At 44.0% G+C, this 72,089-nt stretch overlaps 1 long non-coding RNA gene across 1 annotated transcript; it reads left to right on the top strand.

Annotated features, from left to right (window-relative positions):
- Positions 1 to 21,260: 21,260 nt before the first annotated feature.
- Positions 21,261 to 39,812, top strand: LOC129393428 (uncharacterized). Its single transcript, XR_008620308.2, has 3 exons — positions 21,261 to 22,187; positions 25,847 to 25,988; positions 32,556 to 39,812. It is a non-coding gene; the product is annotated as an uncharacterized LOC129393428 (long non-coding RNA).
- The last annotated feature ends 32,277 nt before the right edge of the window (positions 39,813 to 72,089 follow it).

The raw sequence follows: 72,089 nt of genomic DNA, 5'->3' as shown, positions 1-72,089 counted from the left end.
GGTCCCTAGGTAGGGCTGTTTGGAACTAACTTTCAGTTCACCTGCAGATTTTATTTTCTGTCCAAGGCATACATCCAGTAGGTGGGCACTGGGTTCAGGGAAAGATAAGTAGCAGCTCTCACTTGGGCTTGAAGGTCAACACTTCTGTCCTGCCCATTCCTGCTTAGAGAATTTCCTGGCAAATCACAAGGGCCCTGTGAGTGTGAACCATTAATCTTTCTGTGTGTATGATTATACGAGCTTGTGCAGTCATCTCGGAGGTTATCACCTGCATCGTCTCTCAGGGTTGTTGCCAGATGCAGGAAAGTGACCACACATAAATCACCTTGCATGGATCCAGGATGTGCCTGCCATGCGCTGCATGGGAGCTTCATTCCTGGTCCTTTCCGACAAGACCTTTTATAATATCAGGTGTGACAAACTCCGGAGGCACCAAGCAGGAGGTGCTCCCTCTTCCTGAAAAAGGCTTTCCCGGTCTACCTACATCAGAAAAGACCTCAATTGGCTAATCCAAACCCTCCATGCTGATTTTTAGGTCTATTTTCTCTGGCTTCTTTTCTAGCAAATGGAACACAGCCAGTCTCCTGCACAGACAGTTGCTGATTTTGTGTAGTGTAAGAGACAGTTATTATAAGCATCTGTCAAACTCCACTCCAAACAGAATTCAGGCTGAGTCCATCCATCCAAATGCAGGAAATGAGGCCTCTTCCCATTTCCTGAGCCACTGCACAGGCTGCCCTTGTCACCTTCTGAGACAATTACTGGCCAATGTTCTGAATTGAGTCAATTCCCCATGATGAGCAGAGAAGCAGGAAGGACTGTGGATGCCAGCCCACACGCTGGAGAGATGAGGAAGTGAGATGCCATTTGAACCCCTGCCTGGGGGCCAACACAACACAAGCCCCGCCCAGAAAGGAAGTACTCTTGGCCTCCTGAGAGACTCAGCTTAACCCCAGTTGTTTCTCCTTTTCAACATAAACCTGCTCCGGGAGGCACAGCCACTTCTCAGTTTAGAGCAAATTCAAACCTTGCAGAGAGTGCAGCCATGTGGCCTTTTTATTTAAATCCAGATTCTAAGCTAGTTTAATCCCAGCAATCCCAAGAAAAGGCATCTCCCTTTTCCTTTCGCAGCCTTCCTGGTTTGGAGGCCCTTTCTGATGCAAAGCCTCAGGCCTTGTTGTGGTAGTGCAGGCCGGAGGTAGAGACAATGCCTCCTTGGGAGCCGTTGAACACAGTGCCTTGGGGAGGTTTGAAACACTGGCTCACTTAGAGCTCCGTGGGGCTCCACACTCCACTTGGGAAATAAGATGCTCCTCTGCCCTCACAAATATGCGTCCTGTCCCTCATCGTATTTGGTAACTTCCCTTAGTAGTCAGGGCTCTGCAGAGAACCTGGAGAGTAAGTGTCTCTATCTCTCAACATATTTAAGATAGATCGATGATAGATAGATGACTGACAGATAGATAGATAAGAGATAGATAGGTAATAGATAGATGATAGGTAGATATGTAGATAGATCACAGATATATGGATAGATTTAAATGTAGATATAGATATATAGACATATAAATATAAATATTGATAAAGATGTGGGTGCTGGAAAGTGTGAAATCTCTTGACTCTTGCATGATTCTGAAATTATGGGAAAGAGTAAGGAGAAGAATGATCTGAGGAACTCAGTACTATTCCCCAGCTTCGTCGAAAATGGAACAGCCAGGCTGTCCTTGTATGGGTTTAAAATTCCCTGGACACAATAGATTCCCTGGGCCTGCAGCACTTCTCTTACAAGACCTCTGTTTGAACGGGCTCTGCCTCACATAGTCCTCTCTTTTGACTATGAGGCCTTGATGTTACAGGTGTTGGATCTCTATGTAATACCCCAGATGCCTGTGCCATCATCAGCAGTGAGACTATGCCCCATTGTTATGGCACACGGGTTGGATCTCTACATAATATCCCAGATGCCTGTGCCACCATCAGCAGTGAGACTAAGCCCCATCGTTGCGGCACACACAATGCTCTGCACTTCAATAAATGAAACTGTAGGACTTTGATTGGATCTGAGTTTAAATCCCAGCTCTGGTTCTTACTACTTGGGTGACCTTCAGCAAATTCTTCAGCCTTTCTAGAGCCTCAGTTTTCTTTGCTCTGTGATGATAGTGGAATTTCTTTAGGCTTGTTGGGAAGAGTTGATATCATATATCATATAAATAATGCCTGATGAGAGATAACAGATAAGGAGTATTCAGTAAAGCACTATTCTCCCTATGTCACCACTCATAACAAAGTATTTTTAATCTAAAAATACTCAAATCTAAAACTGTTCATTCCGGCTTTTATTCTCTAGAAAACAGTTAAACTTCAGGAAAATGTATTGGGCTCTTTGTCCTTGCGATTCAGTTTTGCTCACTACAGTCTGCCGTAAGCAAGTTCTTGTCACTGCTGGGCAGGGCAGTGGAGGAAGGAGCGGCTCTCCATGTTGAAGTGCCCAAATCCTCCACACAGACAGCGACTGCAAGCCCCTCAGAGGGGCACTGCGAGCAGAGCCTCTGGCACTTGCTTCTATTGAGGAAGTTCAGAGACAAGTTTGATGTTTAATTACAGCAAGGATATATTTCTCAGCTAAGCTGATGTGCGACACTGCCTGCTCGTTTCTTTAGTTCTGATACTCATTATATTCATTTCCTTTTTCAGTATCAACCTTCATGTAAATGATTTTATTGTAAAAATGGAAAAAGTTAAGATATAAATAAACTTAACAAGTCAAAATATTCCTAATTATATGTATATCAATAGCCAGCCAATCCCTGGGTTACATCCCCTCTAGATGTCATGGCATCTAATATATAAATATACGTATACTATGTTTGTATATATACACACAAGCATGTGCCAGCATGCATAAGCATGCCTGAGCTTCCTGTTTTGTTTTTCCTAGGCCACTGCTTAATGGAATCAGGCAAAATGCTGATTTGGATAGAGACTGTCATAATGCTTTGCAAAAAAAAGATAATGCACTCAGCAAACAGTTTCAACGATATCAGCTATGCTCATAGAAATGACTTCACATCAGAATAAATATACTTACAGAAAGGCACACACACGGTATGAACAATAATTAGGGTTTGATCAGCAGTGGGAGGAAACACTTAAGAAAATGGTGAGAAACAGCACACACCACCCCTTTCTGGGGCTCCACTTTTCTCCACTTGGGTGAGATTTCCTACCTGAGACTAGTGCTTCCATTGCACTGGGGGAGGAGAAGAGACAAAAGGGGTTAGCTTCAATTCCATAAAAAACCATGGAAAGAATCAAGAAAAAAGCTGAGGGCATGAAATCTGTGCACTCTAGCTTTGATTTTATGGTGATGACATAGCTGAAAATAATTGATTTACATTAAAACAAGAAAAATCCTACTCAATTGCTAAAGAAAAAAAGTTAATAGGCCGGGCGCGGTGGCTCATGCCTGTAATCCCAGCACTTTGGGAGGCCGAGACGGGCAGATCACGAGGTCAGGAGATCGAGACCATCCTGGCTAACACGGTGAAACCCAGTCTCTACTAAAAATACAAAAAAAAAAAAAAAAAAAAAATTAGCCAGGCATGGTGGCGGGCGCCTGTAGTCCCAGCTACTCGGGAGGCTGAGGCAGGAGAATGGCATGAACCCAGGAGGCGGAGCTTGAAGTGAGCCCAGATTGCACCACTGCACTCCAGCCTGGGCGACAGAGCGAGACTCCATCTCAAAAAAAAAAAGTTAATAATATTTATTTTTAAAGATCCACTCTTGTTTTAATCTTGTTTTCTCTTTTCTCCAACCTGAGTAAACTCAGTTTTTCTCTCTAGACTTAGATCTTTCTTCACTAAGGTGCTACGTAGCTAGCCCTGCTTGTCGCTGTCCAGTGCTGAAAACGGCTCTCTTCCTGACCCTGGTATGTAATTAAGCAAGAGTTAAATGATTAGCCTTGAAAAATCAGCCAAGGAGTCTTGGCTCTTGGAAGCAGTGTTTTTTTTTTCTGCTTCAAAGAGCCTGTTCTCTTTATAACCTATAAATAATCAAGGCAAAAATCATAAAAGTTTAGGCCATCAGCATCACTTAAAATCTTCATAATAAAGGCTGTTAATGAATCACTACACCTGCATTAAAGACAAGAGTACACAAGCTGGTTTTGTACTTAAATACTGCTTCTTATTAGCTCAAGCACATTGAAAATGCATGCAGAGTATCTGTCTTTCTTTTACTTCCTGTAAAGTAAGACATATAAATGGAGTCATTTACCATCCGTCAGAGTACTGGAAACCATATCTACAAAATATCTGCTCTGTCACACTTTAAAGGCCTTATAGCTTCAGGAATCTCCTATTCAAATATAAATACTTCTAGAAAAAGAAAAAATTAAGCTTTAGCAGGCATATACATATTTTCACATGCACACACAACCTGAGGAGGGTTGGTGGCACCCAGCTGAGCTTTAAAGTATTCTTCAGTTAAGTGCTCAGGTGAAAGACCTAAGCAGGGTGCCAGAATAATTAAGGTGAAGGAAGAGTCTAGGAAAATATGATTGATGAGTTCTATAGACAAATATCCAATTCATTTTTCTTATTTGGAACCTGAAAGTCTATTTGTCTTTCACTCATTCATCCAGCCCAAGTGCAAATCTATGCCTAACCTTGAGATCTGCCCAGGAAAGAATTTTTTGCTATATTTAGCAATGTTATGGGTATGACAGTATCCCAGGAAGGAGGAGGAGGTATTGGTGATGGAGAAGAAGGTAGAGAAAGGTCTCCTCTATATCAGCCTCAGCCACGACCTTGTGCACGTTTCTTAGCTAATTGTCCTGTCAACTCTATTGGGCTCTCTGAAATGGACTCTTTCCCATTTTAACACCATATCTGAGAAATTTAGTTGCAAGTCCAATTTGCAAATTACTTAATTGGCTCTAGAATTTCAACATACATACAGCTGTAAATTAGGAGGTATTATTTTCTCAAAATGCATAACCTAGGGATAGGCAGCTGATGGTGTTATTTTAAAGCTAGCTGGTGTGAGTGATGGAGTGATGGTCTTTCTTTGTTCTGTTGGCCTTTATTTTATGCTTATGACTTTGCCATGAACAACATGGCACGTCCAACTCAAAATTATATCTGTAATCGAAGCAGAAAAATAAAAAAAAATTCATTAGTTTCAACTGTTTCTTCTATTTGGAAAGAAAATAAATGTTCTAGACTTCCCCCCCCCCCCAGTAATCACATATAATTAATTAGTCTGAAAAATGACATATCACTACCCCTACTGTCAAAAAGGCTTAGGAAAATAGTATTGAGTTTTCCAGGCCCTATAGTAAAGTAAATTTAAAAAGTGTTTGCGATCGCCTACTTAGTGAGCTAAGTACATTGACTGCCATGGTGATAAAATAGGAATAAAACCTGGGTCATTAAATACAAATTTTATTCTCCCCTACCTCCTTCTCGACCACACACACATACATACTTTCCACTGTAAGATTTCTGGCTTGTTTTCTGAATCCATATCTGCTTTTCTATAAAATATGTATGTTTTCACAGAAAGGCCATTTTCCATTCCAAGTTGCTTCTATTTTAAAAACAAGCTAAGTCACCTATTCAGGCAGAGCAATGCAAAATAGAAACTCACCATGTCAGTATTTAGGATCTCTTGTTTTTTATCCTGACTTGGTAAGAAATGGAAGATTTTTGCGTTCTCTATACTTCAGATTTAACTGTAAATATAAAGAAGCATTACCTTCTACCTCCTCACACAAGATGCATTTTGTTTGATATATTTATAAATGGATTTAAAACACTGTGTATAAGCTCTATAGACTGGAGTGATACCAATAATACCACTGTCCACTCCTACATACAACATCTGCACATAGCTCCATGACTTAAAATCACTTTAACGTGCATAACCTTATTAGAGCCTTTCTTCATCCATTTATATGTTTAGTCTGAGTAGGAAAACATCTTACATTTTCACATCAGGCAACAACACCTCTCACAAAACACGTATTTTCACACTTTCAATTGAAATCCAAATAGCTTTAAACATCTTGCTTTGTACAGCCCATCACTCATGCAACAGTCTCATTAAGAGTCTCTTAAAGTAATAACTGGCATGATGCTCCCTTCTCTCTTCCATCATCTGCCTCCCTCCAATGGACCCAAAGAGTGGAACAGGTCTGTCACCTGAGTGGAAAAGCTCCAGTGCCTTGAAGATATTGAGGTGCATTTCTGGGAGAAGTGGGCCTGGCTGAGGGATGTTTTCATGAGAATGTCAATGAACAGTTCAAAATAACTGATTCTGGGCAAGACTCATTGTTTGACTCATTGTTTTCTCTGGCTGTGGATGAAGAGAATTTCAATATAGCAATCAGGGCCTCCAGAAAATATCTGCTGGTTAAAAAGCCCAGCTGGACCTCAGCCCTCAGACCAAGGCCTAGAAAACTTTCTGCGGTGAGGAGATCCACAATAAAGGTTAGAGAATAGGTTTTGAACATCTCCGAAAAACTGAGTTTCTTCAGGTTTAGGGATGGGTCAGAAAGGATGATGGTGCCGAGGACAGAGAAGAGAAGCAAAGTATTCATTTGCCCACATAACCATGCCCAGGCTGCTACCTTCTTTGGTTAGAGTGCAGTGTTGGTAAAAATTGGAGACTCTGCATGCTCTGACCTCCCCCTCCTGCTGAAGTGAGGGGCCTTCTGTGTATTCTGCCATTTAGAAATGCTGCTTACAAACTTTGATTAAAATGCATGGATGGGGCTTGGCACAGTAGCTCATACTTGTAATTCCAGAACTCTGAGAAGCCAAGGCAGGAGGGTTGCTTGAGGCCAGGTGTTTGACACTAGTGTGGAAAACATAGCAAAATCTCATCTCTACAAAAATGTTTTAAAATTATCTGGGCATGGTGGCACACACCTATAGCCCCAGCTACTCAGGAGCCTGAGAGGGGAGGATTGCTAGAGCCCAGGAGTTCAAGGCTGCAGAGAGCTATGATTGTGCCAGGGCATTCCAGCCCAGACAACAGAGAGAGAGATTTCAATAAAATAACATAAAATAAAATGCATGAATGTATAAACAAATCTGGTTTATTCATATAATGAAATATTATTCAGCCACAAAAAGTAATGAAGTATTTGATACATGCTACAACTTTTCACTTAGTGTAATTTTCATCATGTGTTCACTATTCGAGCCTAATGTGCAGAAAATTAGACCAAAAAAATCAAGTACTGTATTATTTCATTTATCTAAAATATCTAGAATAGTTAAATCTGTACAGAGAACTAATTAGTGGTTGCTGATGTCTGGGAAGGAAGAAAAAATGGAAAGTGACTATTTAAGGGTAAAGCACTTCTCTTTTAAAAAGACCATAAAAATATTTTGGAACTAGACAAAGGTATGATGGCACAACCTTGCAAATGTGCTAAACATCATTGAATTGAACACTTTAAAATTGTTCTTTATGTTGTATGAATTTTACCTCAGTAAACAAACAACCAATAAAAGCATTAGTGTAATTTACCTCAACGAGGAAACATTGCAGGGTTCTAATCGAATATAGAGTTAACCTGACATACTGGGCAACTTCTACTATGAATTCACTGTGTTTTCCACTGTCTTCTCTGGATCTGGCCTGACGATATGTTCTAGGAGACTTTCTACTTCAAGGCTATGAGACAGGCAGTGGGAGAATAGCATAATGTATTAGGCTGGAGCAAAAGTAATTGTAGCTTTGCCACTACTTTCAATGGCAAAAACCACACTTATTTTGCACCAACCCAATACCATTTTCCCTCCAGCTCCCTCTGTCAATCTGTTTGATCTTGGTGTGGCATAAGGCCTAAAACTAAAGCCCTACATGATGTGCTGCCTTGACATTTGGTGAAACCATGGCAGCTTTGAAGATTCTAATGCAGTTCCCGCCCCACTCTGACTCTGTCAATAGGGCCTCCTAGTCAAACAGGCCTCCTTATACAGGGACTAGGCACAGTTTTTGTTTATACCTGAGAGGAGGCATTAGGCCCCCTGCCAGCCTGCACAGTTACTCAGACAAGCCAAATAGTCCTTCCCTGGAAACCAGGGGCTCTCCACCCTCTTGAGACTGAGAAGCCCATCTGCCAGTCTTTGGCTGTTCCGTTTCTGAGTTATAAACTTTTGGCCCGTTGCTTAAGAGTTGTTTCCTTTGGGGTAAAGAACACTGTGATCTCTTGTATCACAGATACCGCAGTATAAATGAAGATAATGGGTGCCTCTACAGATGCTAAGGGTGGCAGAACAAGGCCTCACCAGGACACTTCTCATCCCCATGGAATTCTACACTTTACTGGCAGTGACCAAGGCTCTCATTTCACTCCTCAGAGTGCCTAACGCCAAACTCTTGAAAAAGCCATTTGTTGGAATTTTCACCTCCCCTGCAGGCCCTGAACAGTTGGCTTAACTGAGACATAATGGACTCTCCAAAGAACTCCTATTAAGGTAAAAAGTAGCAAATGGGTCTATTGCTGGGTGTCACTATTGTCAAGGGCATTGACTAGTCTCGAATCACATTCCTGCTTCCTGGAGACAAGCATTCACTGCACCAATGCCTCACAGTTCTCTCAATTTCCCTTACTGGCCGTAATGGGAGACACCTCAAAGGTTCATGTTTTTGACAACTGTCCCAACATGTGGCCCTCACCCTCCTGGCCTAGTACCCATTTCACTCCCTAGGGAGATACTTCTACTTTCCAGGAGGCTGAATGAGGTAGGAGCTCAGCAGGACTGGTTTTGCAGGTTCACCAAGAGCCTGCTGGTAAAATGAGACATGGTAAAGAAGTGGGTCCAAACCTGCCAAAACCAAGATGTCAAGGAAAGCGACCTCTGGTTATGCTTATCATACACTAATTATAATACATTAGCATGCTACGGGAAACTCCCAACAGTGCATGACAATTTACAAATGCTGTGGCTGCATGGCAACATTACCTTATATGGTTGAAAAGGGGAAAGAACCTTCAGTCCCAGAAATTGCCCACCCTTTTCCCAGAAAATTCATGAATAATTCACCCCTTGTTTAGCATATGATCAAGAAATAACCATAAAAATAGCCAACTAGCTGCCCTCAGGGCTGCTCTGCCTATGGAGTAGCCATCCTTTTATTTTTTAATTTCTTAATAAACCTGCTTTCACTTTACGGTTGGCTCACTCTTTAATTCCTTCCTGTGTGAAGCCAAGAACCCACGTGGCCTCCCAGGCTGAACCCCAACTTTGGGGTTTGCCCTGTGATATCTATAAACACCAGAGTTTAAATTGATGTCAGGGCATCAAGGGGCCAATGGTAGTGTAAGGCCTGATATTAAGTTTCAATAAAGAGTATGTCCTGCCTTGACATCTGGAACTGGGAGGGCCTTGCATAGCATGAGCCCATGTCACCTGCCACCACCACCCTGCTCTGCTCATGCAGGTAAGGTCTCCTAGTTAAACAACCCACCTTATCAGGAAGACCAATTAGCAGACCTTGCATACTCCTGAGTAGCAGTATTTAATTCCCTGCCAGCCCACAGCATTATTTGAACAAGCCAGTCACACTTTCCTACAGGAATCAAGGGCACCCCACCCTCTTGCTACTACAAAGCCTGCCTCCCTCCTTGTTCACTATGTACAACCCCCATGTGGCCCTGCATGGGTCGTGTGTCCTCCTGCCTGGCTGTGAGTATGTGTTACTAGTCAATGGCTGTCAGTCTCATCTGTCCACTGCTAGGCCACATATGTTTGGCCACACCTGTAACCACAGCCATAATTCCTCCCTCAACAATCGGGAGAATAGGAGGTGGCTAAAACTCCTGGATAAGTCATTTTACTTCTCTTCTGATTACTATTGTGTTTTTGGATCCAGTCCTTAGATTTTATCCAGGACTCTGCATCAGAATCATGTATGGAAATGTGTAGAAGCAGCGGAGCCATCACCCCCAAGACCAACGATTCTGGTGTGAGGGCTCTGGAGTGTGCTATGGCTGCTGTATAGTTAGGTTATTGGTGATTTTGGTGGTCAAACAGGTTCATAACCATGGTCCACTTCAATGCTCTCAACATATCCCGTACATATGAATCACCTGACAATCTTCTTTAAATGCATATTCTGATTCAGCAGGCACAGAGTGGGGTTTACATCTAAAACTTACGACAAACTCCCAGTGGCTGTTGCTGCTGCTGGTCCAGTTACCACATTGTCCACAGCAAAAATCTAGACCAATGGTTCTCAGCCTTGGATGGGTTTCAGAATCACTGGCAATGTTTAAAAATAATTGATACCCAGGCCATACTTTAGATTAATTCATTAGAATCTGTAGGCATAAACTCATATATCTGCATTTTATCAATGTCTCCAGGAAATTCTGATTGCATATAACATTTAGAGCTAGTGGTCTGGAAGGGTGTTTCTTAACCTTTTTATTTTTCTTTTATAATCACTGCCCTAAAGAGCCTTTTTAGGCATATATTTTCCTAATTACTTCTACTGCTCTCCTCATACAATTTTAAACCACTGATATATATTATGTATCTGTCTATGTACTGTGGTCCTTTAGAGAGACCCAATCCGTTGTAATATCTAAAATTTTTCGTCTCCTCCAACAACCAATTTCTCTCATTGAAAATGCATGGCCTAAAATGACAATCTTTGAGCACCATTTCAACTCTCTGATCCTTTGACTATGATCATAACTAGCGAAATCCCCAGGAAATAAGCAAAACAATCTTGAGAGACAGGAAGCAGAAACTCTGTTTTCAGTGTTGCAGCATCTAATGAGGAGGGCTCTGGGACACCCTTATAATGTGTTATCAACATATCTTCTTTGTACCTACCTGGAATGGAAAGCCCTGTCTTCTGTTAATGCCTCTCTTGTGTGTGTGTGTATGTGTGCGTGTGTGTGTGTATGTCTGTGTTCGTGTGTGTGTTTCAGGGGGCAGGGGTGTCTTCCCTCATCGGGTAAGGTTTTCTTGGTGCCATCACACAAAGACCCTCTGCTCTGACCAGTTAATGAGCCTGTGACGGAGCATTATCTAGTTGGTTAAAATATGGTATATATGTATATATGTGTGTGTTTATTTATACATACGTGTGTTTTATTAAAATGAATTATAAGTGAGGTTCTGTGAGAGTGTAGACCAGTGGGTCCCTACCCAGGGCCTCCCCAAGACCCTAGCATGCACCATGTCTCTCCATCATATTTGAATGTGGGAATTTTATTCTTAGGGCATCTTCTGGAAAAGTTGATAAGCTAGGAGTGCCAAAATGATGGTTTCTTGGTTACGGTATTATGTATGATTTATACTTTTTTTTGCTTATCTGCATTGAATATATATTCTACAATGACAATATGTTGCTTTCGTCATAAGAAAAAAATTGCTTTAACAAAACGCAAACCCCCTTTGTCTCAGATCAGACTGAATCATGGAACAGTGGGAGGTACTGAGCTGAGGGTGAGGGCAGGTCACTCAGCCCTGTGGAAAGGAAGTGGCTACGGCTGCAGTGAGGCCTGCCCATCACCACTTCCCTCTGTCTATCTCTCTTTCTCTGTGTTTGTGTCTCTCTGTCTTTCTGTCTCTCTATTTCAGTCTCTGCCTCTCTCTCTCTCTCTCTCCCCCTCCACCCCAGAGGTCTTTGAATACCCGTCTGTTCTTGCTCAAGTTTTAGTAGAGAGAATGCTAGATGAAGGTGAGGTGGACAAGGCAAGGTGGATGTTTGCTGTGGAGCTGGGGTTGGACAGTGAGTGGCTGCAGAGGGACTATAGCCAGAATCAGGGCTGGGTGAGACCATTGGCAAAATTAGCCAACAGACACGTATCTCTCTGTGCAGTCAATATTGACACACCAGGCCTGAGTGTGAAGGAGGGAGTTTCATCTGTGTCAGCGGGGAGAAGGACCTGGGGTCAAGTGAAGGCCAGCTGCAGAGCCCGTGGAACGTCAGGGGCTCCTCACATCTGTATTACTGACCTCACTGTGTGGCCAGGCAGGAGGAAGGGGTAGACTTCCCAGCACTGAGAGGGCTCAGCTTTCTTACCTGCTGCTGAGAGAGGGGAACCCTGCACAGGAACATGGAGGAGGCAGCTGAGGCTAACCACCATTTTAAATCTTCGTCCTACTTGGAGATCTCAGGAAATTCTGTCGTCCAAATGGAGGACAGAATTTCCTAAGATCTCCAAGTCACTCCTTTGCTCACTGAGATTGATGCACATCTGATTTGCCTCCTTTGGAGAGGCTAATCAGAAACTCAAAAGAATGTAACCGTTTGTGTCTCACCTATCTGTGACCTGGAAGCTCCCTCCCTGCTTCCAGTCTTCCTGCCTCTGCTTCAAGTTGTCCCGCCTTTCCAGACCGAACAATGTACTTCTTACATGTTGACTGATGTCTCATGTGTCCCTAAATGTGTAAAACCAAGCTGTGCCCTGACCACCTTGGGCATGTGTCGTCAGGACTTCCTGAGGCTGTCACAGGTGTGTCCTCAAACTTGGCAAAATGAACTTTCTGAATCAACTGAGACCCGTCTCAAATTTTCAGGGTTCACAGGTATTTGTGAAAACTAAGGAATTAACAATGGTAAAATATTATTAAACTACGAGCTTAATTCAAATTTCTGCCACGTTCGCACTAACTCTTGTTGTTAGTGCTTCTTTGCTTCTGGCATTATCACCTACGCTAAGTCATCTTGTGCCATTTTCCATGGGCCATTCATACAGTTAACCATTTCTCCAAAGACCCTTGTTTCTTTTTAATTGGAGGAGGGTATTCAGAAACCAAGATCTGGATGCTGGGTGTGCTCATTGCTACTGGGGTGTTACTGCTTCTAGACCCTCTAAGTGCGTAGAGTTAGGAAATGCATGCATGTATACCAACCCATGTGTGCACACGTGTCAGTAAGTCATGCTAAAATAGTTCTGTACCCCCACGTCTCCTGTGTGGCCCGTTAGAGTAAACCATATCCTACTCCCTCCACTACTGTCAACCATTGCTCTGTTTTCCATTCTTACAGTTCCACCTTTTCCCAAGCCCCACATAAATGTAATCGTACAATAATTGTACCTTTAGGAGTGTGGATTATTTTACTGAGTAAACTCCAATTAGGACTCTTCTATGTTGCTGCATAAATCAACCATTGCCTCCTTGTGTTGCTGATTAATACTGCATATTATTCATACACTAGGATCTGTTCATCCATTCACCTTTTGAAGAACATCTTGGGTGTTTTCAGTTATGAAATTTATGAATAAAGCTGTTATTAACATTCACATATGGTTTTTGTGTGAACAAACATTTTCAGTTCACTTGGGTAAATATCCAGGAAGAGTAAAGTTTGATCTATAAGTGTGTGTTTAATTTTATAAGAAATAGTCATGCTGTCTTCCAAAGTGGCTATGCTATTTTAAATTTCCCACCAGTAACAAATGAGGTGTTATCAGCTTTTTAAATTTAAAAAGAACATAATACGTGCTTGGTGTGTCTCATTTTAATTTTAACTTTTATTTCTTATATGACAAATGATGTTAAGCATGTTTTATTATGCTTATCTGCTGTCCATATACATTATTTCATGAAGTGTCTATTCAGTTATTTGGCTCATTTAAAAAATTGGGTTGCCTATATTTTTGTTGTTGAGTTTTAACAGTTATTTATGTATTTTAAATAAAAGTCTTTTGTTGGATATATTCTTGGAAAATATTTTATTTTTCTTCAAATATGTCTTCTTTCTATTTTCTTAACAGTGTTTTGTAAGGACCAAAATTTTGTTTTAATAAAGTCTGATTTTTAATTTATTTATTTTATGGACAATGTTTTGGTATTATCATTTTTAACAGCAAAAGTAACATTATTGCCTTGATTTGAACACCAAGAACAATGCCTGACAAGTAACTATTCATACAATGTAGGAATACACAAGTGAATAAAGAAATAAATGCGTAAAAACTCCTGGTGAGGGATTTTCAGACAGAGTAGAAACTTGCTGAGCTGACCAGCGCTGCCACTTTTACCCCCGACAGATCCTCCTCTGTCAGACTGCTTTGAAGGGCAGCTTGTCAACTTCCACAGGGCAGAGGGGAGCCCACCTGGGTGGAGAATGGATGCAGGAATCGGTGCTGTCTGTCCTGACGTGGGGGCTTAGGAAATGAAGACCTCAGAAGGGAAAGAAGGGGCACATCTGTCAAAAGAGCCTGCCTCCCAAAGATCCAAGAACCACCAAGAGCTGCTTCCTTGAATAAACTACTTATTCATGGTATTAAGAGGTTTATCTGGAACCTTGAAGCAATTTGAGTTCAGCAACAACAGTGAGTACAGGATCCACCAAGACAAAGTAAAGCCATGCCATCAAAATAATGCTGAGGTTCCTACGGATACTGGACAACCAGTGCCAGGTAATAGATCATAGATATTTATGACCTTGGAGGATATGAAGAAAGATAAATTAACAAGTCAACCCAAACCTGCCCTTCATCATTCATCCACGTGGAAAAACATTTCTCAAATAGTCATAATGTGATTATGAAACACAAAGGTAACTTTTATTGGGTGCTGTTAAAATGTATAAATAAGTGTTCTCATTTGGTAGTGTTCTTTTAGAAAATAAAGCAATTCATTCATGTCACATTTAAAGAAAGTCATAAATGGAAACTCAATAAATTAGTTTAAAAATGCACATTTTCATGCAGTTCTTCAGTTTCTGTTCTCTCCAAAAATAGCAATGGTGCTTCTTCCCCCTGGAGAAATCTGAATTAGTCAGCAGCACTGAACATCATCATTGTTATTATTATTAATTATTGTTCATTATTACATAGCCACTGTGTGCCGTCTTGGGTGTTTGAAAGGTCTAGTGAAGGCCACACAGGGTTGATAATTGTTCCTAAGAAAAGCAGATACAGCAAGGACACCTGGACATGCACACCCACACATCCACCCACCCATAAACACACACACACAGCATCACACACCAGCAGACACAGTGGGATTTTGCCAGAAAGAACAATCTCAGTGGGCTTGTGACTTCATCATTTTTTTATTCTTTTCTATTCTTCTTTCTTAACTTTCTTTTTTCTCCTCCCTCCCTCCCTCCCTCCCTCCCTTCCTTCCTTCCTGTGTGAAGAGGGGTGTTGGAAGTGGTAGTAAGACATTGGGAAGAGATAGAGTAAAGAAAAAAGGAGATGGAGGAGGCTGTGGGGGCACTGGCTGGGTGGAGTGTGGAGGATAGAGAAGGCTGGGGGTGCTGGCTGGGTGGAGGGTGGAGGATGGAGAAGAAAGGCTGGGGGTGCTGGCTGGGTGGTGTGTGAAGGATGGAGAAGGCTGAGGGTGCTGGCTGGGTGGAGTGTGAAGGATGCAGAAGGCTGGGGATGCTGGCTGGGTAGAGTGTGGAGGGTGGACAAGAAAGCCTTGGGGGCACTGGCTGGGTGGAGTGTGACGATGTCTTACTCTCTGCTCTCTCTCTTCACCTTCCTGGGACCTCCAGGGAAATCTCCCAGAAGTCCCTATCTCAGGCTCTGCTTGTGGAGATCATTCTAAGACTCCAAAGCTTTTCACCTTTGGCTACTGCTGCTCTCTCCCTCTCACCTGGGCAGGTCATTTTGCCAACAGCTGTGGCCCACTCTTCTCAAACCTTCCCTATCTGTATGGTTTATGCCAGTAACCAGCTCTCTCTTGCCATCCAACCCATTAAGTCTTGGTCACCTCATAATACACTTAAACCATTTTATTTATTTTCAACCAGTTTATATATTGCAACTGCCATAGCACCTGTAAGAGTTTTGAGTTCTGCCATTGAGCTAGGATCAACTCTGGACCAGATTTAAGGCTGATAAAAACCAGAGAGAGGTATTGAAAGCTCTTTTCCATAAGACATGTCCACCAGCACCAGGACAGTTTACCATTGCCATGGCTACATCTGGAAGTTACCACCCCTTGCCATGGGAACATCAAGAAGTTACTGTCCATTTTCAAACCATTTCAGAGTAACCTGTCCCTTCATTAGCATGTCAATAAAAGTATGTATAAATATGACTGCAAAAGTGCCCCTAGGCTCCTACTCAGCAGCCCTGTTCCATGGGAGCAGCAGTCACAGAGTTGTAACTCTGCCACTGACAAAATAAAGCTGTTTCCCAGTGAGGCGCGTGGCTCACACCTATAATCCCAGCACTTTGGGAGGCAGAGGCAGGTGGATCACTTGAGGTCAGAAGTTCCAGACCAGCCTAGCCAACATGGTGAAACTTTGTCTCTGCTAAAAATATAAAAATTACCTGTGCATGGTGGCACACGCCTGTAATCCCAGCTACTCAGGAGGCTGAGGCAGGAGAATCACTTGAACCATGGAGATGGAGGTTGAAGCCAAGATTGTACCATTGCACTCCAGCTTGGGCAACAAGAGCAAGATTCCGTCTGAAAAAAACAAAACAAAACAAAAACAAAACGGAATGGTACCAGTTCTTCTTTGTACCTCTGGTAGAACTCGACTGTGAATCCATCTGGTCCTGGGCTTTTTTTGGTTGGAAGGCTATTAATTACTGCCTCAATTTCAGAACTTGTTATTGGTCTATTCAGGGATTCGACATCTTCCTGGTTTAGTCTTAGGAGGGTGTATGTGTCCAGGAATTTATCCATTTCTTCTAGATTTTCTAGTTTCTTTGCATAGAGGTGTTTTTTATAGTATTCTCTGAGGGTAGTTTGTATTTTTGTGGGATAAATGGTGCTATCCCTTTTATCATTTTTTATGTATCTATTAGATTCTTCTCTCTTTTCTTCTTTATTAGTCTGGTTAGTGGTCTATTTTGTTAATCTTTTCAAAAAACCAGCTCCTGGATTCATTGATTTTTTTGAGGGGTTTTTTGTGTCTCTATCTTCCTCAGTTCTGCTCTGATCTTAGTTATTTCTTTTCTTCTGCTAGCTTTTGAATTTTTTTACTCTTGCTTCTCTAGTTCTTTTACTTGTGATGTTAGGATGTTGATTATAGATCTTTCCCACTTTCTCCTGTGGGCATTTAGTGCTATAAATTTCCCTGTAAACACTGCTTTAGCAGAGATTCTGGTATTTTGTGTCTTTGTTCTCATTGGTTTCAAAGAACTTATTTATTTCTGCCTTAATTTTGTTATTTACCCAGTAGTCATTCAGGAGCAGGTTGTTCAGTTTCCATGTAGTTGTGTGGTTTTGAGCGAGTCTCTTAATCCTGAGTTCTAATTTGATTGCACTGTGGTCTGAGAGACTATTATAATTTCCATTCTTTTGCATTTGCTGAGGAGTGTTTTACTTCCAATTATGTGGTCAATTTTAGAATAAGTGTGATGTGGTGCTGAGGAGAATGTGTATTCTGTTGATTTGGGATAGAGAGTTCTGTAGATGTCTATTACATCCACTTGATCCAGAGCTGAGTTCAAGTCCTGAATATCCTTGTTAATTTTCTGTCTCGTTGATCTGTCTAATATTGACAGTGGGGTGTTAAGGTCTCCCACTATTATTGTGTGGAAGTCTAAGTCTCTTTGTAGGTCTCTAAGAACTTGCTTTATGAACCTGGGTACTGCTGTAGTAGTTGCATATATATTTAGGATAGTTAGCTCTTCTTGTTGTGTTGATCCCTTTACCATTATGTAATGCCTTTCTTTGTCTTTTTTGATCTTTGTTGGTTTAAAGTGTGTTTTATCAGAGACTAGGATGGCAACATCTGCTTTTTTTGCTTTCCATTTGCTTGGTAAATATTCCTCCATCCCTTTATTGTGAGCCTATGTGTGTCTCTGCATGTGAGATGGGTCTCCCAAGTATAGCACAATGATGGGTCTTGACTCTTTATCCATTTTGAGGCCAGCATCATTCTGATACCAAAATCTGGCAGAGACACAACAAAAAAAGAAAATTTCAGGCCAATATCCCTGATGAACATCAATGTGAAAATTCTCAATAAAATACTGGCAAACTGAATCCAGCAGCACATCAAAAAGCTTATTCATTACAATCAAGTCAGCTTCATCCCTGGGATGCAAGGCTGGTTCAACATACACAAATCAATAAACATACTTTATCACACAAACAGAACCAATGACAAAAACCACATGATTATCTCAATAGATGCACTCATATGTTTATTGCAGCACTATTCACAATAGCAAAGACTTGGAACCAACCCAAATGCCCATCAATGATAGACTGGATAAAGAAAATGTGGCACATACACACCATGGAATAATATGCAGCCATAAAAAAGGATGAGTTGATGCCCTTTGCAGAGACGTGGATGAAGCTGGAAACCATCATTCTCAGCCAACTAACACAGGAACAGAAAACCAAACACCACATGCTCTCATTCATAAGTGGGAGTTGAACAGTGAGTATACATGGACACCGGAAGAGGAACATCACACACTGGGGCTTTTCAGTGGGTAGGGGGCTAGTGGAGGGATAGCATTAGGAGCGATATCTAATGTAGCTGATGGGTTGACGGGTGCAGCAAACCACCCTGGCACATGAATACCTATGTGACAAACCTGCACATTCTGCACATGTATCCCAGAACTTAAAGCATAATAATAATAATAATAATAAAGCTGTTTTCTTCTACCACCAGCTCACTCTTGAATTCCTTCCTGAAGGAAGCCAAGAAGTTGCCATACAACACCACCAAATTATTTTGTAACATTGAGTATGTTTATTGACTTCTCTGAGTCTCAGAATCTGTAATAAAAATGGGATGATTACAGTAAGTAGATTTCAGACTCATTATGAAGACTAAATAAAATCATGTACTCCCAGGACCTCGATTCTGGTCTCTAAGTACTACTTCTCACTAAAATAAGCCAGGGCTTTTTTTGAGTAATGACCAATTCCAGGCACGTAAATGTACAAAATGATTCTGGGACATATTTTTGTCACATAAAATAGGAGATGCCAGGTGAGAAAGATGGAGGGGCCTAGTAATGGAATTCTCCTTAGCCTAAAATTAACAAATTGAGCATCAAAAAAATACTAATGGACACAGACTGAAACAATCAAATATATAAAAATCTATGCATTCAAAAGATAATTTAAAGTCATATTGTTCAGTACTTACTGGAGGTAGCAGGTGTTAAACTCATTACTCCAGATGTTGATAAACATAGCAGAATTTTAGAAAGCAATATCTTCTGAGCCATTAATAAAGTGGTGAATCTAGGCAGTGATCACCAGTGGAAGCTAAAGCCCCGAGGAAGGTAGGCATATTTTAATTGAGAAATTATGTAGACACCACTTGAACCACTGACCAATCTTATGTCATGGATTGTGGGGCAGCTGCATCTTGTCTGACTCGTGAGGCTGTGCAGTAGAAGTACCCAGTCTCACCTATAACATATCTTGCATTTGAAATAAAACCTGAATCTAACCAAGACTCTAGGCTTAATTACCAGTTTATAAGGCTAATATAACCACTTAAATCCGCAACGAAGCAAGTAGTTATATTCACAACATGGGACACTTCAGAGAGCAAATGACCTAGTAATTTATCCAAGAAATCAGTAGCTTCAAAAAGGAAGGATGGGATGTTACAAAATAAAAGAGAATTAAGGGACGGGCACAGTGGCTCACGCCTGTAATCCCAGCACTTTGGTAGGCCGAGGCGGGCGGATCACGAGGTCAGGAGATCAAGACCATCCTGGCTAACACGGTGAAACCCCATCTCTACTAAAAATACAAAAAAAATTAGCTGGGCGTGGTGGCAGGTGCCTGTAGTCCCAGGTACTCAGGAGGCTGAGGCAGGAGAATGGCATGAACCTGGGAGGCGGAGATTGCAGTGAGCCAAGATCGCGCCACTGCACTCCAGCCTGGGCAACAGAGCAAGACTCCATCTCAAAAAAAAAAAAAAGTAACATGAGAGAATGCAATGTGTTGACTTAATATTCTGATATAAATAAATTCACTGTAAGAAAATGAGACAAAATAGAAAATTTGAATATGGACTGAGTATAAGGTAATTTAATAGCACAGAAATTTGTTAGATGCTATTTTTGTTAGATGTAAATTTGTTAGGTGTTATAAGAAACTAGAAGTTATAACATTATAATTACTTCCTATTTCCCATTTATTTCTAGAGTATTCATTACTGCTTGTTGAAACATTTAATTAACTGCTTTAAATCTTTATCAGATAATTCCAAATCTGTGTCTCCTCAGTGTTGTCATGTTTATTGTTTTTTTTCTGATATAGGTTAAGACTTTTCCTGTTTCTTTCTAGATCAGATAAGATGGATCATATCCTGGGTATTTGAATATTATGCTATGCCACTGTAGGTCTCATTTAAATCCCGTGGAGAATCCTGGTTTTCTTGTTTCGGCAGGCAAGCAGCAAGGTTGAGTTCAGGCCGCACGTTCTGAAACCTTCCGTGGTTGTGGCTTCAATGTCATTCTCAATGTCAAAGCCTTGGCAGTGCCACTGGGTTCTGTTCTGTGTGTCTGCACCCAGTGAGCAGTCCTGAGCCTGTGCTGTACTCTCTTTTCAGTTCAAACGAGCTTTTCTAGGTGCTTTCCAAAATATCCTCTTCCTTGACTCATAGGTAAACAATTCTTAAAATATGATTTGTGACCTTTTAAAAATGACAAAATTTATTTGTTTTTATCACCCAAATTTTTCTCAAAGACATAGTAACCTATTGTACACATAATTTCAACTTTTTTTTTTTGAAGATGGAGTCTTGCTCTGTTGCCCAGGCTGGAGTGCAGTGGCGTGATCTCGGCTCACTGCAATCTCCGCCCCACCAGGTTCATGCCATTCTCCTGCCTCAGCCTCCCGAGTAGCTGGGACTACAGGCGCCCGCCACCATGCCCGGCTAATTTTTTTGTTTTGTTTTGTTTTGTTTTTAATAGAGATGGGGTTTCACCGTGTTAGCAAGGATGGTCTCAATCTCCTGACCTCGTGATCCACCTGCCTCGGCCTCCCAAAGTGCTGGGATTACAGACGTGAGCCACCGTGCCCGGCCAATTTCAATTTTTTTAACTTAAAATTTCATCCTGGAGAAAAAGCAACATGAATACTTTTTAAACATAAAAGTATTCTTCATGTCTATTTATAGCTAAGTAGTACTCCATTCTGTGGATGATTCTTCATGTCTATTTATAGCTAAGTAATACTCCATTCTGTGGATGTACCGTGACTTATTTCACCCGTTCCCTATTCATAGGCATGTGTTTGATTTCAGCTTTTTGCCAAATCTACTTTTAATAGAGTTAATCCCCTGTCTTTAAACTAACCCCAGGAGAACTCTTGGGAGGATGGAAGCATAGCCCACTTATAACTCTGATCTTTCTTCATGCATTACCAGCATCAGGAATCTCATTGTCTCAGAGTCCTGCTAGGCTCTGGCTAGCAGATTCAAGGCCGGTCAGGAAACCCCTTGGAGAAGAGTGTCTGCCTGTTTCTCCTCTTGTAAATCACAAGCAGGAACGTGATGCTTTATTGCTTCTGGAAGCACAGATGCCAGCAAACAGGACGGGAAGTCATCGCAGATTCTGTTACCTGGCAAGCCCGTTTGTGCTCTTCTTTTTTTGTTCAAATTTTGCAGCCAAAGTCCAGCTGTGGAGCTGTCTCTTAGGAACCAACTGGAGCTAGCTGCTCTTTGGAAATTCCCTGTGAACTAGCATATGGCGTTTTCTGATCCGACCTCTGCCAAGAAAAGATAACACAAGACATCTAAGAGAGATGAGAGGAGGGGGAAACTCATAAATGCCTTCTGCCCTCCGCCCTCTTTCCACCCCAACGTGCACACACACGTTATCCCAGAACTCCCGGCAAAGAAGGATAAGCTTTTGCAAGCACAAAGTCTCCGGTTGTCATTCCAGGGCTGCTGTGCCATAGCTACATTTAGAAAGTTGCAGGAGAAAATAAACTGATTAACAAGCAGCGGAACCTGCAAATTATGCCTCACTTAGGCTCAGATTCAGAAAAACCCAGACCAAGCTTGGGATTCTAAGAGTCTCTCCGTGCAAGCTGACCTCATGGAGAAAGTGGCAGAGCTTGTCCCTTCCACTGGGAGACCCTGGAGTTCATTCAGGAGACTGGATGCCCCTGGGTTTGGGCTGCACTGTGGACCCCACTGTGGAATCACCACTCCCAGGCTGACCTCAGGCAGGTTCCAGATCTGTTCTCCACTTCTGCAACAAAACTTACCCGGGCCATGGTTTTATGCAGAAATCTGACAAGGTACCTATATGAAATGCTCTTTCTTTAAATATTTGGAGATGCATTTATTTTTTGTTTATTTATTTTAAAAGGTCATAATCATTCAATATCTTCCTTTTCCTCAGATATATGTAACTGGTTTATTCAAAGGGGAGTGTCCTAATTTGGGGGCAATAGGGGTGGTGTCCTTAGTGAAAGCAGGCTCTGAAGACTGAGGCTGCCCCACACTTTACCCTAGAGAGGTCTGGCCCTTCCTCATTTGTCACTCACACTGGGAAACCCTATTGCCCAGTGTCTGGGTCCAGGGTCCCAGGGAGAACACCATCATTATAACCCATCTGAGCATTAGTACTTTTATCTGTGCGTCCTGCCAGGAGGGTTCTGAGGATTAAATGTGAAAATAGCTGTGACCCTGTGTGAAAACTGTAAATAGCTACTCCAATGTAAGCACTGTCAGCCATAAGGTCGTGATGCTAGCTGCTCTGGATGATATCACAGGCCAGGCATTGTGCTAGATGCTCCAGTCCTTACAAGCAAGGCATTATTCCCATGCCACAAACAAAAAAAGAAGCCAGCTGTGCTCATCAGGTGCCTTTCCCCCCAGGCCGCCCTGGCATTCTCTGCTCTATGATGCTGGGGCTGAGAGTCTGCAAACTATACTTTTCTAGACCCCTGGCTGGCTGGCTCCAGTTAGGTCATGCCAAAGTGAGGTGCTGGGCAGTGATCGGAGGCTGAGGCTGGATGGGGCTCTCTTCCTGCGTCTGCACCCTAGTTTTAATTTTGCTGCTGCAGTGTATAATTACAGCTCCTTTTCCTTTGCACTCCTTAGCACTGGGCTCAGGACACCAATCAGGGTACTAGTGACACTTGACAATTTAAGATCCAAGGCCAAGTGTCCCTTCAGAGGCCCCAACCTCAGCACAGGTAAGACGCTCCAGCGATCTGATAGTTGGCTGCTTGAGACTCTCAAAGCTTTGACAGGCGGTGCCCGTCTCTGAGCTCCTGGATTTTGTAATGCCATTTCTGTTTTGTTTTCTGAAGACTAAGGAAAGCAGCTGTTTAGTTAAGTTCTGAATACCTAGGTTACCTCAGTATCTACTTTCTGCTCCATCTGTCTTCAACACTTATCTAATTTCTTGTATTTGATGATACTGTTAAAAATCGAGTGAGTTTTCTATTCCCTGAATCTGTGCCCTTGCCCAAAGGTCCCAGTCTGGTGAGTGGTGGCTCTGGTAGCCAGCCAGTACTCCGAGCTGCAAAACTCATGTTCCTTCCTTTGCCTCACGTTATACTAGTGATTGGCTTTTAGCAGATATCTTAAGTTCCGGGCTCACTTCAGGACCATCACCCATACAATCGGCCCTCTATATTTATGGGTTTTCACATCTGTGTATTCAACCAACTGCAAATCAAAAATATTCAAAAAATGAATATAGAAAGTAACAATATAACAATAACATGTTGATACAAGCTGAGTGCTATGGCTCACACCTGTAGTTCCATCTACTTGAGAGGCTGAGGCAGGAGAACGGCTTGAGCCCAGGAGCTCAAGCCTGCAGAGATCTAGGATTGCACCACATACTCCAGGCTGGAGGACAGAATCGGATTCTGAGTGAGACCTTGTCTCTGTGAAAAAAAAAATACAAATTTTAAAATACAGCATAACAACTATTGACATAGCATTTACATCATGTCAGCTCTGATGAGGACTCTAGAGATGATGTAACATACATGGCAGGCTGTGCATAGCTTATCTGCAAGTAATGTAGGATGCCGTTTCTATACAGAGCTTAAGCAATCCTTTCTATGAGGATTTGGTATCCCCAGGGGTCCTGGAGCCAGTGCCCTGTGGTAATTCTGTGTGAGCACTAAATGAGATAATGCCGGAGAAAACAGTTGGCCCATGGCAAGCACACCATTTATTTCTTAGTTATTATTGTTGAATAACACATTCAATATTAGTTATTATTGTTGAATGTGGATTTTGTTCAATAATAGTTATTATTGTTGAATGTGGATTTTGCTCAGTGGAAGGAAGGCTTTGGCAGAGGGGTGTCTGATGGGTAGGGGCAGCCAAAAACAAAGGCCATTGCTGTTTCCTAGGGACAGAAGCAGACCTTTCTTTGGCGGAGACAGTCTGAAGCTGGTGTCTTACCTCCTTCGCACCAGGCTTCAGGGAAGAAGCTTGGTCCCAAGAAGGCCCAAGAGCTGGGCTCCAGCAGCCCCGGGAGTGGGGAAGCTCTATGAGCGAGGCACGCACTGTCTCAGAGCGGGACACAGATGATGCAGGCAGAGGTTCCTGGGCCATTTCCTTATGCAGAGGAGGGATGGGGTGGGAAGGGGGTGCAGTAAGGTGCATGCGGTCTCCATTTTCAGACCAGGTACAGCTAGAAAAAGAGATAAACAAGCAAGCTCCTCAGCCTCCGGGGACATGAAGGCCTCTGAAAGCAAAAGTGGGGCTTGAAGGGCCTTGCATAGTTGATAGGAAGAGAGAGACTAATGCATGTCCATGGGGCTAGGCAGGGTGTCAGGGCAAAGTAGTGACAGCAGAGGGGAGAAGGAGGAAGGACAGATGGCTCCTGTTGCCTGTGCAGTGGGGGTCTCTCAGGCTTAGGGAGAAGCATTTCTGCTTTTCTTTAAAACTAACTCTAAACTGAGACTTTACACAGAGGCCTCTGCCAAACACGGTATGTGTGTATGTATGTATTTCCCCAGAGAAGACCAGAATGAGGACATTCATCATGTCCAGGAACCCAGACACACAGGGGTCATCCAAAGTGCAATCAGCTTGTCCTCTGGGTGACTGTCGTTGAAAAGAGGCACTTGAATTATTCAGTGGCCCAGACATTCTGCTGCCAGCAGACATACACTCTGATCTCCCTGAATGAGAAAACCAGGTTCACGGATCTGTGCAGACGACCCCCACTCCAAGCAGGACTCCCCAGAAAGGCAGGCAAGGAAGGAGGAGCACGGAGAGGGGCTCCTATTTCCTCTCCTACACAGCGTCATCTTTAGCCTCTCATGTGGGCGTTTGATCTGCTCTTGAATAGAACGCGGGGAGGAACTGGGCCTGGAGCCAGAGGTGGAAAGTCACGCCCCAGCTTCATTTCTGGGTTCAAATCCTGGCTCTGCCCTTCCTAGCTGCGAGGTGTGAGCACTTCTTCAAAGTATTCTTTGCCTCAGTTGTGTCATCTCAGACCCAATGGTCATTGTGGTACCTGCCTCAGGGGCTCATGTGAGAATTAAATGCAAATGTATGAAATTATTTGCAGCAGCCAAGATATGGGAACAACCTAAATGCCCACTGATGAATGAAGGGATAAAGAAAACGTGGTGTGGACAGTCGTGTGCCGAATAACAATGTTTTGGTCAATGGTGGTTCACACACACGTTGGTGGTTTCATTAGAATATAATTGAGCTAAAAAGCCCCTGTCACTTCATGACATCGTCATCACAGCACAGCACATTCCCCTTCTGTTTGTGGCGACCCTGGTGTAAACAAACCTGCATCACTTCCAGCTGTGGGAAACTCTAGCACATACAATATGTACAGTACACAATACTTGGTAATGATAATGCAACTGTTTAAATATTTATGCTATTATATTGTTTTACCAATATTTTAGAGTATCCTTTTTATACTTGTATATAAAAAAAGGTAACTGCAAAACTGTCTCAGGCAGGTCCATCAAGAGGTTTCCAGAAGAAGGCATCACTATCACAGGAGATGGCAGCTCCATGCCTGTTACTGCCCCTGAAGATGTTCCAGTGGGACAGGGTGTGGAGGTGGAAGACAGCAACAGTGACGATCCTGACCCTAAGTAAGCCTAGGCTGATGTGTGTGTGTCTCGGTTTTTAACAAAAAGTCTTAAAAAGTAAAAATAAATAAAAAATGGAAACAAAGCATATAGAATAAATATATAAAGAAAGATAGGTGTTCAATGTGTGTTTTAAGCTAAATATTACTATAAAAGAGTTGAAAGATTTTTTAAAGCTTATAAAGTAAAAACATTACAATCAGCTAAGGTTAACTGATTATTAAAGAAGGAAAAATACTTATTATAAATTTGGTATAGCCTAAGTGTGCAGTGTTTATAGTTTACAGTAGTGTACAGTAACATCCTAGGCCTTCACATTCACTCACACAAGCTCATTGGCTTGTGACCCAGAACAACTTCCTGTTCTACACACTCTATTTATACGAAGTGTCCTGTACAGTTGTACTGTTTTTCTACTCTATACTGTATTTTTACTGTACCTTTTCTAAATTTAGGTATGTTTAGACACACAAATACTTATCATTGTGCTACAATTGCCTACAGCATTCAGTACAGTAACATACACTGCAGGTTTGTAGCCTAGGCCATAGGCCACACCATCTAGCCTAGGTGTATAATAGGCCATGCCATCTAGGTTTGTGATGTTCCCAGAATGACAAAATCACCTAACAACACGTTTCTCAGAACATATTCCCATGGTTAAGTGAATCATGACTGTACATATAATGGAATATTATTCAACCTTTAAAAAGAAGGACATTTTGACATGTGGGAAAACATGAATAAACCTGGAGGACATTATGCTAAGTGAAACAAGCCAGTCACAGGACAGGCACTGCACGATCCCACTTATGCGAGGTATCTGAAACACTCAAACTCATAGAATCAGAGAGTAGAATGGTGATTAGCCAGGGGCTTAGGGGAGGGGAAAGGGGAATTACTGTTTAACAGGTATAAAGTTTAGTGATGCAAGATGAATAGGTTCTAGAGATCTGCTATGTGGCCTCATGCCTAAAGTTAACAACACTATATTGTATACTTAAAAATTAAGGGGGCAGATTTCATGTTCAGCACACAGAAAAAGAATGTAAAAGTATGCAAAGTGCTTATTCAGTGTCCTTACACATGAGAAATGCTCAATATGTTACAGCTATAATTACTATCACTGTGTTCCAAGTGCTGTAGCTGAAAAGGTTAAAAAGAGCCACGGTCCCTTTGCTCTTGGATTTCACAGTTCAGCAGCTCATAAAAGGTAGCATATATCACCTAGGCTGGGACCACTGCCAAAAGATATTCCTTTCTCACAGCCTGCAGACCATGCAATGAAGATTCTGGCCTCCACAAGATAAACAGGAAAGATGCTCTCCTGTCAAGGGGGCCCTGAGAATTGGATTACAGGTTGTTATAAATCTTCCCTGCAGAAAAAATGTTTCCCTCAGTCAATCTTACAAGTCTCACATTGAAGTTCAATGAATGTTTTGGTTATAAGGAACCCAGAGTCATTAAGACAGAGAGCAGCAGGGTCTCATCCTCTAGCATTAGAAGTTTGTTTCTTGACAGTCAATTACAAAAAAGAAAAAACACAAATACCAAATCTTCTAAAATTTAATAGAAAAAATATACATAAATTAATAATGAATGTTTAAGAGATAGCTTCTTTTAGATTTGTAAGAATATTAAGACAAAGCTGACTTTAACGGGAAAACTATATTTGCAAGTAAGGCAGCAAAATGAATATATTTGCATTTTTGTTAAATGAAGTGTTTCCTGAAACCAACATAGCACTAGAATATAAAGCACAATAAACAGGAAATCAAAAACAGCAGCCATGTGAGGAGAGGAGTGGCTGGCAGCAGTGGGACAGGGACAAGGGACATGGTAGCTGCTCTTAGTGGACATGTGTGTCCCTCCTTCCTCTGAAGCCACTGCCACCCAGCCCTCTGGAGGCCTCATGCCCTTCCTCCAAGGGCCCTCCCTCCAAGAGCAGTCGCCCTGGCTTCTTGGCCCTCCATCCTGACTCCTTGAAGACCTCAACACCTATTCACAGGCCCCTCTCCTTCCTGCTTCTCCGTCTTCTTGAGGTCTTCGTATCCATGTGTCCTATAGATCCCTGGCCTCCCAGTCCCAATTTTCTAATCTCTAGGGACCTGTTTTCAACTCTACACCTAGACCCATGGTTCTGCCCTTGACTCTATCATCTGTTGCATCCCAAACATGAATTCAAGGAGTCCACTCTAACCATGGCCTTTCCTTCCAGCCCACAAACTCTAGTAGCCTGGCTGCAAAATCTATTCACTCTCATCAGGAACTGTCACGTATTGCTCATGGCTATCTGTGTGTGTTCATCCATCCGTCCATCCATCCATCCATCCATCCACCTATCTATCCATCCATCCATTCATTCACCCAGGTGTTCACCCATTCATCCATCCATCTATTCATCCATCCATACATACATTTATCCATCCATCTGACTATCTATCCATCTATCCATCCATCCATCCATCCATCCATCCATCCATCCATCCATCTGTCCATCTGTTAATCCATCCATCCATCCATTCATCCATCCATCCGTCCATCCATCCATCCAGTCTCATTGGAGTTCATTTTCTTCACTAAGTACCTTAAATCTGTGGTCCTTACATGTAAATTCAACTTCTTTGCCCCATTCTTACTCCATTGTAGTTATTTTGCCAAACACCAACCTTGGAAGAGACTGACCATGCCTTTCTGTCTCCCTATACTTTTCTACCCTAACACTGCTTAGCCATCCCATCATGTTTCTCAAATATGTTCACTTCTCCACTTTCCTAAATATCTACATCATGCATTTTTCTCTTTTTTCATCCCTTTGTATTCCCTTCACATCCCCAGAATCGTCAGACAAACTGAGGTGACATCTCACTAGAAAATAAAACTATTAGACAGGAACTATTAATATTTCAATGTCTTAAGTGGGGTTGAGGTATGGGGCTACCTTTTGTGAATTTTTATCTTATTCTTCCACCCTAAAATATACGGGCAGCATCTTTCTCCTATTAAATAGTTAGACATTGTTGAGTATGCATTAGGTACATACTCTGGTCCACTCATGTCATTACATCTTCACAACCACAAGCATATTATGTCTATCTTTCAAAGATGACAACCAAGGCACTGAGGTGCTACGTAATTGTCCAGGGTTATGCAGAAGTGGAGCTGTGGCTTGAGCCAGGAAATGCCCTCCTCATGTGTGATGGTCCCACCCCTCCTCATAATTCTCAGTTTTCCTCTTTTGCAATTCCCAAGTTTCCCATGTGTTCCTACTCTTTCTCAACTGGATCAAGTGCTCAGGATTAGGAAAGTTGTCCTCCACCTCTCTGCCTACGGTCTCACTTTCTGGGAGAGACTTGACAAGTACTTCAGGCTTTCCAGCATTACTAGACTAGGTTCCCCAGAGAAGTAGGGGAATTTCCTCCTGGAGAGTCATTACTAGACTGAAAATCCACCCTTTATCATCCACCCCTAATAGCAAATGTCACCTGTTTGAAGCAGATTCATAGATTCTGCAAATGGTGGAGAATTTCTCTCCCTAGAAACCCAAAAAGCTAAAGCCACTCTCTTGACAGTGTAACCAGCCTAGCCTTCCTGAGGGAAGAGCTGTGAGCACAGTGGGGCCTGCTGCAGAGCACAGCGGTGCCTGGACATTTTCTCTGCAGCTCTGCACGACCCCTCCCCTATTTCCTCTGCTCTCCCCCCAGTAGCTGCCAATCACATGCCATCCCCGAGGAGCCACTAATCCCCGTGACAGGCTTATGGTCTAGTTGAACCAGCTGCCCCTCTGGCCATGTGCATGATTTCTCCCTGTGACAGAGGCCTCTAATCATTCTCTCTTCCTCTGCCGGGGTGTCAGCCACAAATCTGGGCAGAGTCATTAAAGTGTCCACCTGTCCGAGTACATTGTTAGGAGGATTCATCAGTGGCCAGGCCTCACTGCTGCCTCCACCTGGAGAGGGGGCTGATCCTGCAGCCCCTTTACCCTTTACCCTCGGAAAGCTTGGGTACTGAGCAGGCCAGGGCCCTGTCTGGGCTCTGAAAGTTGGAGGGAAGGAGAGAGTGGGAGAGGAGCAAGAAGAGAAGGCACCTGCCCAGCAGGTATCCTTGAGTCCCTCCTTTTTCTGCTGCCTCCCCTGCTGGGATTTAGTTTGAAGCTTAGCCCAGATATCAAGAATGTGCTCCCTGGCCATGCCTCCATGTTGAGAAAAAAGCTCCTCTGAATTTCAAAAGGAGATAGCTGTGTATAGAATTCTTACCACCTCCTACAGAATACACAGTGCTTTCAAGATAATTTCACTGCACCAGTGAGATAAAACTTCCTGCTCTAGGACCTTGAATGTTCAGAGAGGGCAGATATGGAATCCATGTCTAGATGATTTTACGTCCTTTAAACAAATGAGTGAAATTAAATTCTTTCAATACATCTAGCTTCTGTGTACATTGGTTTCCTCATTAAAAAAAATTTATTTGTTCTACTTAATTCACAAGCTTGTTGGTAAAATAGTACAAGTAAAAGAGTCTGAGAAATTCCCTAAAGCCTTCATTCTGAGCTCAGGAAATATTTATAAAAAGAAAAAGATCTATCTTGGCTACAGAAAAGTTTTTAGCATTGTTGTTCTCATATTTGCCTTGCTATGATCCCACAGGAGTTGGGTGCTTTTGTGCACAGAAGAAAAACAAATACCTGGAATTAGAATTACTGACAAAATAACTGGTTCACCAGCAGTCTTCAAAACCATACAGGACCTGCTGGCTTGAGATAAGTCCTCACAACTTTCACATTTTCCTATTCATTGGAAAACCCAAAAGAGCCTCATGGGGGGCCCAGTGATTAAAGATAATTGTAATCTTAGTAACAATAATAGCAACAGTCATCTATGGAGTATTATAGGCCTACCAACATTCTAAATCTGTATGTGCATTATTTCAAATTATTTTAACAATAACAGGAGGAAACAATTATAACCGGAAAAAAAAAAACCAGATTGGAGAATTTAAGCAAATGGCCTCAGGTTACACATATAATAATGAAATAAGCAGGGATTAATCCCAGGAAGTCTGATTTTAGAACTCATACAAATAACTATTCTATTTTAGTATATTGTATGAAAGGGGAATTTTGAGAAGGAAAATGAAAAATGAGGAAAAATTGACGATGTGAGTATGTTTCATTGGGGAAGACAAATTTTGAAGTTAGGTTCACCTTATTTTATTATTATTATCTTTTTGAGATGGAGTCTCACTCTGTCGCCTAGGCTGGAGTGCAGTGGCACCATCTTGGCTCAGTGCAACCTCTGCCTCCCAGGCTTAAGCAATTATTCTGCCTCAGCCTCCCAAGTAGCCAGAACTACAGGCACATACCACCACGCTTGGCTAATTTTGGTATTTTTAGTAGAGATAGGGTGTCCCCATGTCGGCCAGGCTGGTCTCAAACTCCTGACCTCAAGCGGCGCGCCCGCCTCAGCTTCTCAAAGTGATTACAGGCATGAGCCACCGTGCCCAGCCACCTTAATTTTTGACTTGCTGCCCTTCACCTATGAGCTAAAGAGGCTCCAGAACTTAACACTAGTACCTGTCAACCCAGTTCATCCCCTGCCCCAGAAGCAGAGCTTTTCTGCACCCGTCGTCTCACATAGTCTCATCCGCTCATTGCTCTCACCTTCGCCCTTGATTTCTTTACATTTGCCTCCAGGTTTTGCGTTCTGTCACGTATTCTATTCACCGTTACAAATGCATGTTCCAGAGAAGGATCACTCAATCCTGCCCCATGTTGCCACTTCTGAGCAAAGGGCTGGCCTTCAGAGCCAGGGAGATAACTTCAGACTATATTCTATAAATAACCACTGAAAGAGTGGAGGGGGACGTCACTTGGCATTCATAAGTTTTTGTCAGCCACAGAAATAATCAAATTTCCTTGTCAATTGTGTCTTTAGCCATGGCTATTCTAAGTCTTTTGTCATTCATAGACAATATCACTTTACTTTGATTCATTTCAAAAAGTGGTTTATAGTTGGCTATAGCCAAAAATTTACTTCTTCTACAAGAAAATTCATGAAAAAGACCATAACAAGTACTCTTGAATGTAGATTTTTGATAATTTTGGAGATTATACCATTGGATTAGGTAAAAACTTACAAAACTCTAGTAAACAAATGAATGAGTTCATGAAGATTACTAACCCAACATCAAGTAGAACAAAATTAATTACATGAGACTGAACTGATGAAAGACCAAAACAATTGTTGTGGCTTCTTTTTATTTGAAATATTGCTGATTCTTTTTATTTTTTGCTTTTCAGAGTCAAGACAAAGTTTTTTTTTTTCTTCCTTTCTTTTAAGCTATTTATAGCTTACAACAATTGGGTAAAATATATTGTTGTGAGCAAAATGGGAACATTTACCTTTCTTTCTACCTGATCCCTACAGAATTTGAAAACTATTTGTGGGTATTTGTATTTTATGTCAATATAGTATTAGCATTACTTCAATAAGAATTTGCTCTCTTTATGATAGGGCAATTAGGAGTATAGCTTCCATTACCAAAGCTTTGACTGAGACGTCATATTTTCAGATTGACCAGATTGCTTTGAGGAACTAAGAAGCTATTAAACCTTTGGAAGAACTGGCCTGATACGTTGTCTACATGGTTCTCCTACAAGGTGTATGAGTCCATTTTTATGCTGCTGATAAAGACATACCTGCAACTAAGAGGAAAAAGAAGTTTAACTGGACTTACAGTTCCACATGGCTGGGGAGGCCTCAGAATCATGGCAGGAGGCGAAAGGCACTTCTTACATGGTGGCACCAAGGAAAAATGAGGATGATGAAGAAGTGAAAACCCCTGAAAAAATCAGATTTTGTGAGACTTATTCACTACCACGAGAACAGTCTGGGGGAAACCGCTCCCATGATTCAAATTATCTCCCACCCGGTCCCTGCCCCCGCAACCCCCCGACAACATATGAGAATTACGGGAGTACAATTCAAGAAGATTTAGGTGGGGACACAAAGCCAAACCATATTACAAGGTTTATAGCCTTGCAGTAAGTAAAGAATGCCATTTTCTGACAAGCCCAGGAACTTCAGGATATTTTGGGGACCTCAAAAAAGAGGGATTTACCCAATTCATACAAGTATTACAGGCAAAATCTGATGGTGAATTGCTGGCCTGGCTTCCAATCTTAAGAGGCTTTTAAAGATTGAACCTGAAATTCCTTATAAAAAAAGTTTCAGTCAAGTCAATTTAAAAAGTGCTCAGATGGCCAAGTACAATTCTGGCTGTACTTTAGTCAAATACTCAGGCCAAGTATAACAAGTCTAAGACTTTATTTTGCAAATAAATTGGTCCTACTGTAAACCAAAAAGTGTCTGAGACAAGTTTCAGCCCATTTAGAAAGTTTATTTTGCCAAGGTTAAGGACATACCAGTGACACAGCCTCGGGAGATCTTGACAACATGTGCCTAAGGTGGTTGGGGCACAGCTTGGTTTTCTACATTTTAGGGAGACATGAGACTCAATCATTATATGCACGATGTACATTGGTTTGGTCCAGAAAAGAGGGACAACTTAAAACCAAAAGAGGGCTTCCAGGTCAGCGGTAGATAAGAGACAAATGGTTGCATTCTTTTGAGTTTCTGATTAGGCTTTCACTGAATACACAATTTACAGAAATAGTCGCTTATGCCTTAGTCTGGCTTAGTAAAGCAACAGAGCAAAGGAAGCATTCAGATGCGCGTGTCCCGTGTGAGCAGAGGGATAACTTTGACATCTGTTTGTGCTTTGTCTAAAGGAATTTCCTCGTGGGAAAATTGTAAGGGAGGTATGTAGCTTTTCAAAATTTTTGTAGCTATCTTATTTAGGAGTAGACTACATAGACTGGGAAGCAGGTTTGCACGACAAGGTTCCCAGCTTGAATTTCCCTTTGGCGTAGTGATTTTGGGGTCCCAAGATTTATTTTTCTTCCATATTTACTTTTTCTTTGCTTAAATTTATCTTTGCCTAAATTAATTGTGGGACAGGAAAGGGAAAATTTATGTTTCAGAAGAAAACTATGGTACACTTATTAGTTTCTAGCTCTGATCTTTTTTTTTTTTTTTTTTTTTTTTCAGTTTTGCTATTTGCCCACAATTTAAACTAAATCCTTTTTTTTTTTTTTTCTGGTTACAGGCCTTCAGACAAATTTTTCTCCTATTTTTTAAGCTCACTGAAATTGATAATACCTTTTTACCGAGGCCTTGCAAGCTGAAGTTTATGCATAAATAACCTTGTGACATACAAATTACAGACCACAAAATCTGTCAGATCGCCAATGCCTCCTTCCACAGTAACTAAAGATGCCTCTAGTTGAACAGCTGGATACCTCAACTGACTGCTCTCCAGACTCTAAAGAAATCCGTTTATAGACTGCTCCAAATATTAACCTTTGTTTTTCTGCTGTTTGGGAGCCCATCTGCAACGCCATTTCCTGAAATGAGACACAGCTGTTTAATTGGACTGGTCTACTCATAGAAATAGAACACCAGTTTAATGATAATTTTTGCTACTCAGCTATTAACTCAAATATTATCTTCACACCCAACAACTTAGATTTTAGTGTGTGAAACTTTGAGGGACATTTTAGACAGAGGACTTTTGGGGTGCAGAAATGGTTCCCTGATATATGACACCTGGTCATGGTGAGTGCTTTTAAACATTAAAAGACCTCATAAATAAGCCTCAGAATCATGGTCCCCCTAAAACTGTCTTGGGGCAGGAAGGGACTCTCTCTCTGTAATTTCCTTATCTGACTAAGAAATCTTCTTCCCAAAAAACCACAATTGCCATCTAGCCCATTCCTGAAATCTCATTTCAGACAGAGATGTTACCATATCTGGATGGTCTCTTTCACAAGATAATGCCTGCCTCTTGGGGTCATTCAAATTCCAAAAAGTATTATTTACAAGTTAATTTCTGTCTCTAAATTCCACACGTATTCTTCCTAATAATCATTTACTGCTCCTGAATAGCATTGTCTGCATTCCTCATCTCCTCCCTCCTTTGTGAAAAAGGGTTTATAAGCCTCTGTCCCCACTGCGGGTTAGGGTAATCACTCTGTGATTCTCTCCAGTGCATGTTAAAAATGTGTATACCTCTTCTCCAATTAATCTGTCTTCTGCCAGTCAATTTTCAGCAAACCTTCAGAGGGCAAAGTAGATGTTTCCCTTGGCCCCTGTACCCCTTAGGAGCCCTGAAACACTTATTTTTCCATATTATGCCCTTTATATTAATTTGCTAATTTACTGAACACATATTTTTCAAGCAACTCCTCATTTGCTGGGCACTTTTCTGGGCGCTGGGACATAAAGAGATGTGGAGAGAGTTGCCTTGTGATACAGGAGGTAGAAAGAAATTATTTAGGCAGATAGTGAGGGTAAAAGAGTCTTTGACAGAGCTTCCCTTTTAACAAAAAGCAGCCCAAGAAATTATTTTTTTTTCTAACAAAGGGCAGCCTGAAAAGTTGAGCTGCAAACATAGACAAGCAAGCTGGAAGCTTGCATGGGAAATGCCAGCAGCTGTGCCAATAGAAAATGGCTACCTGGGGGTCAGGCACGTCCAACGTTGAGGCTCCATCTTCCCTTTTTTTGTCACTGTGTGTACAGTAAAGGAATGGGCAACATGGTGCTGCCACAGCAGAGGACCCGCCTGCTTAATGAGTGATTAGGATGGGGGTGGCCAAAAATTCGCACCCTATGCAAATTGCACACCTAGTCCTAACCAGTTTTTCACACCCCATGCAAATGGCACACCTGGTCCAGCCAATCTTTTGTTCTCTATGTAAGTCAAATACCACCCCCTCACCAGACATCTGTAAAACCTCCTACATTTCACCACGGCTCCAGCAGCTCATTTCTTCGGGACCCTTCTCTGCTGCAGGGAGCCGTCCTCCTCCTTTCACCTGTTAAACATCCACTCTCAACCTCACTCTTCGTGTGTCTGTACCCTTTAGTTCCTCAGCCATGAGACAGTGATTTCCAGGGTATCGCCCCAGACAATGAGGCCATTTCACTTGCACACTCACTTGCACACTCGATTTGTCCCACTCTAGGCCCCCTACTAGGTACCTTGGGTAAGTAATACAGCATATTTTTATCCTATGTTTTCTTAAAATAAGTAATGGGGATACTAGAAGCTACAATCTCAGTCATGCCAACAATTACGGAATCCATGGGAAGCACTTGTTATGGGACTTAGACCTGGTGAGCGTCTGTATTTTTTCTGTGGCTGTCGTAACAAATTACTACCAACGTGGTGGTTTAAAACAATTCCCACAGTAGAGCTGGCCTGAGTTCCAAGCACCTTCACGGGGCTAAAATCGAGGTATTTGGGGAGAGCTGCACTCCTTCTGGAGGCTTTGGGGAGCACCGGCCCTTGGCTCTCCTGACTTCAGGTGGCTGCCAGCACTCGGCTGCAGCTGCCTCACTGCAATCTGTGCCTCTGTAGTCATGCCGGGGCCAAGGCAACACGTCCCCTTCACCCTCTGAAGGCTTGCTGGTAAATAAACTGACAAAAGGCAGATTAATTGGAGGAAAGGCATGAACATTTATTAATAGGTGCTTGGGGGAGAGCCACAGAGTGATTGTCCCATATTCAATGGGGCCCAGATACTTGTATAGCCCTATTTCAGAGGGGAAGAGGAGATGGGAATGCAGGTAATTACAGGGTGATACATGGTTAAAGAAGAGAATAAATAGATCAGGGAACAGGGATTCACTTGTAAATGATGCTCTTTGAAAATTGACTGAGACTGAGAGACAGATATTACCTTGTGAAAGTCTGTCCTGGAGTGGTTACACTCTTGGTCCTGTTTTCTGTAATAGATAATGAGCTAACAGAGAGAGGAAGGAAAGACAATTGTTCTCCTTGGATACTCCCTCTGGTCTCTATGTAGACAGAGAAAATTCTCCTCCAGCCTCTGTTGATCTCTGAAGGTCTTTAATTAAAAATGCACATTACATCAGGGACCACTATTTTGGGGTGAAGTTCTCTGCACTCCTTCAGTTTCACATCTTCTGCCAGTTAAGCCACCCTCTGTCTCTCTCTTACAGTAGCACTTGTGATTCCATTTAAGGTACACCTGGATAATCAGAGCTATTGCTCCACCACAGAATCCTTAAACACATTCCCAAAGACCCTTTCTCTACATCGGGGAACAACTACACATTCCAGAGATTAGGACCTGATACCTGTGTAAGCTATTATTTAGCTCACCACTACATTTGATATATACCTGTCCCTGGCCCCCAATCATTAGATTATAAAGAAGGGCTGTCCAATTGTCATCTGTCTTCACTGTGGTGCCAACCCTGGAGCTCCCTTGTTAATACCTATATAATCCTGAGCCCCAACATGGTTTCATCTACCCAGAGTAGGGCAGACCTCACCACGTGGGCCATGGGGCATTGACCTACTCTGTTTATCGGTGATCAGTTCTATTCCCATGATCTGGCCTAAAGTTTCTGGAAAACAGTTTCTACGCATAATTATCCCGGGTGGATACTCCAGAGCTATAAAATGCAGAGATCCTGTCCTGGCCCTGTGTCTAAGCTAGAGAAACATTTACTTCAGGTTATTCTGAGGCTTGATGGGAATGACCCTGGTTCCTGGTCTAACCTAATAGTAAACATGTTCCCACAGCCGGGCTCTGAGTACTCCATGGGGCCTGAGCTAACCTCAGTTTTGGGGGACTGTTCTACTTTGTGAGTCACTTTACCAGGCACACAGGCTCTGAACTTCTTTTCTTCCCTCTTCTTTCCCTCTCTTCCTCATTCTCCCTCTCCTCTCTCACTCCACTGATCTTTTTCTATTCCTCAACTCCCCATTTGCTGTCATCTACTTTGATTTCCTCATTCTCCCTCATGTCTATATACCCATATACAGCTTAACTCCCCCCCCCCCGCATCTCATCTGATTCCTCTGTTGATGAAAAAGCCAAACTCTGTAAAATATTTAGAGATTTATTCTTAACCAATATGAGTGACCATGGTCAAGGGAACAGTCTTAGAAGGTCTGGAGAAAGTGAGATGGTTGGATTACAGCTTGGTTTATACTTTTTGTGGAGACAAAAGTTACAGGCAAAGACATAAATCAATACATGTGTCAGAGGTGTTTGAACCAGAGAGACTCCACCTTGAATAGGGGCGTGGTAAAATAAGAGTGAGACCTACTGGGCTGCATTCCCAGGAGGTTAGGCATTCTTAACTTCGCAAGATGAGATAGGAGGTTGGCATGAGATGCAGGTCATACAGACCTTGCTGATAACACAGGTTGCAGTAAAGAAGCTGGTGAAAACCCCCGAAACCAAGATGGCAACGAGAGTGATCTCTGGTCTTCTTCACTGCTACACTCCCACTAGCACCAGGACAGTTTACAAATGCCATGGCAATATCAGGAAGTTACCCTATATGGTCTAAAATGGGAGTCACAAATAATCCACCCCTTGTTTAATATATCATCAAGAAATAACCATAAAAATGGGCAACCAGCAGCCCTCGAAGCTGCTCTGCCTATGATGTAGCTATTCTTTATTCCTTTGCTTTCACTTTACTGTATGGACTCACCCCGAATTCTTTCTTGCACAACATCCAAGAACCCTCCCTTGGAGTCTGGATCCTGACCTCTTTCCAGTAACACATGTAAGGTATACATTGGTAGGCCCAAAGATGTGAAATATTTCAAAGTGGGGACTTACAGGTAATAGGTGAATTCAAGGATTTTCTGATCAGCATTTGGTTGAAAGAATTTAGCTTTGTCTAAAGACAGTAGAAAGACATGCTTGAGTTAAGAAAAGGAAGGTTGTGGAAGCCAAGGTTCTTGTTATGTAGATGAAGCCTCTAGGTAGTATTCTTCTGAGAGAATAGATGGTCAATGTCTCTTTTCAGATTTTAAATACAGTCAAACTCAATTAAATCTCCTCTAGACCTGGCAAAGACCTAGAAAGGGAAAGAGATTCTAAAGATGCAAAACTTTACCCCACAAAAGGCTTTGCAGGGCCATTTCAAAATATATCAGATAAATATATTTTGAAGTAAAGTGTGTCAGTTTCTTTCAGGGTCTGCTGTCGTGTGATGCTATACCAGAGTCAAGTTGGAATTTGGCATCTTACTGCCAAAGGGTCTGTTTCATCCATATAAGGATGTCTATTTTAATGTTAATGCTGGTAAGTTTTGCCTAAACTCCAAAAAAAAGAGGGGATATAATGAGGCATGTCTAACCTGTCTTCCTTCATGGCCTGGAATTCAGTTTTTTCGGTTTCTTTGTAATTCCCTTGGCCCAGAGGGTGGATCCATTCATTCGGTCTGATGGAGGGCTTAGAGATTTTATTTTTGGTTTACACCTCAGACTCGATTCAAGTCAGCAAATACTTTTAGCACAAAGTATATGCCAGACATTGTTTAAAGTGGGATAAAGAACAGATGGTATGCCTGGCATGGTCCTGATCTGGAAGGACCTAACCTCTTCCTGCCTCTTCCTGGAACCTGTCTTTGCTTTTCAAATGCCTGCCAGTCTCTGCCTATCCTTTCCACTCTGTGTCCTGATTTCTTGTGTTCTCCTCTCACTTTCTCTTGTGTTCTCTGTCCTCTCTCTTCCTTTTGTTCTAAAATGGCATCAAAATCTTATAATAAAAATCTATCTCCCATGTTACTTGAATGACTCTCTACCAATCTCATTATGTTTGTTATAGATGAATATAATATGAGTGATTTTAAAAATATTATTTTATTAAATAAATTATGAAAAATACACAGCAAGGCCTGGGATTGACATGCTCATTTTCAGCCTCAATATTAAATCTCTAGACTGCACAAATGATTACACATTGAACTAAATGTATGGTTTTATCTTTTGTGCATATAAAGAAAAGTCTTTCATATTATACAATTTGTACCACTTTCTCTTTTTTTTGAACACACACTTCTCCAGCTCCATTGCCAAACCTCAGCTGTCAATTCTGTTTAGTCCCATTGATGAAAAGAACCAAATTCTAAAATATTTGAAGAGATTCTTTCTGAACCATATAGGAGTGACCATGGCCCATGACACAGCCCTCAGGAGATCTTGAGAACATGTGCTCAAGGTGGTAGGGGTGTGGCTTGGTTTTATGCATTTTAGGGAGACATGAGACTTCAATCACACACATTTAAGAAGTACATTGGTTTGGTCAAGGAAGGTGAAGTGTGGGGAGGGCGGGGGTGTGGGTGGTGGCGGGGGTCCAGGTTATAGGTAGATTTAAAAATTTTCTGACTGGCTATTGGTTAAGTTTATGTAAAGACCTGCGATCAATAGAAAGGAAATGTCTGAGTTAAGATAAGGAATTATGGAGGTCAAAGTTCTTATTATGAAGATGAAGGCTTCAGGTAGTAGGCTTTAGAGAGAATAGATTATAAGTGTTTCTTATCAGACTTATGGTCTGTGTCGATTTTAATGCTGGAGAGTATAATGAGGCAGGTCCGACCCCCACTCCCTGTCATGGCCTGAGCCAGTCTCTCAGGTTAAATTTTAAGAGGGCCCTGGCCTAGGAAGAATTCTATTCAGATAACTGGGGAACCTTAGAGTTTTATTTTTGGTTTACATTCCACACTCAATTTTATTGAAAAAAAAAAAAGACATCAAATGATAAGGTCATTGTATTGACACTGAATAGGTCTAATTTCTTTCATTGCTGGTTTGTTGTGCCTGTGGAATAAGAAAGTGGGTCTGAGATTGTGTTTGGCGGCGTTGGTGTCAGGCGCTGGGCAGTGATGTCCCACCTGGGCCTGGAGACACTGAGCATCCCAGGGAGAGGGAGTAGGAGCGGCTGAACAGAGGTCCTGAGCAGAAGATGGGCTGGCCTCAGTGCTGAGGCATGGACACAGCCTCCTCTGGGTCAGGCTTAGAAAAAGATGCACTGAAATTAGCACGGCCCTTATGTGGGTCTTGGGAGGGCGAGCCTGTCTGATTGATGGGTCAGCATGTCCTGGATGTGTCTGTTTGGACAGAGAAGGCACTGTGTCCTGTCCACTGGCCTCCCAAGCGTCCTGGCAGGATTCTCATCCGGGTACCCTTCCAGATCTGGCTTCCCGCTACCTCACAGTTACTGAACCCCTTTATTTTTTCCAAACTGACACTCTGCCAAACTCCCACACTCTCCCAGACCCATCATTTCATCTCTCTGTGTCTCTGGGCATTGAATTAAGAGCATTCAATGCTCTGTGTCTCTGGGTATGGTATGTGCATGATGCTTGCATACGTGTGTGTGCATGTGGGTATATGTGTAGTGCATGCATATGTGTACCTGCATGCACACGTGTATGAGTGCATCTGTGTGCCTATGTATGTGTGCACGTGCATGCACAGTGCATTCTGCACTGCCACCGCCTTTTATGTATTTTGACTGCACACAGAGACTGTCTCAAGGATGTTCCTTGTGTTACCTCAGGGAGCGCAGCCCGTGAAAGACAGTGTGAGAAACTCCCCACTCTGTATGCACAGCTCCTTTCCTCCATCTTCAAACTTGCACTTAAGGAGTGAGATCTTGAAAATAAATTCTGTGATTTGAAAGGTGAAACCAGAAAGAGAGGCAGTCAATTGCTGTTGTCTTCTAAAGCAGCTGGCAAAGCCTGGAACCTGAGCACTTGAAGAGCCGGAGCGTGGGTAGGCTGCAGTGTTGCAAGGGAACATTCCCAAACAGAGCCCAAAACACCACTGAACCTTTCCCTGTCCTTCTCCTGGGCCCAAGGCATGTCTCACAGCTTATGGACCTAAGAGTTGCAAACTTCTTCAGGCTGTCAAAAAGTCGACACTGTGAAATGACTGTCTGTGTTGGGGGCGTCTCCCATCCTTCATGTTCAATTTCCAGAAACAAAAGTATTTACTATGTGAGATTTTTGAGGCTGCCAAAGGTACATCTAACAGCTTCTTCCGTCCTCCCTCCTCCACCTTCCTCCCTCTTTGCTTGCTTCCTTCCTTCCTTCCTCCCTCCACAAACGCATCCTAAGCCCTGCAATCTGCTGGCCTAGCAATCCACATTTATGATGCTGGGGATAGGGTGGAGAAACGAGAGGCAGTGCCTGCCCCCAAGGACTTTGCACCTGGGGCGGAGGGTGGGGAGGGACGTGAAACAAACATATAATTAGAAATGATAGTCCTTGCCTTGAAGAGGGTCACCAGGGCTATGAGGGAGACTCACAGGCAATTCTCATCTAGGCTGTGGGGCAGGCGATAAGAAACAACCTCTCTGAGTGATTCTTTCATCAATCAATGTTCTTCCACCGTTTCCCGAAAGCCTACTGCTCTAGGGGCTGGAGAAACAGTAGGGATCAGAATAACTGAGGCTTCACATCTGCAAGGATGCTATTTTTCAGAGAACAGACACAGACGGTAAGCAAGACAGGGCCAGGCTGGGAGCCAGCAGCCCTGGGCTGAGATTCACGGGAGGCTGGCTGGAAAATCATGACGGGAAGGCATTCAGAGGACATGTTTTCTCCTCTTTGCACCCTTTCCACCACCAGTCCTGGGCTCCAGGCTGGCAGAAGAGAACTAGGACCCCGCTGGGTCCCCATTATGAGACTGAAGGACTGCAGAACCCAAGCTGTGCTGGTAGTAGACCAACTGAGGACCCTAAGTCCATGACCTGGGAACATACCGGTCATGAGCCTCCTGTCACTGTGCAAAGAGCTTACTCCCTACAGCGGGGACCTCCCATGACATAAGGTGAATACATCATTGTGCTTGCCTCCTTCAGCACTTTGGTCATGAGGAGTGTAAAGGAAAATGAAAAGAAATCTCAGAACCCCTAACTTCTAGAGACTGAGTCACAAAACACCACCAGCATTTTCCCAAAGAAACAATGGTTCCTTTACAAGCTGGTGTCCAAGCATTCCACACTCAACAAACTGTGGCAGGAGAACAGGGAGTTAGAGTAAACGGGGGTTCAGCATGTGCAGCCAGTTCACATAAGCAAAAGAACAGCAGGTGCCGCCAGTTTGTATAAACAGGAGAGCAGCAGGGGCTGCATAGAGGCCACGTCCTCCCGCCCATGGTAACAAGCCACTCCGGCCTCTGATGGACTGGAAGCTGGGTCTCCACTGCAGCCTCTGATGGACTGCAAGCTGGGTCTCCACTGCAGCCTCTGATGGACTGCAAGCTGGGTCTCCACTGCAGCCTCTGATGGACTGCAAGCTGGGTCTCCACTGCAGCCTCTGATGGACTGCAAGCTGGGTCTCCACTCCAGCCTCTGATGGACTGCAAGCTGGGTCTCCACTCCAGCCTCTGATGGACTGCAAGCTGGGTCTCCACTGCATCCTCTGATGGACTGGAAGCTGGGTCTCCACTGCAGCCTCTGATGGACTGCAAGCTGGGTCTCCACTGCAGCCTCTGATGGGTCGCAGGCCAATCCTTCATGGGGTGTAGCCAATTGGAGGCCTCTAAAGGGCACGGAGGGGTGTTGCCAGGTTCCTCGAGCTTAGTAAAAACCCTAATTAAGGAGGGTCTTGACTGCTTGCTCGAGCCGGCTCCCGCTCTGTGAATTATCCTCAATAAATCTGTGCTTTTGTCGCTCCGTTCTTCTGTTGCTTTGTCTTTCATTGCTTCATTCTTTTGTTACTTTGTGTGTGCATTTTGTTCAGTTCTTGGGTCAACACTCCAAGAACATGGACACTATCTTGTAACAAAACCCCACAGAAAAGCGAAGACCTCTGACGTCTCTGGGTGACTGCCCCCACAAACTGTTCTTTGCTGGCCTGGAACTGTTTCAAGATGTACATCCTCCCATCAAACAAGGACATGTCAATGGCAACTTCAGGTCTGCAATCCAAGCCCCTGCTCCTAAAACTAAAGTCTTTTCCATTCCGCACTGATGATGCTCATCTTCCCAGGTATGAAACTGACGAGATGACCCATTCTTCTGCCTTCACTGCTCTCCCTACACGTCTTCCCCGCTTAAGAGGAAATGCATGAACACCGAGCCTCAGTCACACACACAACCGTGGCTGGTGTTTCCTGGGTGTGCCCTCAGCTGTGGCTGAATAGAGCTCAGTTGATTGAGACTCTTGCCTCAGTCACTCATTTTGGATTAAACAAGAAAATAAATGCAAAGGTGTTTTAGAAAATTTAAAGACTGACTTTAGAAGCTAAGTATTCTTTTCCCACAGAACACAGTCTCAACAGAAGAAGGATGAAATGCTCCCACGCTTGCCGCCCTCGGTTCTTTTACAGGTCTCGAGTTGTTGCTGGCCTTCCTGATCATGTCTTCCACCCCCAACCCATATTCCCTTTCTCCTCTGCAGGCATCTTGGCTGGCCGTGGTCCTCAGTCCTCTACCTGGCAGGGGACACAAACTTTCATTCCGGAAGGGTCTGAGACATTCATAGTTCATCTGAACTGGCTAGTTGCAGTTTTCAACTGACCTCAGTTGCAGGACATGGCAGTACTAATAACAGACTGGACTTGGGGGATCTCTTCTTGAACCTTGAACCTCGCTGACCAGATGTTTAAAATATTTAGTGTTGTGTTGAACATGGGGAGTCAGGCTAAATGGCACCCATGAGGCATAAGCATATTGAAGATGACCGTAAGAGGGGGACTAGATGCTCACCTCCTGTTATTAGTCTTGGTGCGTGTGGGACCGGACAAAGCAGATTTAAACTGAAGCAAAATAAACTCGGATCAGACAAAAAAGGGAGTCTTAAAGAAGAGCAGACTGAGGCTCTGCAGGGTATAATAAAGACAGCTTTCAGTTTCCCCCCCAGGAGAAGATCTACAACAGGAGACAGAGTGACCCCTTTAGAGGCAGGAGGAGAAATAAATGGCCACAGGCTGCCCTCATCTAGGCCAGGGTTCTGGCAGCAATGAGAACAGGTCTGCTAGTGGAGAAGTGCATTTGAACCCATCTTACTCATCGTCTGTCTCTTGGCTCTTCAAAGTGAATGCAGTTGGAAGGAAAGGGACAGGTTGGTTCTGTGCTTTGCCCAAGTAGGTCCAAATTCTGTTTTTTCAGGATGTAGCAGGGTGACAAACTTGATCTTAGCACAACAGGGGCAGTGAGGTCCTCATCCCCACCAGTCCTCTGCCCTAGGATTACAGGACCTGCCCCCAGCGGGACAGGAGCTCATCCTACACTGTCCCAGTGTGTCTGTGGGACACCTTAGCTCCCTGACTGATTCCTCAGTGGCTCAGGGGCTCAGGGAGCCTCCTTACACCCGAGGTCCCTGTCCCCGGGTGTGGGGGATCCCTATGAATGACATTGTGGGTGACTGGGACTCCTCACAGAACAGGACCAGTAAAGGGCCTGCCTGGCTCTAGGCACTCACTCAGCTGCACTGGAATTTGGAGAAAGAGGCTGCAGAGCACACCCCTAGCCCTAATTAGGAAAGAAACAGAGTGGTCTTGAGTCAACTCCTGAAGGCTGTCTGTGCCCTGGATCGATGGCCCACGGGACATGCAGAACGGAGGCAGGAAGTCCCAGTGTAAATGGCAGACTTCAGTTTCGAGGACTTAGATTCCACTGGGAAGCAGCTGTCCAATTCACAAAATTGTCGGTGATCAAAATAAATATAATAAAGTAGTTCATTTTAAGCAATGCAAAGAAAGCTGAGTGGCAGATAAAGCTAAAGATGAGCTCCAGATGCCACCAGGCATTGCACGTGGAGGGACTGCATAGCACGCGTCCAGTGTAACTTACAACTCCTGGGATGCTGGGACTGTGCAGTGTTAATTCTAATGACTGTGCTGTGTTAATTCTAATGGCACATGGAGGCATAATTAATTAACCTTTCAGTTACTCTGGGCCCTGCCCTTATCCAAACATAAATATGTATATGCTGGGAAAATTTTGCAATATAGAAAGCTGACATTGTTGACTCCTTGTTCATAGGCAAAACCAGATTCACAGCTCCCTGCCTTTTCCTTCAAGCAGCTCCATGAGTCAACTTGGATGTGGTCTTCTCTCCTTGACGCACATCCTCCGATCTGACCAGTTGTCCAAGTGATGCTCCAGTGCTTTTCAATTTTGACTGTGCAGCAGAATCACCGATGGATTTTATTTTATTTTTAAAATAGGGGTACGTATGTCTCATCTCACCCAAGGTGAGTTCCGTGGATCTAATGTTACGAAGCCCACAGTGGGTCCCAAATCCCAGCTGAGCTCCAGGACTAGGAACGTCACCCAGCCTCCCCGCTGCAGAGCAGCACCATGACTTTTGTTCTTCCCGTGGTGGAAACAGAGCTTGCCTAGAGATTCTAGACACAGCATCTCTCCGAAAACAAGCTGGGGCTTTGCCGCCCTCACTGGAGTACAGCCAGTGCTGTGGAGCCCCCAGAGTGGCCACAGAGATAGAGGGGACTTAAAACTGAGTAGGGGGCAACAGAGTTGGAGGCCTATCCACCACATGTGGGCACACAGCAAGTCAGGCATGTTGGAAGGAGGAAACAGCAGCGCAGAATGGAAATGACAAATGTTCATCCAGCCAGGTGTTATTTTATTGATGGCTTCTGGGGAAATGGGATGGACACGTTTAGAACAGCCTTGGGTTGAACTTGACGCTGCAAATGGAACTTAATTGCTCCAATAATGTCATATCAATTTCATTTAAAAGATAAAGAAGGAAAGCCTCTCTTTCTAGAGAGAAAACTCTCCTGATGGCATCAGGCTGTCCCGGGGAGTCACTGCTTCCCTTTTTTGTTGCGGGGCATAGCGGGAGGTGAAGCTGGGAATTGACAATCTCTTTTTTCTGCTGGATTGAAACCTCCTGGAGCAGAAAAATAGTTTTTTATTTTGCAAATGAAAGTCAAAGATGTGGCAGGAGTTGGGGGTGAGCATTGCAAGAGCTAAATCTGGTGCTTCTGACAGCCCAGCCCTAGTGAGAGGCCCCTTCTGAGAGTCCCAGGGACTCTTACGTAAATGAAACTCAAATAAAGCTCCCCACGGCACCTGAGCTTAGGGGCACCAGGCTCTGGGACTCTGTAGGTGCTCCCAGGAGATTCCATCCCCAGGATAACACTGCAGGTGCATTTGTACTTTTCCTACCATGCAAACCATACTCTGATTGGTAACTGTTCAGGATTCTAACAAATAAACTTATTGAACCAAAGTATTGTATAACTTATTTTGCTTTAAGTTATATATTTTTCCTTGTCGTTAGTAACCAAAGAATAATTATTCTGCCATTTTTAATTACAGTATATGCATATAGAAAGTATTTCTTTTTTGTTAGAGAATGTGTGCTACATACCATTAGGCTCTACCTTCCAATCTGAATAGAAGGCTGGCACGCTCCCTCTTCACCTGGTAATAGCCCTTGGTGTACAGATTTGGTGTCTATGAGAACATCCCAAGTCTCTGGCATGTGGCTTCACCACGCTGGGGAGTGGCAGTGGCTCTCCTGTGTGGAGCACTCTGTGCAGGCTGTGCCCCTCCCAGGCAGGGCAGGCATGCTGCATTCAGAGCCTGTAAGACCCTCTCCCAGGGCTGGTCGGAAAGCAGCTGGTTCTGATGAGGAGGCTGTAAGGCTTCCAATCTTGGGGACCCCTTGTGTCTGGAAAGAGGGATCTGGGAGTCCTAGAAAAATCTCCCAGGGCAGGTCTCCATTCCAGAGAGTAAAAGCTGCAGCCTCGAGCAGTCTCTTCTCCTCCCAGCTGTCCCCGTTCAGGTCAGGGACCAGGGCAGGCTTTGTCACCAGGGAGGTGGGTACTGGGTGGTCCCGGCCAAGTGGCCAGGCTCCAGTCTGGGGCAGCCTTTGAGCTGTCTCTGCAGGGCTTGAGAGGTGGGGAGGAGGGAGAGGGACAGGCTAGAAGCCCAGGACAAGGAAGTGAGGTCAGGCCTGAGTGCAGACACTGGGCAGCCAAGGTCCAGAGATGCTGAGGTCTGCTCTGGCCACAAATGAGCCCAGACTCCAGCTTCTGGCCCTCCCCATGACTCTGTCCCCACACATGGGGGCCTCTCATGGGCCACGGCCTATGGCCCACAAAGTACAAGCTCCTTACCCTGCCCCTTGCCCAGCCTGGGACCTCCCATGTTCTAGGAGGATGAGGAAGTCCTGGGAACCATTTCTCTATTTCTCTTCCTCTCTGACCTGTGAATCTCTTCTTCTTACTTCCAAAAGGCCAGGGCAGAAGTCAGAATGGCTGCTTGGACCGCGGAAGCCTGAAGCCTGGTGCCTAAAGTGAATATGGTCTTGGCAACATCAGAACTGCTGAGAGCCAAGGTTTCCTTATTGGCTAAATTAAATCACAATCCTCCCCTGGCTAACCTAGAACTCTGGGAATAAAATATACCAATAAAATGTCTGTAAAAGCACTGTTTGAATTTGCATTTGCACCACTGCTCTTAGTAGAGGAAGCGGCAGCCTGAGGCTGGTGTGAGCACTGGGGTGGGAGTCAGCGGTTCTAAGTGTGAGCCCCAGCTCTGCAACCTACCAACCTATCTGGCACTCTCCACTTCTCATCTGAAAATGCAGAGGCCGGAAATAGCTGCTGCCCTGTCTGCTGTCATCATCTCAGTCACTGAACAAGTGTGTGGGGATCATCAGTCTGTACCAGGTACCCCTGTAGACATGGGACTGGCATTGTGCATTCAGACATGGGCCCTGACTGCACGTCTCACATCCCAGTGGCGAGGAGACAGACAGCAAACCGGTAGGTAATTAAATAAATACAATCATTTAATCTTTATGTGTGTGGTGATGCTGGTGTAAACAGACATACTGCTCTGCCAGGCCTATAAAAGTCTAGCACACACAATTATGTTCTGTACATAATAAGTGATAATGATAATAAAAGGCTTACTGATTTACATATTTAGTATACTATACTTGTTACGGTTGTAGAGTGTGGGCTCCTTCTACTTATAAAAATAAGTTAACCGCAAAATGGCCTCAGGCAGGTCCTTCAGGAGGAATTCTGGAAGAAGTCTATCACAGGAGATGACAGCTCCTGCATGTTATCGCCCCTGAAGACCTTCCAGTGGGACAGGATGTGGAGGTGGAAGACAGTGATAGTGACAGTCCTGACCCTCTGCAGGCCTTGGCTAATGTGTGTGTCTGTGTCTTAGATTTTTTTTTTTTTTTTACCGAGACAGAGTCTTGCTCTGTCGCCCAGGCTGGAGTGCAATGGTACCATCTTGGCTCACTGCAACCTCCGCCTCTCGGGTTCAAGCAATTCTCCTGCCTCAGCCTCCCGAGTAGCTGGAATTACAGGTGCCTGCCACCACACCCGGCTAATTTTTGTATTTTTAGTGGAGACAAGGTTTCACCATGTTGGCCAGACTGGTCTCAAACTCCTGGCCTCAAGTGATCCGCCCTCCTTGGCCTCCCAAAGTGCTGGGATTACAGCATGAGCCACTGTGCCCAGCCTGTGTCTTAGTTTTTAACTGCAAAGTTTAAAATGTTAAAAAAAAATTTGAAAACAGAAAAAATCTTATAGAATAAGGATACAAAGAGAAAATATTTTTTACAGCTGGACAATGTGTTTGTATTCTAAGCTGAGTCATTACAAAAGAGTCAAAAAGTTAAAAGCATACAAATTTATAAAGTAAAAAGTTACAGGAAGCTAATTTTCTTTCTGAAGTTCAGCCCGGGCGCGCAGCGGGCTGTGCCATCCAGGTGTGTGTGGGTGCGCTCTATGGTGTTCACACAATGGCAAAATCACCTAATGACAGTTTTCTCAGAACAGAGCCCTGTTGTTAAGGGATGCGTGGCTATAAGAATGTCGCGTTCAGGGAGAAATTGGGGCTGAGGACACAGATGTGGCAGCCATCGTGAATTTGGTTATTAAAGTTGTGGCACCTAAGGGACACACCCAGATAGCAGGAGCGAGGAGAGGTCAAGATCCAGCTCTAGACAGCCCACGGGAGGAGGACTGGCTGAGAAGGGGGACCTGACACAAGACAAGGAGAGGGAGGTGGCGCAGGTGAAAGGAGCCGGGGCAGAGTGTTGCACGGTGCCCCCTGCTGTTAGGGTGCAACGAGATACAAAATATAATCCTTTCCGTAAGTTTTAAAGCACTGTTTAACTGCTAGTCACAGTGGGCCCCTGGGTGTGAGCGGAGGGAACAGCTGACCACAGCAATGAAGAAGAGATGACAAGAAGCTACCTGGGCCACTGGTTCCTCGGCTCCCTGGTCCTGGAGGAGGCTGGGCTAGACTTGGGAGGAGGGGAGGAGGTGTCTCCTGCAGCCACCAGGACCATGGCTGCCCTCCCTCACTTGCCGTGGGCCTCCCTCCCTCTGCCCTTCCCTCCCTCGCCACCTGGGGGTACTCAGTCACTTACTTCCACACTCGTTCTTTAATGTCCATGAGCAATCCTGAAGGATTGAGAACTTTTTTCCACCTGCTTTGAATACAGTTCACATTTGTAGATGAAGGTATTGACAGGGATGTAGCCCTTTGAAACTTACTAGGACCTATTCTCCAAAGAGTCAGAGAGATTTTCTTTTTTCAGAGTGTTCAGAGATTAGAAGTCTGGAAAACTTGTGTCAACCCTCATCTCATCAGGAAAACTCCAGTGTTGAAGGCAAACGAATAAATTCAAATCCAGCAAGTAATTTTGTATCTGTCATTTCAAAAGGTTAAGGGTTGTGAAGAGCAGAGCAAGTGACCTGCTGCAGACCCCGGCCACACTGGTGCCGCTCCCTGCAGCTCCGCACAACCTCTCCCCACTCCGTTCTTTCTCCCCCAGCACCTGCCAATCACCTGCCATTGCTGAGAAGCAATTGATTCCCATGAAGGGTTGATAGTCTAGTTGAACCAGTTGGAGTGCTGACTTATGGGACAGACCAGTCTTTTGTTCTGAGCCTAGTTAGTAAGCCCAGCTAAGGACTTGGCTGGGCTCTCGAAGCTGTGGGGAAGGAGAAAGAGAGGAGGTGTCCAACCCAAACTCAGCTCTCAGGAACATGCCAGGGGCAAGGATGTGGCATCATGAGGAGAGGCTCCTAGGAGTTACACGGAAGACTTCACATAACACTTCTCCCTTTCCTGCTGCTGACTGCACAGGGATTTCAGAATGATTTTCCAGAGCTGGACAGACACCTTCCCTGCCCTGAGAACTTGGATCCTCAGGGGGGAAACCAGTGTGTGGCTAAGTTTAGATTTTTAGCATGACCTCACCCCTTCTGAGCCTTGGTTTCTTCATTAGTGAAATGGTAATAATGATATGTGTTTACCTGCCTCTCAAGCTTGCTGTGAAGATGAAGTAAAAAATAATGCATAGGGGAGTTTTCTGAAAGCTCCTTAAATTCTTAATTTGTTCACAGGAATTATTACAGAAAAGAAAGAGTATACACATTAATTCCTGTAGAATTTTTAGCTTTGTCGTTATGTTTTATTTGTTTTGGCAATGTGGGGGTTGGATGAGTTGGTGCAGAGAAAGCCACCAGCAAAAGGAACCAGAACAGTGGTGGGCCAGAAACCCTAATTGCTCCAGAGAGATTTTAGCTTTCAGTGCAGCCCCAGTGCCATCTGCCCCTTCCTAATCCTAGGACAGGCCCCAAAGAAACCCACGGAGGGCAGAGCGATGACAAAGTGGGAGAAGAGCAGAACAGTAGGAGCAGGAAAAGGAGGAAAGAAGAATCTTCTTCCCACGCCTTAAGCCTCACATCAAAGGTTTTCAAACTGTGGTCTCTGTACCATGGAAGGATCCATGAGACCCACTTGTTTTCTTAATTCTGTGCTGACATTTCCACTCATGATGCAAAAATGAAGACAGACAACTGCTGAGGCCTCAGCACCAATCAAGGCAGAGGCTCCATACTCTGTCATCATCTTAGGGCCATGCATGCACAGCAAGAGTGGGCAATTCCACTTAAAAATTGCCTTGATGAAGCAGTAAAACTTATTGATTTTATTCCTTGAGTGCATAACTTTGTAACATCCATGAAGCCAAACGGGAAGTTCCCCTCTGAGGCTGCTGAAGCGCATTGACTGTCGCAAGGAGAGCCGTGCCTGCAAGTGTCTGCGTTGCAAACTGACATAGACTTTATTTTTTTCAAGGAATGGATATTTTGTCAAAAAATAACACAACTTCAAGGAAAACAACTCATGTGCGAGTTGCCAATGAGAAATCTGAAATTTCAAGTGAAAATTAATGATTTGGAAAACTTGGATTTACAACAGAGTTTGACAGGTTTTTCCACAGTTAAAGATGGAAAGCTTTTCTTCTTCATTTGTAACTCCTACTTATCCTTCCAGACTCCACTCCTTTTGTGTTCTCTCAGACACTTTCCCCAATCTCCCTCTTTCTTTCTAGTGTAGTAGTGTGTGTGTCTGTTTGCACACGTGCATGTCCACTTTTGTGTCTACATCTTTATTACTCATACCCATGACTATGTCCATGTCTACATCCATCTATCTCTACCTAAGGTCTATCTTCCTGCCCTTATTTAAATGTTCATTCTACTGAGAGGGCTCTTTTAGTTTACTCTTCAATATGACATTGACTTAGAAAAGAAACACAAAAGCTTTCTAATTCCTCATGCAAGTCTATTAAATATTTTCTTGTTCATAACAATAGTTCAAGAATGTTAGTTTCAAACTATTTCTCAGTCAATAGTTCCTATTTTACCCTGGAAGCTTAGGGCCAGATGATAGCTTTCGAGTTTCTTTGAACTCCTTTTATGAAATATACGAAAATGAGAAGAAATACACCACTGAGCATTTCGTATCTTCTGAATACCTAATAAGAACCATTGGTTATTCCATCTGCAGCCACCGTCTATTAACTTGCTTTTACTGTCAGTGACCCTTCTGAAATGAACCACCAGGTTTGACTTTCTGAAATACTCTTTTTGTTATATTATCTCCATAATACCAAAATTCCTGTGATTTTTTTATGGTCTAGACTAGAAAATAACAATTGCTTCTGGTAATAATAGATGAACTTTAGGAGAACAAGCCATCTGTTAAGAATGGCTAGAAAAACTTTTTAAAATAAAGAAGGGAGAGGAGAAAAAAAACATTCTAAAGCATCAGAGACTAATTGAGGGAAAAAGATCCCTGGTTGGGGGTGGAGGGAAAAACAGGGTTCAGAGACAACATTTAATATTGATTTTCCCCAACATTTGCCATTTCCAAAATTGAGGCTGGGTTTCTGAAAAACTGATCAGAAGTGTGACCAATGGGAAGTCTGGAAGACACAGGGAGCTTCTGTAGGTCTGAAGGAGATAGGAATATAAAATGAGGGCTCACAGTTTACCAGAATGGAATGGTCCATGAAATGCCCATACATTCCATTGGGCCCACAAAGGAACTTGCACTCAGAGTGAGGGGACTGGAAGAGAAGACCCTCAGGAAGCCCGAGGTTCTGCTTCACAGGCTTGGTTTCTGATTACAGTAGGGCTCTCCCCTTTAATCACAGTAATTTGCCAGAAGCCAATATTACTTCACTCTCACAGACAAAAACATCACCCAGAGACTTAAATTATTTGTACGATTTTTCATACACATTTTTGCTAGTCAATCAATAATTACCAAGCATATCAGGAGACAAGATCACATGACAGAATAATAAGAGAGACAAATGCCAACATGGGAAAGAGATCCACTGGATAAATAGATGCTGGCGGGTATCAGATATGGGATTTAAAATAAATAACAAACATATTCAGGACTTTACAAGATAGCCAGGTAGAGAATTTCATGTGAGAAGCTGAATTTATAAAAGAAAAAGAAATTATACAATGGAAAACACAGAGGAGTCATGATTATTGAATTTAGATATGTCCAGATTCAAACATAGAAGAAAAGACTGCAAATATAGAAACTAGCTTAGGAGATAATATGGGAACTAGGGAAGGTATATACACACATATGTATGTATATGTGTGTGCATGTGGAGACAGAAAGAAGAGAGAATGAGGTACAAATATTATATGAGGAGATATTCTCTGAAATTATCTTAAAAACCACTAAAAAATATTTATATGCAGGCTAGAGATGCATAAAGAACTCCAAGAAAGATTTTTTAAAAGATACCCAGTCACCTCAAACCTAAATTACTAAAAAGCAAATATAAAAAACATTATTTTTAAGTTTTTAAATATTTTTATTGATATAGTTTTACGTATTTTGGGGATACATGTGGTTGTGATACACGTACAGAATATGTAATGACCACATCAGTGTAATCAGGATCTCCATCACCTCAGACACATTTTCTTCGTGTTGGAAACTTTCAATTTTTATTTTCTAGTTATTTTGACAAATATAATTATTATACACAATATTTTAAATATATAATTATTATTTATTATACATTCAAAATAACTAGAAGAGAAAAATAATAATGTTCCCAACACAAACAAAATATAAATGTCTGAGGTGATGAAGATCCCGATTATGCTGATGTGGTCATTACACATTCTGTACATGTATTATGTCTTATTTATTATATATTTCAAAATAACTAGAAGAGAAAAATTGTACTATATTTACTAAAAAATTGTATTATAGTTACTGTAATTTTCCTATTGTACTATCAAATACTAGAACTTAAGAGCAAACAAAGAAAAGCAATTTCCTCCCAAACAAGCAACAATAATACAATTAGCTAATGCTTCAGCAGAATAATACAAGCTAGAAGGCAATGAATAACCACTTCAAAGTAGTAAAAGGAAGTTCCTGCCGAATGCTTCAGACGTGAAGGTGAAAGTAAACATTTTTACATACACATAAATGGAGATCATTTATTACTGAAAGATCTACAGTAAATAAAATACTTAAGGGGATTTTTCAGCAGAGGGATTATATCTCCAGGTGGAAACACAAAGATAAGGAATAATAAGTAATGAAAAGAGTATATGTATATTAAATACAAATACATATTATATTAATACATTTATATTTATTTGTATGCTTTCAAATATATATATTCATATGCTTTCAAATATACATGGATTTAATGTATAATGATAATAGTAAAAGTTTGAATGGGTCAAATGGATTTAATGTTTTCTGAGACCTCATCACCAAAGAAGTTGTAAAAGTTCTAATGTTTAACAATCTCTCATAACAGACACCCTGAGTTGAGGCTTTTCTTTACAGTGGTGATGCTAACGTTTAAGTTACTCTCTACCCGGCACCATGCTAAGTGCTTCAGTATAAGAATTAGAAAACAACATAAGTGCACAGGCAGAAATCAGTGAAATAGAAGCAAGTGTTTAGTAGAGACAGTCAATCAAGTCAAGAGTTGTTTCTTAAAACAAATTAATTGAATAATTAATTAAATAAACCCCTGGAGAGACTGATTTTTTTTGAAAAAGAAAAGAAAAAAGACAATTTCAGCTACCAAGATAACATGGAAGGCAACATCAGTACAGACCACGCAGCTCATAAAATCTCTAATAACAGAACAACTTTATGTCAGTGAATTTGCATCATTAGATAAGACAGACAGATTCCCAGAAAAGCACAACTTTTTAAAGATTGTGCTTTAGAATGACGTAGAATAATCAGACAAACAGATCACTTGTAACAAGCATTAGAGAAATTAAATACTCGATTGAAAATCTTCACACACACAAATTCAGGCCAGAAAGGGTTTTCCAGTGAATCCTTTCAAACATTTAAGGAAGAAGGAACCCAGGACTTACGCAAATGCTTCCATAACTAAACTAGGGGAAAAGGCAAATGCTGTCCTAAATACTGAAGCACAAATCACAGCCCTGCTCTTCCAGGCCTTAGAATGTAGGTGAATCTATTGCAGGCACACAGACCTCACATATGTCTCAGTAAAAGGCAGTCTGTAGTTATGTCCCAGAGCTATTGTTGTTGGCAGAATTCTGTGTGTGTTAGTGTAGGCTCAGCCACTGTCATCAGCAGACTTGAAACTGCAATGGCTCAAAACCACAGAGATCCATTTCCAGCTTCTTCAGCAGTGGGGAGCCGGCGTTGCCTGTAGTGAGAAGTTCCCCTCCTTGCTCAGCTGCATCAGCCACTGTAAACTTGAAGGAGAGGGGCCACGTCTTCAATTTGGGAGATGGGAGCCTCTTGAGCCCTTCTAGATCATCCCAGCACCTGTTGAGCAAGCCAGCACAGTTAAATAAATACATTTAACTTGTTCAGCACACAATGCTTTTCAGAGAAGTCTTCTGCTCCCCAGGGAATGCCTTCCCAAATCTATTTGGAGACACTCCTTCCAATTTTCTTTAGGCCTCAACTTCCTCAAGAAAGGGAGCGGGCTTCCCTGTTGCAGTGTCCTGATCTCTTACTAGCATGTGCCGAAGCTGTGTTCCACTGGCAGCAGGTGCGTGGGGTGGGGTGGCTGTGCCCTGGTGCGTGTCCATCCCTCTTCCCTTAGTGTGCCATATTAAAAGCCAGCACCACGGTGGAGCACACACAGACGTTAAGGTCTGTTTGCTCTTCATTCTGAACAGGAGAAAGTGGCTTCACTCCCTCCTGACACCCACAGTGGCATCCATTCCGAATACTAGTGCAGACTTGCTTTTCATTTACTCAACCAGTCCATCATTTAAACAGCAAGTGTTCCCCAAGTCCCGACCCTGTGGAGGCTCTGTGCTGAGCATATAAAGATGAACAAGACAGCCCCTGCCCTTCACAGGCTCACAGGGAGGCAGAAGGGTAAACAATACAAGGACTTAACTGATGTACCAGCAGAAGAAATCAGGAGCAGAAACCTCAGAGAAAAGAGTGCACAGCCCCTCAGGAGGAGGGCAGGGTGGGGAGGAGGTTTCATGGCCCAGGAGGGAGACTAAACCCAGCTGGGAAGGTTGAGTGGTGGGAGGAGAGCTTGCCAAAGGCAGAACGTGAAAAAAGAAAGGACGCTCCTGCTGGAGAAAAGCATTTTTTCCTTCTGCAAACATTTCCTGAGCATTCACTAAGGATCTTAAGCTGTGCGGGGCACTGGGATGGAATCTCGGCAAGACACAGCCTGAATTTAGGAGGCCCTAGCCCCTGGGGAGAAGGACCCTGAACCATCCCTGTGGCTATGAGGAGTGTTAGGGAGAAGGAAATACAAAGTGCAGAGAATGAGAGGCCAAGCTAGAGGTGCCATCTGGGAGGAGAAGCTGGTCAGATGGATTAGAGAACAAAGGAATTCAGAGAGCACAAAGTGAAGGCATGGAAGAGAGCAATGTGGCATGTGAAGAAGGGCAGCAGTTCAGCCTGACAAATGGGGAGCGAGGTGGGAGGGTGGGCGAGGCCAGAATTGGGGGGTTTCTTATGAAGGGCCCCAGAAAGTAAGAGAAGGTGCTTCAGGAAGGACAGAACCTGCCCTGATTCACACTCTCATTTAAAACAACAACAGCTCGTGGCTATTGAGCTTTCACTCTGTGCCAGGTTTAAGGCCACATGCTTTCTGTCTGCAGTGTAGACAGTATGCTGGGCCAGGCCAGAGTCAGATACACAAGAGGCTGCTCCTGGAGGGAAGGGGCTCTGTGCCATGAGCCAGCAGGGAAGTGGCTGGCAGCGGAGCTCACCTCCAGCTGTGAGTCACTGGCCCCGTTTTCCACAGTGTAATTTATCATCCTTCCCCTTATAAGCCCAGAAGACTTTATTCCCATGCGAGGTCTTTATCTTGCTTTAACGCCATGGATGAAAACCAAGGGCGTCACAGGGGCTGGGTTGGCTTTCATCATCGTCCTTTATAGATGTCTGGCCCACTCTCTCTCAGCCGTGGCTTGGGCCGGTTATGGAGCATCCCTGAGCCTTAGTTTCTTTCTCTATAAAACAGGAAGAATGATACTAGTTTAGAGCATTGTTTTTCACATTAAATAAAATCTCAGTGATGCCCTGGCCCATGGTTTGGCACGTGGCAGAAACGTAAGCACAGTTTTCCCTTCGTCTTTTCCACAGGATTATGAAAGAGAGGCTGCTCTGGACACCCTCTTCTTCCTTGCTGTGCCCAGTATGGTCCTTGGCCTGCAGAAGACTAACCCATGTTTGGTTCACTACACTCAGAGGTGGGGACTTGACCCCAGCAGAAGAGAGTCCCAGCCATCCAGACTAGAAAAGATCACTCCTGACCTTCCAGCACCAGCCAGAGGACACAATGGTCACTGCCACAGCCCAAAGTGGAGCTGAAATAGGCAAAAGCATCCTGCAGTGGGGCGGGGCTGTCAGGCTAGCATGGTCAGGGTGCACCTGCTTAGATAAAGGACAACAGCCGACACTTGCTCGGCACCCACGGCTGCCTGGCAGGGCACGCAAGGCCCTCACCTGACTCACCCAGAGCCCTTCCTTTCCAGCAGCAAGCACACACGCTGTGACACTCACTGATCGTGCCCTCCTGGTCTTTTAATATTGATGCAGTCATATATGACACTGTCTCCACGCAGAGCGCCCTTCTCCCTTGACTGCCTTGCAAGCCATCATTTGCTCCCATCTCAGCTCCAAGGTGACTTTCTCCAGGACGCCCTCTCTCCTCCACTGTCCTCCTCCTTCATGCCCTCACCAGTTCCTCAACACTCTTCTCCTGACACCAACCACACTGACCTCCTCATGCGGCACCCCAAGTACCCTAGGGAGGGACCAAGGATCACGAGGACAGCTCATTCGCTTGCCCTCCGGCCACCCAGGACAGGGAATGTCCGAGGATGTGTTTGGTGCATTGCTTTAGGAGGAAACACAGGCCTGTTGCAGGGTGTGCAGCCTTCATGCTCTTGTTTGTGCTGGCTACGACTATTTGCTGTCATTGTCATCATCATCATCATTGTCATCGTTGTCATCTCCATTTCAAAGATTAGACACAAGGCTCAGGGAGAATAAATGACAGGATTAAAACCACACTGCTGTCAAACGTTAGAACATTTATTCAAATCTAAGCCCTTAAGTTTCTAGTCTAAAGCTATCTAGAAAGTTTGCCTCAGTCTGTCCTTCTTGTATCCCTCTCCTCTCTAATCAGGACCCCATGTCTGGCCACAGCAACAAACTCCCTGGAATCCCTGACACATGGGAAGGAAACTGTTTCCATCATTGAAGCAAAGCTCCGCATACCCCAGGCTGTGATGATGCCAACGTGTAGCCCATATCTCTCTACCCACAGAGTCGCCTGCTGTTTATCCCTCTGCTGCCACTGCACCAGCCCTCAGGACTGTGGGATCAGCTTTCTCTGTCTGGATCATCCAGGTGTGAGCAGACACCCCTGTCTTCATTTTCCTTCAGCACAGCTAAGACGGAAACTTTCAAAAAGATCTTTCCTCAATACGAACTCAGCGCGCAGGATGAAATGCACCCAGCACCTCTCAGAGCCAGGCCGCAGCCGCAGCATCACTGTCACGTGGGAGATTGTTGGGTGTCCACATCCCCACGCTGCCCCAGACTCACCGAATCTGAAAACCGAGAGTGGGTCTTAGGGCTCCATTTCGTGGCGGTCTAGTGTGAGAACGGCCAGCTAAAGAAAACACAAAGGGCTCACGGATGAATTAGTTCCAAGCCTGTGGGGGCCACGATCGCTCACTGCTCTCCCTGAGCGAGCCTGGGCTGCCACGCCTTTCTGAGGACCCCATCCAGGGACATTGCTGGTGACCCCTCAGATCTCCTCCTTCTCCGTCTCATCTCTGCCCTTGCCTATCCATGAGGAGGGAGGGGAGGGTGTGATCTAAGCCCACAGTCCTTCCGAGGTGGACGACAAGCTGGAACTGGAGCCAGGAACACATCCCTAGCAGATCAATGAGACCGTCTCATCTCCCCAGTCCCCTCAGTATGGGAAAAGCACTCACGACACTGAACCACCTTGTTTCCCCCAGCAGAGGTGGGCTTGAGGGTCAGTTCCTCACTTCACCTTACATGCACAGCCTTGGTGCATTTGCTCTTGGGATTCTGACATCAAAGATGCCCCCTCCATTTGTTTAAGTCCTAACCCTGCTCCCCTTCCTGTCACAAGTCTCACCTCCTCTGGGAAGCCTTCCTGCATCACCTCATATTAGTTCGTGTCTCCTCATGATTGGCATTTAGTGACAGTGCTCAGCATTTGGCATCTGCTACCTCCTGTGGCTGATAATTCTTATGTTCACAAGTTCTGTCTCCTTCAACCGGAAGAAGAATCATGGCGTATAACTGTGCACCTTTAAAAAAATCTAGCACAGTGTTTCTTAGCTCTGAATGCAAAGTAGATTTCGCAAAGAGTGCTTTAAAGACTATTAACACCTGTGTCTTAGCCAAAGCCCTTCTGGGTCAATCGGCCTCGGGTGAGGCATAGGTTCCCCAGTGATTTGGAGGTACAGGCAGGGTAAAAAGATGCTGGCTGGCTTCTTCGGCACATTGTAGAACACTGGCAGACACTCTCAGCAGCTGTTTCTAAGGATAAAGTCAAAATGACCTAACATCAAACCCAAGTCAGTTCTGCAACAGACTGCTCAGTGTAGCAGTGCCTTTGATAACTAATCTCCATGCAGTGAGGGACCTAGTGGTCCCAGATTCGAGAGTCACCCATTGGGCTAATAGTTAAGGTCCTTGGCTGGGGAAGAAAAATTATCTGCAGTGGAGAGACCAATGCCTGGATGGTTTAGCTCTCCCAGTACCCTGGGAAAGAGAGTGGAAAGAAAGGCTTCTGCCTTTCCCTGTCCTGGGTTGCTGACCTTGGTGGTTTCAGCCTACCCACTGGCCTTGTGTAGAGTGACCACCAGCAGCAAGGAAAGGGACGCTGTGGTGAATCATCTGAAAGTGACCTGATACATGACATCCTGGCACCTGTGCTAAAAAACGATCCCAATTTTATGAGGGTCTTCTTCTCTCTGATGTTCTAATTCCTTATGGTTATATGCATAAAGCTAATAAAAACATATTTACGCCTTGAAGAAGACATTGCACATGAATCCCATGGCTGAGATGCCTTTGCCTTCCTGTCTCTGACATAGCATTACTCAATTTAGAGACCATGTAGGCCACCAACTCAGTCACCCACTCTGGGCTTTTATAGCTACATAAATTATTTCTCCTTATGCTTAATTCAAAACTTGGCCTGACGATTCTCTACAGTGATTCCCAGATAAGCAACTCAGACACCTCTTCCAGCACAAATATCACCACCCCCTCACAGACTCCCGTTTGCCTCTTCGTCCTTTTCTTCATTGGGAATCCTGCTCTGAGCTGGTCTCTGCTTCCCCTGGTCCACTGACTCTATCTTGGCATCGATGCCAGAGCAGTTTTCCTGGGGCAGATCTCTGATATGGCCACATCCTATCCACACCTTTGTGTACTTACCCATTGCCTCGACAATAAATCCTGTCATTCAAACACCACATGATGTAATCCAGGTCAATTTGCAGCGTAGGGTGGGGCCAAGGGTGCAGGCTCTGGCACGAGACTGTGCAGGCTTTAATCTCAGATCTACCAAACCTGCAACTCACCAGCGACGCATCCTTATGCATGACATGGTCCATACCTTAGTTTCTCCATCTGTTTAGGGAAATAATTACGAGTTCTAAGGATTAAGTGGGGTGAGTAGCACCTAGTCTGTAATAAGCACAAAATGAACACCCTGTAATATTATTACTTCCCCAGAGCAACTTTCCACTCCTAAATTTGCCTGCCCCTAATTCTGGCCTGTCCTCCACAGGCTTCTCCCATAGCCAGCCTGTTCCTTGTTCGACCCTTGCTCTTTCCTCAACCAAAATGCCTTCAAACCACATCAAACTCAGAAGAGAAAAATTAGTTTCATTCGGAGGAGCAGAAACATATGTACAGTTATTCACCAGGCCAGGCCTAAAAGCCCTCGTCATCAAGGTCTATGTCATATGCAGCACCTCTTATCTCCCATCTCAGGTATTAAATTGTAATCATATCTGCAAAGTCCATTTGTCACAAGGCAACACATTCATAGATTCTAGGGATTTGGGACAGGGAATGTCCTTTGAGGAAGCATTATGCTGCTGACCATACTCGCATAAAAACATAGGCAATATTAATAATTTATGTAGTGCTTCTTATATATTAGATATTCTTTTAAATGTCTTTTGTATATAATTTAATTATCTCAATAGCTCTAATGAAGTGGGCACTAAACAATCCTTCTCATTATTTAGGAAACCAAGGCACAGGTGGGTTAAGTAATTTGCCCAGAGAACCAGAATGAGTTAGTAAAGTCAGAATGTGAGCTGGGTACTGTGGCTCTGGAGTCACGTTCTTAACCACTATGTTAAATTAGCTGTTAAATAATTAATATCAGCTGAGTTGAGACTTCACAGCAAAATTATTTTTAGGGGATTTGAAATTCACAGGAGTTTCCTACCATCTTTGGATAACCCCCACCCAGTGTTCACATGCATATTTATAACTTCCGTATGCATAGAAATACATGGTCATGTCCCAGTTTATTCCAGGTTCCTGAGTTATGTTTGCATTACCTCTGAGAGTCTTATTGATTTCTATAATTGAGGACTTCTCATTAATGTGATTTATTGAGGATTTATTGTTCTTACTGTCAACCAAGAGCAATGCTTTACATATTTTATGTGCTATTGATTGGAAAGGCCAGAAGCCCAAAGATGAAAGACTTCCTTTATCCCTTTAACATAGCCAATTAAGACAAATGTTCTATGCCCCAAATATTTTCGTGTGGCCTTGGTGCTGAAGTTGTCATCTGGGGTGTGCAGGATTCATTGCGGTGGAATCTACATGAGGGTTCATGTCAGCCTTTACTTGTTTCATAGACAACATGAAAAATGTTTAGCTTTATCCTCAAACTAATGAGAAGCCATTGAATAATGTTTAATAACGTGGTCAGCGTCACCATAGTTAAGTATTGAACAGGTCACTTTTGGTGCAGGTGGGGATGCTGGACACCAGGCCATATAGATGGCCATTTCAGCAGCTCAGGCAGAAAATGATTATAGCTTGGACTAAAATTATGGTTGCGGTATAGAGAAATGGGTATGTTTAATAAACGTTTAGTTCGTAGATGACTTGGGAAGGAATTGAATGTGCGGCTAAAGGAGAAGAGGTCAAGGGTGACTGCCATGCTTCATGTCTTGCCATTGGGTGCTCAGCATTATGGGCACAGAAGAGGATGAGCAGGCTGGGGAGTGGTCAGTGAGGGGTCACTGATCTAGCTTTTGACATGACCAGTATGATGTGCTTTGGAAACATCCAAGGAGAGAAATCAGAAAGGCACTTGAATACGTAGGTCTGCAGCTCAGAAGACAAGTAGGTGCTGAAGATATATGCATGTCGTTCACACTTACTATACTAGCATATAATGACTTGAATGACTCTCCATAGAAGAGTCTGCACAAATGAGAAAAAGAGGGCTACAACTCAGCCTTGAAGAACCTCAGCTGTACAGGTTTAAACAGAAGAGGATGAGCTTGCAAAGTCAGAGTGGCTGTGTCTTCAGTTGGTGAATTACTTAATGTTCCTGTTCCTCTAATTCACCCAACATCAGTACCCATAGGGACTGAGCCTCAGTGATTACAAAGGGTAAACAAAAAGGGATGATAAGCCAGGAAATCCCAGTTGGGGTGGCCTGACATTAAAAGGCAACTATTCTCATTAGATTTGCTTCCAAAAATCACTGCATTGTCATAATCAATATGTTTTGCTTTTCCTATCCAAGAAAATACATATCTTCTCCCCCAAGCTACTGGAAGACCCTTGAAAACCCTTGCTTTTAAAAAAAAACTTTATTATTATTTTTTAACTTGAGTCATAACAGAACTGGTCTCAGTCCCTCACTGGTGATGAAGTTTGCACTGCGTACCACACCACTCGCGGTACACATGTGGGGCCCATGTGGAATTCAGCCATGTAGAAGTTCTCTGAGAGACAGAAGTTCTCTGCAGGAAACACAAATGAAAGATGGGGATGTTCCTGGTGGCCTGCAGTGTCCTATATAAAGTCATTTATGAGACATAGCTGCACCCCAGCCCTGATTATAATTGCTTTCTTAAGACAATAAATGACAGTTTTTGCAAAGGTATTATCTCATTTTGGGTTCAGGCGCTCAACCTGCAACTAGGTCCTCATGCTCTAAGGCTGAGAGAGTGGCTGCATCTGTCTATGCTTGGGAAGTGTCGGGGGAGGGATGTGCACGGCACTGCTGGGCTGGGGGTGCTCTCTGGAAGTAAAGTCTTCTGCACCAAGGGAGGGTGGCAGCGATTCAGCTCAGGGAGGGGGCGGATGTATGGTTAGCTCATGAATGATGTGTTATAGTTTGGTAATTGCCCTCTGGGATCTGGAGGTGCTATTATCTCCTGCAAGGTAATGAAGCTGTGGGATGACACCAATTTTCTTAATCTGCTGAATTCTACCGATTCAATTTTAGTCACTCAGGTGGAGGGGGAGTGGGAGAATGAGCTCTCCTGCCACTGCGGAAGAGCCTTATGTATGGCCAACGGCTTCTCCTTAACTGCAGAGATCCCCGAGGATCCACCTACTGCATTCTGCGATGCAGAGTGTGAGCAAATGAGGGCAGGGGTGAGGTGGAGGAGCACACAGATGTAGCATAACCCAGAACAATATTTCTTAGTGAAAGACATGTTTCCTCTTGGTTATCAAAGTGACTGAAATATGGTTTACATGATTGGCTGTTCAGATAATCAGGTTCTTTACGCATAGCAATGGTAAAAACCTTTTGTGTATTAGCACAAATTACATTCCAGAAGGGTTGTTGATAGTAGCCCTATGTTGTCCTTTTTCTCCACAATGAGTTTGAAATGTGCGCACCATCAACAACACTTTATAGGAGAAGAAACTGAGGCTTAGAGAGATTGGGTAATTTAATAAAATTGATCCCATTGGTAAAAGACACAGCTTGGGCTCAAACATGGTTTTTCTAATTACAAATTGAGGGATAACAGACCTTGGAATTTTTTGCCATATTTGGGTCTCTGCAGTTATAACCAAGATTGTTATTTTATGGGGACGAATGGCTTGGTGGGATGCAGCAGAGGGGATCTCCTTCCTGGTAGCTCCACTCTTCCCCTCCTCTGCTCCCGGAGCCATGCACTTCTGTCCTTCCCAGCCCAGGGGCATGGGGTCAAGCCAGAGCAGTGGGATGGCCCTGATGACCTCCACAGTCCCTGCCTTCAACCTGAGATCCTCTGTTCACTTAGGGGCTGGTCCCCATCCCCCTGCATTACCAGGCTGCAGTTCCCCCCAGAGAAGCCCAGAGACAGTGAGAGCAAGCTCTGGGGAGAAGCGTGCCTCCTGAAGGAGGCGAGTTCATGCCTCCTTAATGTCCATGGGCCGCGTTGCCTGTGCACTGGTGTTTAGTGCTGAGTCCCAGTTTCTCTGTGGATCTAGACCTGCTGCTGTGCACTGGTGTTTAGTGCTGAGTCTCAGTTTCTCTGTGGATCTAGACCTGCTGCTGGGCTCACCTGTTCAGGGCACTTCACTTCACCTCATTTTCCCTCCAGACTCCTTCCTAGAGCCCTTGTCCTTCCCCAGGACCTGGCTCTGGGAGCAATGCTAGGGGCACCCAGCACCTCCCTGCATGGCTGAAGGTAGGCTAAGAGCGGAACTACAGGGAGCTCCTGTACAGCAAAGGGCATCCTTGCTCATAAGGTGCACTGTTTGTTTGTTTGTTTGTTTGTTTGTTTGTTTGTTTTAGATGGAGTCTTGCTCTGTTGCCAGGCTGGAGTGCAGTGGCGCGATCTCAGCTCACCACAATCTCCGCCTCCCAGATTCAGGCAATTCTTCTGCCTCAGCCTGCGAGTAGCTGGGACTTTAGGCACACACCACCACACACGGCTAATTTTTTTGTATTTTAGTAGAGACGAGGTTTTACCATGTTGCCCAGGCTGGTCGTGAACTCCTGAGCTCAGGCAATCCCCCCACCTCGGCCTCCCAAAGTGCTGGGATTACAGGCATAAGCCGCTGCTCCCGGCCATTCAGGTGCACTTCTGAGCCAGCATGCAGAGGCTTAGAGCCTGCCAGCACTCAAGGAGGGCATGCCCACCTCAACAGGTGCTCCTGGGCCATTGAAGGATGTAGCCTCAGTTCACCTTCAGGAAGAGGCTGCGTTCCGGCCCCTGGATGATCTCTATGCCAGAGACAAAGTTGGAGAAGGAGCCTCCGGGTTCACTACTGACATGTCAGCCTGGCCACCACGAGGAAGCCTGGGGATGGGTGGGAGGAGTTCCACCTGTCCCCGCCTGGTCATCTACCTCAGCTGTGGAGCTTCTCAGACGAGCAAAATGTGGGCAGCAGGGAAGGGGCATTGTCCAGCCCCCGCATCCCCCCCAACCCCCGGCCGTGAGCACACTCACGTGCTGGCTGCTTTCCCGCTCTCCGCACTCAGACGAGCCACTCTTCCTTCTGTTTTATGCGCATTTCCTTTCACATTTCAGGTTCTGCCATCGGTTCTTTTTATCTCACCTTTCGGGCAGAGCTGTCTCCTTGCATTCTCCCTGACTTTCCCTCATGTCCTCCACACAGTACACTTTCTGATCCTTTCTTGCCCTCCCTTTTCCCTTTTAGTTCCCATTTTTTCCCTCTGCCTCTTGTCTGCCCCGTTCTCATCCCTGTCTTCCCCTCGCTTTCCTCATCGCCTCCTGTTCTGTCTGGTCCACCTCCTGCTCCGTCTCTCCACCTGCTCCCTGCTCCCTCCCGAGTGCCCGCAGGTGCTGCTCACTGCCAGTCAGGACCCATCCTGAATACCAGCTTCCCCAAAACTCTTAAAAACAAAATCAGACAGACATGAGGGTCGGAGATTTACTCATACTCCAGACGTGAGCTGTGCTCTTCCCCTGAACCGTTCCACCCTCACCCAGCGCACGCGGTGCCTGGGGAGTGCTGATTTCCTGCCACAAAATAAAAATCAGCACAGCTGGAGTCCCCGATGACACGCTCCCCGGGCAGAAATGTGGCCGTGGTAGGAGGTGCTGGGGCAGCCCCTCATGAAGTAAGTGAGGTCACTGCCAGGACACCGCAAATAGGGGAGATGCCTGTCCTCTGCAGGGACTCCCACAGTGGGCTGACAAGTTTATTGAATGTTTATTTGGACCCATCCCAGGATCGCCTCCCCACACTTGGCAATGAGCATCTGCCCCTGCTCCCAGAGGAAGCTCAGCCAGCCTTTCCTCACCAGCTTACTTTGCTGCCTAGAGCCCCCAAGGACTGGGTGAAGCTTGAAGGCTATTTTTATGTCAACATCTAGAATCACAGATATTTTGGTACTTAAAAAATCTCAGCAAGTAGGAATGAAGATTTGGGGTGAACAAGGTTACAAAAAAGGCCTCCTTTTCCCTGGTCTGTCCTAAGAATGTGGCCACTGTTGGCAGATGACACTGGCTTGGCTCCAGCCGCCTTCCCTAGAGTGCCTCCTGCAGCTGGAATCCTCAGCTTTTTGCTTTCAAAGCTCTCTTGCTCCTATTCCAGGATAGATTTGCTATTTCCTGAGACACTCTGGAACTTGTCAGAGTCCAGCTCTGTTCTCCGTTAGAAATAAAGTTTCTTCAATAGATAACTGCTCCTTTTCAAAGGCATATTTTTGGGTCAAAAATGTCATTAATACATCTCGGATTAATATAGGAGATGAGATAATGTCTTCTAGAAATTAAAGTCCTTCCATTCTGTTCCCACAGAAAACAAAGCAATTCCCTGTGTGGACGTAGTGGGCTTGGATAGCCCAGCCCCATCATCCTGCATGGGCTTGGCCCGAGGAGACAAGGAGGAGGAGAAACCTCACAGTCCAAGGACACAGAGGCCAGACTGGACATGGCCTTGCCCATCCAGATGTGCAGGTCTCTGCAGGTGTCTTCCTCTTCACCGCAGCAGGAGGAGACCTGAGCAGGTGCAGGTGCACATCCACCATTGTTGCCTGGCGTTGGCTGTGCTGGAGCACAGATGAGGCAGCTGGGGAGAGACTTTATTAGCAGAGCACACCGAGAAAGAGCAGAGTGCGAAGTACATTGCAAAACTGGAAGCCGAAGAACGTTCTTGGGTTCCATGAATAGGCTTCCCTTAGGCCCCATGAAAACAGGAAGGGCCAAAGACAGGGATTTGAAACACAGAATTTCCAGCTGAAATGAAGATGAATCACTTGAAGAACTTGATTTTGGCCTAAATTCAACCACGTATTATTTCCTGAAAACATTTAGCTTTTATATATCCATCTACCACATAGGTTGTAAGAATATTTAAGGCAAGATTTGATCAAGAAACCTCACCCGAGAATAAGTTTCAGTGACTTACTGCACAGCAAAGAACGATAGTTAATAATAATTATCATATATTTCACAATTGCTAAAAGAGTACATTTTAAACGTTCCCACTTCAAAAAAATTTTAAGTATGTGAGGTGATGGATATGTCAGCTGGCTTGATTCAAACATTCCACAATGTATGTGTATGCCAAAAAAGCCCATTGTACCCCAAAATATATACAATCATTATTTGTCAGTTAATAAAAAAATAACCTCACCAGAACTTTGCCCATAGCAATGGCCTAAAAATGTTCCCTGATTTTTACACTACAAAATATCAGAAGCATGGTTCTGTTCCTCTCTCCACCATGGCCTCGACCCCAGAAGCTGTCTGGAGAGGAAGGAACAGCCCCCTTGGCTGCTTCTCCAGAAGCAGGAACTGGCCCTCTGGGTCCTACAGCTCCCTCTGTCCTGGCTGCTCTCAGTCCCCTCTGCCACATCCCGGGTGAGGACGGCGAGTTGTGCTGAGGAGTCTTGGATGGAATGGAACCATGAAATCACAGTGAGGAGCTAGAGGGATGCACGTCCCATGCATGCACTAATTGGCAGCACCAGGTCTTTCCCTGGTTTACACCTTAAGCGGCTGGGCCTGGCCTGGTTCAGTGGGGGACGTGAACTCCACCTTCTGTGGCTGAAGGAGAGACAGCCATAGTGCTCTGTACCCCTGGGTTGAGCAAGACCACATTCAATCTGGGTGGTGCCTTTTTGCTGTCCTAAGGCACAGTAATAATGGAAGAAAGTGTATATTCTTTTTTTTTTTTTTGAGACAGAGTCTTGCTCTGTTGCCAGGCTAGAGTGCTGTGGCGCGATCTCGGCTCACTGCAACCTCCAACTCCCTGGTTCAAGGGATTCTCCTGCCTCTGCCTCCCGAGTAGCTGGGATTACAGGCATGCGCCACCATGCCCAGCTAATTTTTGTATTTTTAGTAGAGATGGGGTTTCACTATGTTAGCCAGGATGGTCTCGATCTCCTGACCTGGTGATCCACCCGCCTTGGCCTCCCAAAGTGCTGGGATTACAGGCGTGAGCCACCACACCCGGCCAAAAGTGTACATTCTTATCAACATTGAGCAAAAAAGGAATTTTGCCTTTTGTATTTTTTTAATCTCAGAGGAAGAGCCCATAGTTGCTGAAAATGTCTCTTCCCACTGTCCCCTCTGCTCTGGTATTTGAACACCTCCTGGCCATTTCTGTGAACTAGATGCTGACAGCTCCTAAACCACCCTCCATGTTCAGAAATATCTTCTATCTGGCTGGGGCTCAGCCAGAGCCAGAAAAACAGGCTGAGAACAGGGTCTATGGCTGAGAATTCAGGCCTCTTGTATTAAAGCTTGCTGGAGAAAAAAAAAATGTATTCCTCAGTGGACTTATGAATTGAGATTGAGTGGTTCAGCTTCAGCTGACCTAAACAGGTTGTTCTCTTGGGGGCTGTCAACCAATATTCTAGGGAGGTGCTGGAAAGATTTGGTCAAGCCATTCAGTCCCCAGGCTCCTCGGCCCCCATTATCAGCATGAATGTCTGATGGTTCCGATCCTGTACCCTGCTCCCCAGGCTTGGGCAGAGACTTCCCAGTAACAACCTGCCTTTTCTGCCACATCTTCCCTTGCTCCCTCATTCACTCCTGCATCCATTTATCCATCTAAACACCTACCAGCAGCCAGGCATTAGCAAGGCCCCAAGGCAATTAAACATAGTTCTGACCTCCCTAACTACAGAAAGGACTTAAGAACCTAACTCGTATTTAAGGCTGTGTGATAACTAAATGAGATAATATATGTAAAGCACTTATACATGGCTGATAAGTAATACAAAGTAATAACAACCATCGTGACTCAAGGTGCAGTGCCTAATCTCGGAGAGCTCCCAGCTTCTGGGGTCTCTGACAACAAGGAACAAGTAAATGACAACAGCCAAGGTCCCGGGCATGCTGGTGGAACTGACGGTATTTCTTAAACTCCAGCCTCTGCCTTTGCCTGTTCCAGGTGCTTAGAGGCTATATTTGCAGTGGTGTGAGTCCACATGGGATTTGAGCCCCTATTTTACATCTTTCTTATGTGCAGAACAAGCTGCTTTTCCAAAGCACGATAACACATTTCCATGGAAACCACTTCATCCACTGGGACTCATCTCACTGATGCTGCTACAGTGAAATTTTGTTGATGATATTCTTTAAAAAGATGACCAGTGTGTGTGCATGGACACTTAGTGTGTTTGTTTTCAGGTACACACACACACACACACCACTCACACAATCGTTTTTAATGGCTTTCTTCCGTAGAGTTTTAGCACAGCAGATTGATTGTTACTTAGGAAACCATGACGTCACCGACACCACGTACATCAGCAAAGCTGTCGTTGCATCAAAGGCTTGGTTTGCATTCAAGCAGGTTAAAAGAAAGAGAAAAGGATGGATCCAGTGGTGAGTTAAAGATAGAGATGGGCCAGTGGGTGTATGTCATCATCATCAATGAGGAAGTCAAAGGTAAAAAATGAGTTTGAAGGAAACCAGCTCTGGATGTCAATTCCAAATACCAATGCCTTTGTGAAGGAATAATGAGACTCTATTACCTGAAATGCAGACACACACACACACACGCACAGACGCACGCACAGACACACACACACACGCACAGACACACACCTATTCAGCATAAACTCCATTTGACCCTCAGACATTCACTGATCATCTACAGTGTGCCAAACACTGTGAAAAGTGCTGTGGACAGTACAAACATTGGACAAGGGCCCACAGATAGTTTTAAACCAGTAGAGAAGGTATGCAGTTATCAAGTGTGCAGGTACTGGTAAAGAAAAGCCATTTCTCAAAATGCAGCCTTGGTCAGCTCACTTAGCTTTCAATGTCTTAGTTTCCTCAAGTGTAAACTGGTGGTGAAGGTACAGAAAATGGCTTTGAGAGTGAAAATAAATAGCCTCCCAGGGCTATGCAAACCAAAGGGAAAGGTCCACATGCACCCTGCAAGAGTCAGTCGAAAAGGCCTCATTGTGGAGAGTGCAGCTGAGGCAGCCCAGGATTCCAACAGTCAGATTCCAGCATGCAGAGCATGGAGCAGGCCAGCGGATTCACACATTCATGTTACCCGTCTAGCAGAGCAGGCCAGCAGGTGAGATGCATAGCGTCAGGCTCAGGGACAGCCCACAGTAGAGGTGGACAGGAGTGTGGGAGGCTGTGTGTGGGAGCAGAGGGGAGAAGCAGCTGGGAAATTGGGCTGAGACCAGACTTCGGAGCAGCCTGTGTGCCCAGCTGAGAAGTCTGAATGTGTCTGTGTAGCCGGGTGGAGTACACGGCAAACATCTGAGCAAAGGTGTGGAATGACCCCAAGCAGGGGACATGAACTTGTGGGCCCCGGGCTTAGCTCGATGCACAGACATTTTATTTGCTCAGGAAGGTGGGGTGATTTTAACATTTAAAATTTGTTTTTACCTATACATAGGGCCTTCTCAGCTCTAGTTTGCTACAGGAATCACCCCACCCTATTGTTTTATGACCACAGATTTACACATTCATGTTACCTATCTAGTCCTAGAAAGCACATGAAGTTTTAACCCCTGAAAAAATAATCTGCTACCAGATAAAGGATGCAATGAAGATTGGAAGAGGATAAACAAATTAGGAAGGGCAAATTCTACACCCGTACCTAGACTGTCCGGCAACATCTTTCTCGACAGAACCTGGGCTGTGGTATGGCAGCCTTGAGGCTAAAGGGTCCAGGTGGGAGGGCTTCAAAACTTGACATTCTGCTAGATAAATCATTCATTGCTTTAACAACCATGTTTGATCCCTTACCATAGGACAAATTCTGTGTGACACATGAGGTACAGAGATAGTTAATGAGAATTGTTTACTGGTTTTCAGCACTGGATCAATTTTCCTGCAGAGAATTATATCAAATTATTTACTGCACTGTGTAGAACACATTTGAGACTTTGGGGAAATCACAAAAAATATATGATTTACAGCTCTGGCCTTCAAGAAGCTCACAAT

The sequence above is a fragment of the Pan paniscus genome, chromosome 9, assembly GCF_029289425.2.
Source record: "Pan paniscus chromosome 9, NHGRI_mPanPan1-v2.0_pri, whole genome shotgun sequence".
In the NCBI taxonomy this organism is placed as follows: domain Eukaryota; kingdom Metazoa; phylum Chordata; class Mammalia; order Primates; family Hominidae; genus Pan; species Pan paniscus.
This window is presented reverse-complemented; position numbering and strand designations above follow the sequence as displayed.